The sequence below is a fragment of the Mesoplodon densirostris genome, chromosome 10, assembly GCF_025265405.1.
Source record: "Mesoplodon densirostris isolate mMesDen1 chromosome 10, mMesDen1 primary haplotype, whole genome shotgun sequence".
In the NCBI taxonomy this organism is placed as follows: Eukaryota; Metazoa; Chordata; class Mammalia; order Artiodactyla; family Ziphiidae; genus Mesoplodon; species Mesoplodon densirostris.
The window spans coordinates 23,846,701-23,915,033 of NC_082670.1; the positions used below are offsets into that span (position 1 = coordinate 23,846,701).

Here is a 68,333-nt window from a genome sequence, read left to right on the forward strand (position 1 = left end):
GTACTTAGGCAGTTGGTGATTTGGGGGAACAAAAGAATGAATGAATGTGTCCAGGCCACCCTCCCCCTTCTACCTTTCTCTGGAACACACCTCCCCCCTCTCTGGTTTCTGTGCCCTCTATCCCTCCCGACCACATCTACTACCTGCAAAGCCCACTAGAGGTGCTGGGTGGGATATACTGATAGCCAAGGCCTGGCCTCCAAGAGTGCTTGGTCTAGGGGGCTTCCCTGGTGGCGCAGTGGTTGAGAATCTGCATGCTAATGCAGGGGACACAGGTTCAAGCCCTGGTCTGGGAGGATCCCACATGCCGCGGAGCAACTAGGCCCGTGAGCCACAACTGCTGAGCCTGCGCGTCTGGAGCCTGTGCTCCGCAACAAGAGAGGCCGTGACAGTGAGAGGCCCGTGTACCGCAATGAAGAGGGGCCCCCGCTAGCCACAACTAGAGAAAGCCCTCGCACAGAAACGAAGACCCAACACAGCCAAAAATAAATTAAAAAAAAAAAAAAAAGAGTGCTTGGTCTAGCCGGGCAGTGGCAGCAGGCACGTGAACTGGGCTCTGACACAGAGCCACCCACCTGTGCTCTCTCGTGGGCCTGTCTGTCCTGCCCTCATTCCTCGTGAGTGACTGTCTCCCTTGAGCCACTCTTCTCTCCCCTGGATGAGCTCTTTCCTCTGAGGGATACAGCACACTTCCATTAACAAATGGCAGCGCTCACGTGGCCATGAAGAGGAAGTACGGGGATTTCCCCCTGGACAAGGCATTCATCTGATGCTGGGGTAAGGCAGGCAGTGCTGTGTAAAAAAATCGCCTAAGTGACTCTTTCAGGGACTCTCACCCCAGCATAACGTGTGACCACTGGCTGAGAATTGCTGCTCTGGGGGGCAGTCTCCACCCAATCAAAATACATCCACTCCCTCAAAATATATTCCATGGGGTGGTCCATACTCAGCTACACCCTTCCTGCTTCTCCCCCTCAGCTCCCTGGTCCATCACTCTATCCTCTAGGACTGACCTCCTGGATCTTGGCCTGGTGAGCATCTACTTTTGCTCTTCCCGGCCCTGTTCTCACCCTCTTAGCAACCCCGCTTGCACCCTCCAAGGGACCCGGGTACCACAGCAGGGACATGGGAGTGAAGATCGGGGTCAGAGCAAAGGAGCATCCTCAGCCAGTGAATCCCGTAGAGGAAAAACTTGGCAGGCAGGGGCTCTGCCCACCAGGCTATGTGTCCCCCCAACCCCCGTTCTTTTCCCTTCCTCCCCCTGCCCTCCTGCAAGCAGCAGGGAGTCAGCTGAGTGACGGTCATGCTCCTAGAGTCCAAGACTTCATAGCTCTGCTTAAGCCACATCTGATTTGGCCACCAGCCCTCCTGTCTTGTGAGGAGGTGAATATAGAGGCTGTGATTAGCTCTCAGAGTAACAATAATATTTTTCCTCTTCTCTGTTCTGTGGAGCGAGTGCTAGGGAAACCAGCACTCCTTGTCTGCTCATTACGCTCAGCTATTAAATAGTCATTCTTTCCACTGTTGCTATTCATGCATTTTATTGTTTTTGGTCACCCAGGATTAGAGACCCAGCTCCCTCCTGATCCATCAGGGAAGGGTGAAAACGGGGACTGAGGCAGTCTGAATGTGCTTTCAGGAGAGGCTGGAAGGACTTGTCCCAGGAGGGACTTCTAGGCAGGCTGTGGCCCTCACTGTTTCCGGGGGTGGGATCTGCAGGGGCCCATCCTCTCTCCTTCTCCCGGACTGTCTGAATCCCTCTGGCTGAGAGCTCCTTGTAGGCAGGGAGCTTCTCTCACCCCACAGTGTGTCCCTGGTGCCTGATGCATCACCCACACACACAGGTAACACACCAGTAAACACAGAATCCTATTGGAGAGGCGGGCGTCCCATGTCCAGCTCTGTTCTCTGGGGCCCCAGGACTAGAACCAGAGAAGGATAGACACCTCCTCGACAGTGTGTAACAATCAGCTCGTCATAAACATCTGCAGGTGCAGGATTTATCTTGATTCTCTCAATGCTCCTAGGAGACAGAAATTATTATTTATCCTTTGGAGCTGCAGACACAAGTTCAGTGCGTTAAGATGATGCCCACGACCAGTAGCTGGGGACTTTGCCTGGTATCCTGATGCTGTAGGCTACACACAGCTAGCTTTTCCTCTTCTCCCTGGATCGTTACATGACCTGGCTCAGTCTCTCATTTCATTCAGTCCTTGTGACCTGCCATCTTCTCAGAAGCCCTCTCTGACTTTCCTATTTAAAATTGTAGCCCTCCATCCCCACACTCATGGACCGTATCATTCGCTATGTCCTTCCTCTTGCCTTCCTTTTCTTCATAGCTCTTATCAGGACGTGATAGCCTCTTACATACAACCTGTATGCATCTGCTTGTGGTTCACTACCCCCACGAGAAGGTAAGCCTCCGGAGGGCGGGGCCCTCCTTTCTGACTCACCGCTGTTACACAGCTTTAGCGCTGCCTGGCTCATGGAGGGAACTCAGTTAATAATGAGAGAAAGAATAGATAATGAATGGACCACTTGGGCAAGCAGCCTGGCCTGAATTTTCCTGAGGGCCCCAGCGCCTGCCTCATTTCACCTCATGTGCCTGACTCACCTTAGAGGAGTCACCTTGGCGACGAAGAGGGAATTAGTGGGACCTGTTGGAGGCCGGACGAGTGATGATGCTAGCGACACAGCAAGGAGGACTCTGGAGGGAAACTCCCTGGAGGAGTCTCTATGCTGCCCTCTGGTGGTAGGTCGTGGAACACCACAGACGAGGAACTGAGGCTGTCAGCCTTGCGTGGGAATTTAGAGATTATTAAGGAAATCTCCTAAATTCACATCCCAGGGCCACGCAGAGATCAGATGGCAGAGTAGGAACAACGAATTGGGTCACAATCCGATGCCTTCACCACTACACCATCCTGTCTGTCCCCATCACAGTTGAGATTATGCTGCAAAAGAGAAGGGTATTAGCTGGAAAAACCTTTGGAGAGAGGTTTGGTTTAATTCGAAAAGTTATTTGAGCCAGTGCTAGACACCTGGTGGGCAGCTAACTAAAGATAAGAGGGAGAAAATGTACAGTAAGAGAGCTTAAGTTTATACCAAAGCAAGTCTTTGGTCAGATGAGTTTGAAACATGAAATTGGCAGAGGAGTTAGCACGGGTGTGCCCCTCCCTAATTTAACTTTTATCACATTTTATTGTCATGATTTATTAATACATCTTTGTTTCCCCTCTAGACACAGAGCTCCTCGAGGGCAGGGAGGACTGAAACTTCTCCCTGAGATTGTCACCATCACCTAACACCCCACACAGTAGATGCTCAATACATGACCATTATATGGGCAAATAGACAAACAAATGAGTGGTTTGGAGTTTCCCTGCCTAGAGATCTTCAAAGGAGAGCAGACAACCAACTCTTCTGTCTAGTCCAAAGACATTATTCACCGGCCCAAAGGCTGAGGGCCGTGCCCGATGCTTTCTCAAGGTAACTCAGCTTCTATAATTAGATTATACCAAGATACCAGTTCAAGGTTCTTTTCTCTTATTGGCTAAGCATTTGTACCAGCCATGTCCAAGGTACTGAGTCATTGTTCTCTAAATCTATTAGAGATCTTATTCTATTATTTAATTCTATGACTCCATGTTGACATAAGATGCAATAGTGTCCCCACCGCAGTCACTCTTAGGTGAGGTCAGCCAAGGCAGATGGGGAAGAATCAGCATTGTCTAATCTAAATGGATAAGCTGGCACAGTGGGTTCCCCTGTGTTAATATTCCATACCATCCAGTCCCACTCAGCCTCCTCCCAGCTAATAAACACAGCATTTTTAGGTACCAATATCTGCTGCCTATTAATTGGTATTAAAATCTCCAATTACTTCTTTTTTTTTTTTTTTTTTTTTTTTTTTTTGCGGTACGCGGGCCTCTCTCTCAGTGTTGTGGCCTCTCCCGTTGGAGAGCACAGGCTCCGGACACGCAGGCTCAGCGGCCATGGCTCACGGGCCCAGCCGCTCTGCGGCATGTGGGATCCTCCCAGACCGGGGCACGAAGCCGAGTCCCCTGCACTGGCAGGCGGACTCTCAACCACTGTGCCACCAGGGAAGCCCTCCAATTACTTCTTGCTTTCCCTTCCCTCTCCCACTCATCCACCTGTTGTGTCAAACTGGGAAGAGTTGGTTTGGAACTTACATCCAGTTTTGACTTTGGCACTTGTGTTGTCTGGGAAGGTGAGTTACCTCTATCAACAGTAGTTTCCTCATCTGTAAAATGGGGTTAATAATTTGCTTTATTGAACACCTTGTGGGCCAAGTACTAGGAGAGAAGTAAGCCATACAAAGACAGACAAGGCACAATCCCTGCCCTCAAGAAGCTCATACTTTACAAAGGGAGAAAGACATGGAAATCAGCATAATGTGGAAATGATGCAAAGAGCCTGAGATCCTTTCCTGGGTTACATCAGGGACTCAGTTCTTTCCCTCATTTTCTCTCTCCTTTAAGAATGTTTTTCTCTTTCCATTCCCAACAAACTCCGTTGCACTGGCTTGAGAAGTTGCTGAGGGAGGGCCAGTTTGAGGAATCCAGACTTCCTTCTTCCCTTCTATCCCATACCTTCCTGCCACAGTACCCCAGACAGGTTATGTGTGCCTCCCCACAAAGAACACAGTTCTAGCCAAGGAGAAAGACTTTCAGATATGAGCTCCTGAGCCAAACACCAAGACCTTCTCTAATTCCCCCCAACCTACTTGTTCCACAACATTTCTTTCTTCTCCAGGCTATAAACTCTTCACTCTGGGAGTTCCCTGATGGCCTAGTGGTTAGGATTCCGGGTTTTCACTGCCACAGCCTGGGCTCCATCACTGGTTGAGGAACTGAGATCCCACAAGCCTCATGATGAGGCCAAAAATATATATATTTATATACATTTATACATATATATATTTATATATAGGTATCTCCTTCACTTTAAACATTTTGATCTACTCTCTGTTGCCCAAACTCACCATTCATTACTGAATTCAGCCATTCATAAAACATGTATGTGATGGTTAATTTTATGTGTCAATTTGACTGGGCTAAAGAATGCCCAGAGACCTGGTGAAACCTTACATTCAGGTGTGCCTGTGAGGGTGTTTCTGGAAGAGATTAGCATTTGAATTGGTAGACAGTGTTAAGAAGATCGCCCTCACCAATGTGGGTGGGCACCATCCAATCTGTGAGGGCTGAACAGAGCAAAAAGGTGGAGGAAGGGCAAACCTGCTCTCTGTTTGAGCTGGGACACCCATCTTCTCCTGCCCTTGGACATCGGCACTCCTGGTTCTTGGTCTTTGGACTCAGACTGGGATTTACCCCATCAGTCCTCTGATTCTTGGGCCTTTGCACTCACACTGGGACTTAAAACCATCGGCTCCCATGGTTCTCAGGCCTTTGGACTGGAATTAAATTGCCCCATTAAATTTTCCTGGTCCTCCAGTTTGCAGATGGCAGATTGTGGGCATCCTCAGCCAATTCGTATAATAAATCTCCATGTATATTCTACTGGTTTTGTTTCTGTGGAGAATCCTAATACAACATATTCAGTGTCCATGCAGGCCCAGGCACTGTATTCTGTGTCAGATTTACACAGATGAATAAAGAGATGGGATAATGTAATTAAAATCAGGACAGGCCTCAGTTCAGATCCCAGTTTTGCCATTTTTCTCCGTATGACCTTGCATGAGTCACTGTACCTCTCAAGGCCTTTGTTTCTCTCCTCTGAGAAATGGTGATAACAATAGGGCTATTGTGCAAATTAAGTGAGAGCTTAATCTGTATGCCTTGGGCAACAGTACCCCTATTGCACATGCGCAGTAAAAAGCGGCTGCAAGGGTTTATAGCAAACCGTTCGTTGTGTCTTAGGTTGGATGTCCCAGAAGCAGATCCTGAGACAAAAATTCAAGTAAAAGGGATTTATTAAAAAGTTATAAGGGTGGGGAGGAAGGAAAGGGAGTGGGGAAGTGGGAACAGGAAGGGAAGGAGGCCAAGCAACTGTGTGGAACCAAGCAAAGTCTCATAGAGGGCAACCGGGGCTCAGAAGACGCCCATATTTCTCCATCATCCAATAAAGGCTCCGGGTTGGGGTGGGGAAGGGGAGGGAAGGAGGATGTGGGGGAGAAAGTTTCCAGGTGATTCCAGCACTTCCTACACAGGGCAATGTCCTGGAGCCTGGAGGCACAGGTGGGCTGCTGGGTACCAAAATGTAAATACCAAATGCTGACGGGGTCTGAGAAGAAATGCACAGAACACAGTCTCTGCCTCCGAGAGGTTCGGAGCCTAGAAGGGGAGGGGAGATGGGAATAAACATTGCCATCTGAGTTCTGTCCCAGGCACGGCTGCACCGCTGAACAAGGTGCCACGCACGAGGCAGGGGTACAGGTGAGGGTGGGGAGCAGCACGGGAGAGGTGTCGCGGAAGATAAATACAACTGGCTGGGGAGAGGACGGCCATTCCAGGGAGCTGTAACAGCACACACGGGGGCACAGGCTCAGGGCCAGTCCTGAAGCAAGAGGGCGTGGGCCTGTGGGGGCCCAGCTTCCACGCCTGCTCCTGCGCCTGCAGCCCCCGGCCTGCCCCTTCCTGGCCGGTCCTCCGGCCACGGTCACGCAGCCTTGCCTTCCTGCCGCGCCGCTCTGGGCCTCCAGGAAGCCTCTGCTGACTACTCCAGCTCCCCGTGCGTGACTCTCTTCTGCATTCGTGGCGTTTACTGCCAAGGCTATTACTGTGATGTTTACTCATGTAGTTATTTAGTTAATGCATCCTTACAGCCTGTGACATTGTCATTTAGCTTTGCATGTAAATCCTGTCTCCCCTGGCCTAATTTTAAGCTTCCTGAGAATGGGAACTGTATATTTTTATTCGTTATATTCCCCCGTGGCACCTGACATTGCAGGACATATTGAGGGTATGAGATAATGATTGAATGAATGAGTGAATCTAGTCCACTTTGAGGCCTATTAAATTACAGGCTCACACCTACAATTCACACCTGTTCTAAGATTATTTCCAAATTCTAAACTTAGGGGGCTTTTTGTTTGTTTTATTTCGTTTTGTTTTTTTCAAACTGGTCACATATAGGTTTTGATGGGAGTTAACCATGTAAGCAAACTGGGTCCTAAAGCGGTGGATTTTAAGGTCAGGGAACCGTCATTTCTTTAAGGCCCTCTTCAACCCCACCCTGGCCAGCCACTTGATTGACATCAGGCCATTGGGATCTCTGGGCTCCTGCCCTTCCAACTTTCCTGCTCAAATACACCCTTAAAGAATTTGGGGAAACTATGTACCCCTTACACATTTTAAAGTCAACAACTAACATGTTTTGTTTTTTTTTTTTTTTTGCGGTACGCGGGCCTCTCACTGTTGTGGCCTCTCCAGTTGCGGAGCACAGGCTCCGGACGCGCAGGCTCAGCGGCCATGGCTCACGGGCCCAGCCGCTCCACGGCATGTGGGATCTTCCCAGACCGGGGCACGAACCAGTGTCCCCTGCATTGGCAGGCAGACTCTCAACCACTGCGCCACCAGGGAAGCCCAACAACTAACATTTTTAATCTTCAGTTTAAATACTGCAAAGGGTACACTTTCTGGGAAATTGTAAATACTTATATATTTAGAAAGTCACATCACTCTTTTAAATGTAGTGGATGGAATATAACACCATAGCCCTTTCATGTTCATTAACACCCTTTTAATAAGTGAACAAGTCCACTAGCCAGTCAGCAAATTTACCTCATTTATTTTTCTTTTTAGTTCCTTTTTCCATTTCATTTTCCCTATAGAGTTTGGTCCTAATGAAATATTGTTTTCATTGTATCACCTTTTTTGTATTTTAGTGTCTTTTTGGAAAGTCTTTTATTGTATATCTCTATAACAAAAATATGTACATATCAATAAATTGGAATTTATTTCCCTGTGACCATAAGACTATATTAAAAACCATTATTCTGCCCTGGGTTTATAATTACAATTATTAAAAGATGCAATTGATCAAAACTACAAATATTGACAATGATTAAACAGAAAAGTAAACTTCTACTAAAAATTCATCTCTTCATGAGATGGAAAGGGCTGATTTTTATTTTCCATTGACTTCATTTGGTAGCTCCAGGAAGAGCACCCAGGTTCAGTTCAGGGTGGGCGAGAGAGCTCGGCCTTCCTCTGTCTAGTGAGAGAAGGGTCACTTGTTAATGGAGGCATGTGGAAAAGGAGAACACAGTTTTCAGGCAGATTCATTTTAGGAAGGGACACATATGCTTCTGGAAATTGATCCCCTTAAAACTTAGTCCTGCCCACATCCCCCTGGGAGAGTTTTCATGTTCAGCCAGAGGTATGCAAACCATAAGCTATTAAAGAGAGACTTAACTTGGTTTCTCATTCTCCAAAATAGGGATCCCAGAATGGGAGAAATGTGGGTCTGAATGTCCTTGTAACTCTGATAGTTGCATTTCCAACCCTCCACTGGCTGAGTTCCACATCCCTATGCATATGGGCAAGATAGGAACTCAGATGACTTCCAGATCTCTGTAGGTCCATGGCTGTTATGAGGGCATCTGAATGTTCTAAGTCCTGCTCATTGGCAAAGACGCAGCCTGGAGTCAAAATTAGAAAACATGTTTTTTTTTTCCATTTCATGGAAGCACCATGGTCTCCTTGTAGTTCCCAGCTGGTGGCCACCAGGTGGCAGCAGAGAACACAGTGCTGCCAGCCCTGCCGGAGAGTCCCAGGGGTGGGGAAGAGGCGGTGGGAGGGGAGAGGACTGGAGGTGAGGTAGGGGTGTTCACTTTGGCTGTCAGAGGAAAAAGAAGGGGGAGGCGGGGGCTAAATACTGATCTCAAGAGGGGACAGAAAATATTGAGAACAACACCTTCCGGGTTCAGAATAAAACTGAAGGAATGAGGAAAGGAATTAAGGAGTTAGGCTAAATTGGGGAGAATTCAAGGGAAATCAGAAGGGTAGAGATGGGCTTGAGGGCAGAGGCCCAGGATACCTCTGGGGGATCTGTACTCCTCCTGGGGTGGGTCAAGATCTGGCTCCTTCTGAGATCCGTGGCCCACCTTAGAAGCAGGTGGCCAGGGGTTTTCTGGAGGCTGGGGTCCGGCTGGCCAGGGGTCATCAGGCCGGGGAGGTTGAGGGGGATCAGTTCTAGTGGGTACAGGAGGCCAGACTCCAGATTCAGGCAGGTCTCTCCAGGGACGACTGGGGCCTGGAGGTGGAAGGTCCTCAAAGAGAGGGGGTACCCATGGCCAGGGGTCACCAGGGATCGGGGGGCCCTGAGGCAATGTCAGGGGACCCTCCTCCTCTGAGGGCTCTGTGGATGAGGGAGATGGATGGTCTCCCCTGCCTGAGATGCCTGTAGAGGAGGAAGGAGAAAGATAAGAGGTTGTGAGGATCCCCCCTCTCCCCGTAGCTACGGACCCAGGGAGCATCACCTCTCTGCGATGGACCACAGCCTGAGCTGATCCCACAAACAAAACTCAAAAGCAACTCTCACACATTCACAAAATACTAAAGTGATCTTAAAATGACATGCAACGCTGTCCTGAACTATTGACTGGACCAACTTTAAACTGACAGGATCCCCTGCTCCACCCACATAAGCTCCATCCAACCGTGGCTGGGACATCACACTGGTAGGGCCGCTATATGTGTCTGCAGTCCAAAAGCTGTCTACACCCTGGCCCCCCGTGGCACCCAGACCCCATCTCTACGATGACCTCCACCCCCTTAACACGGACCTCAGCTCTGAGGAATACTCGCCCCACACCTGAATGCTGATCTAAATGGCCACATGGAGCTACACCCAAACCAGCAAAACATTTATTCTGCGCTAAAATGCACCTTCCCGCATCACCTCCATCCCCTTAACTCTCCCCCTTATGTGAATTCCCAGGATCTCCCTATCCCTATGCCTCCATCTCACCCTTGCCTCATCTTTACCGTCCCCCATCACCCCAAATCACACTCCGGGCCTCTATTCCCAGCTCACCTCCAGCAAAACAGGCAAAGGACCAGGATCCCCAGCAGCTTCCAGTTGAGCATCTTGCCTGTCTCCTGGCCCCCAAAGTCAGGGGTCGGCTGAGTCTGGGTGCTTGGGAACCCCAAGAGACTTTATAGGGGAGGAGGGGGAAGAGGAGGCCAATCACTGGGGAGGGACCAGCCCAGTCACACAAGGAATCACACCCGAACCTAACTGGTCAAACCCATTTGGAAGGCCATGGCTAATGTGTAACCTCTGATGGTGGTGTCCCTCATTTTAGACCCCCAGCTCAGGACCCAGCCACCCAGGCTTTATCGATGACCCAGACCTTGGTCTCCCCACCATTGTTTTCATGTCCTCCTTCATACACACCCTGCAGCAACCCCTAATAACAGGGACTTCTACCTCTAATCCCTCAAGGTCATTGGAAGCCAAGGAATGGGAGCAAACCACGCGTGGGGAAGCAGTGTAATTACAGGGGCTGGGAGGCAGGATGCCGGACAGGGGGTGGGCAATTGGTGGGGAGGACAGGGAGTGCTCCCTTGAACAGCTGGGACACAGCTATAACGGTCTCAGCTAGTACGCCGAGCCTCCCCCACCCATCCCAGTGTGAACCCTCTCCTTGGGGCTCAGCCCTTCCTGGAACTTCCACTTCCCAGCATATGCCTTCTCCAGGCGTGAAGGGGGCCTCCCACGCAGTGACATCTGAGAATTTCATCCAGGAGCCACCTGGGGTGACTGCAGGTGAAGGAGAAAGTACAAGGACATCCTGATTCCTTCTCCCCACCCCAGGGCTGGTTCCATCAGTCACACCCAGAGGCTCGGGAAGAAGTTGCCTCAGCTCCCACTGGCCTCTCAGCCTTTCTCCTCCCTCTGGAATCCTCCTCGCTGCCCCTTGAGCCCCTCTCTGTGTCCCTGGTGTGAACTCTGTGCCCACCCCTTCTCTCCCCTCCTCCTTCAGTTGTCAGTCTGTCTGGTCTGAGTCGTTCAGAGATCCCCCTAGAACTTTTCCTTAGCAAGGACTCCTCTGCCTGGACATCTCATGAGCATCTCAGAAGTAACGTGTCCAAAACAGAACTCACTTCCTCCCCGGGTTGTCCCCCACCGGGTCTGCTCCCCCGCAGTAAGGGACACCACTGTCCCTCGTGGCTCACTTTCGAGGACTTCATTCCTCTCTCTCCTCATCCCGCTGCCACACCCCAAACCCATCCTCCACAGCCAGCCAACAGATCTCTTTAAAATGTAAGTCAAATCGTGTGGCTGTCCCCAGTTTTAAAAGTACTCTAAGGACTTTCTACTGATTTAGAGTAAACTCCAAGCTCCACCAGGCCTGGCCTCTCCCTGCATCCTCCTCCCTCGGGCTCCCTCCAGCCTCTGCGCCTGCCCAGCCTGTGCCCACCCTCATGCTCCTCCCAGGGGGCTGCGCAGCCTGCGCCTCACCTCGCTCCGGCCTCAGCACCACATCCCTCCTGAGAGAGGCCTTGCCTGTCCCCCCATCTAATGCCGCCCCTCCCCACATAGCCAGTTTCTACCACATCACTGTCATTTCTTTTTTCTCTCCATATTCATAGCACTTATTATTGTTTGAAACGCTCATTTGTTCATGTAAGTCCTTGCCCATCGTCTGTCTCTCCCACTGGACTGTGAGTGCCACGGGAGCAGGGACCCACCCGTCAAGCCCACCACAGGGGGCCCCGGGGCAGGATGCTGCCTGGATCTGCGATTCCTGTCCAACATGTGAATATTTTATCTGCTTCATTCCTGGCACTGATCACCTTCCAGAGGTAGTTTTAAAACAAAAGTTGAGAATAAAAAGAAACCTGGAGCTTCTCCAAAAACTTCCTGGGCAGCCTAGGAAAGGGGTTTCGAAAAAGGAATCATCTAGAGAAAGAGCTGTGTGGGGGACCACTTCTCACATTTCCTGGACAAGAGAGGCTGCAGGGAGAAAATTTCCTTTTATTCCCAGAGAGAACTGTCCAAACAGCGGCTCCTACTGTAGTCATCTTTATTGAGCTATGGGAGAATTCACAACATCTTGGTGGCTGTCCCCGAGAGCAGCTGGACGGGAAGGGAGCTGGGCTGGGCGCCCTCCCCAACCCACTCCTCCCTCCATCCTCACCCCTCCGGTCCTCGCAGCTGCTCAGAGGCAGACAGAAGAAGAGGTCTGGCTGTCTCCTTCACAAATAGCTTCCTCTTTGGAAATGGCCTCACTCAGGCCCTGCAAGTCATCGAGCAGGACAGAAAGGGATCCTGGGAAAGAAGACCCCAAGGGACAGGAGGTGGACAAGAGAAGGCTGTCACAGTCACGCCCCAGGATGTGAGGGTTACAAGGGAGAAGGCTCCTGGTCCAAGGCGGGCGTGAATAAGAGAGGCTGTGGGCCTCCAGGGGTCACAGAGAACAAGGCTCATGCATTGCAGAGTGCCTGGAGGAGAGATGCCTGAAGTCCCCCGCCATCTGTCCCTTACCTTTGATGGACTCCTTGGTGCATAGGGCCGCTGCCGGAGGTGCAGGCGCTGAAGACTCTGAGGGCCTGGGGCTGGACTCCACAGGTAACCCCTTATCCGATGGGGAAGGAAGAACTGCCAACAGTCGCTGCTGCTTGTAACGGGAGAGGAGACCCTCTTGCTGCAAGGTGGCCTGGGAAGGAGAGGGTTAAATGCCACCAAGCCCGGGCAGAGTCCCCTCCCCTTTCCACAGCCCTGCTCCCTGCGAAGAGCCCCATCTCTGCCTCCTACCAGCATGAGGTTCTTGTCTCTCTCCAGCTCCTTCAGGCGCTGGGTCAGCCGCTGTCCCTCCTCCTTTCGGGCCTCATCCTGCAGGCGCCGCAGCTCCTGGTTCCGCTCCTTTTCCCGGGTGGCTTTGCGCTGGATCTGGCGCAGGGAGACCACTACGGGAAAGCCAGGCCACAGAGGGGACGGATGTTGGGCAGCCTAGAGGCCATGAGGCACCGTGAAAACAAGCCTGGAAGGATGGGCAGGAACACCGGGTCCCCAGCTCTGTGACTCAGGTGAACCACTGACACGTTGGGGCTTTCAGTCTTCCGTACAGAGGGGAGTCTGACGCTCTAGGATCCCATGAATCTGCGAACCCAAAGTACCTCCCCCATCACTGAAGCTTCCCAGAGTCCTGCAGGGGAAATCTGAAGAGGGACTGGATATCAGATTTTGTGCAATTCATGTTCATTTTCTTAAAGTGTGACAATGGTATTGAGGTTACAGAGGAAAATATCCTATTTGTGGGAGATGCAGCTGAACAGTCAGGATGCGTGCAACCTACTTTCAATAATTCCCCCCAAAATGTTTATATATCACTATGTGTATATATACAGACAGACAGGAAATGTGACCAAAGGTTATTAACTGCCGCCTCTAACCAGAGAAGGTATATGAGCGTCCATTACAGGATTCTTGTAACTTGGCTAGGTATTTGAAATTTTTCCCGATAAAAAGTTGGGGGTAATCATTGGTATGAGATGTCGGACTGCCTTTGCGGAGGGGGGTGACTGGGAGGGGCTGCAGGGGATCCAGGGCTGGTCAAGTGCTGTTGCTTGATCTGGGTGCTGGCTACATAGGGGTGTTTACCACCTGAGAACTCATCTTCCTTGATAACTTCATGACTCGCACACTTCAAAAAAGCTTTAAAAATAAAGTTTTAAAAACAACCTCATGCCTCAACACTTTCTTCTTCCTGAAAACCCACGTCCACCCCAGCCAATCTCACCGGCCTTGGTGTGTTCCCTGCGAGCCTCGTTCAGTCTCCTTTCTGATTCTGAGAGCTGCTCCCGCAGTCGAGTCTCCACTTCGGCCACCTTCTCCTGCAGCGCTGGGGTGGAGGTGCACGTGGGGTGTCAGGGGAGCCTCGGTTCATGGTTCCCACCCCCGCCCCCACCATGGGTCTGCCCGCGTCCCCTCCTGCACACCTTGCCCGTAGACCTCCTGCTGCTGGGTCAGCTCCTGCCGGAGACTGGCAGCCTCCGCCGTGCTCTCCTGCTGGCCCTGGCGAGCCGCCTCCAGCTGCAGCCCCAAACTGGCCAGGGACTCCTGGCTGCACTGCAGCTCCTGTTCCAGCTGCTGGGCCACTTCGCTCAGCTTCTGCCGCTCCGCCTCCCCTGGGAAGATGTGGTGCCCACTCAGGCTTCTCCATACCCTAGACCCCAGCTCTTCCCTCTTCCTCCTCATCCCCCAGACTCAGACTCTGGCCCCGGCTCAAGCTCGGGGACTTGAGGACCAGGCGTACCTTGCTCCCGGGCCCGGCCCACCTCCTGCTGGATGATGTGGGCGCTCAGCTGCAGTTCTGCGTCCAGACGGTTCCGTTCCTCCCGCAGCTGCTCCAACTCCAGGCTCATATCCGTGGCCGGTGGGGGTCGGGGGCAGCTGAGACAGGGAAGGGAAACAGAGATGGGGGGAATCACCCAGCTGCCTGACCCCTAAGCCCCCATCCTTCCTCCATCTTCGCTTTTTTGGGTCCCAGCAACCCACATCTTAAAGCCCCACTCCTGCCCCTGATCCACCTCAAAGTGGCCCCAACTTCACCTCTCCTGGCGCAGCTGAGCAAGGGCCAGTTTTCGAGCCATCAGGCCTGGGGAAGAAAAGGCAGAGAGCAACAGAGAGGTGAGCTTGTGGAGGAGAAGAGGGAAAACGGGAGATGCCGGGACTGGTAAGGAGGAGGCAGGAGGGTGGGTGTAGGATGAGGGAGCTGGTAGGGCAACGGGAGGGGCAGGACGCATCTGGCAGTTGCCCTACCCACCCTGAATGGTGTGGACCTTGCGGACGGCATAGCTGACTCGGCTGCTGAGGCCAGGCAGCCGGGCTGCGGCCTGCTTCACCTCCGCCACGGCACTCTGGAGCCAGGTCTGAAAGCTGGAGAAGACACAAAGTCATGACCCTTCAACCCCATCTTATTTCCAAAAGGACTTGATCCCCTCTATCCTGTATTGCTATGTACGTGGGGGAAAGCAGGGAAGGGGAAATCAGAGCAAGGGCAAGAGAAGCTGAAGCCAAGAGTAGGGGCCCCAACGCTGTGCTCTGCCAGTCGTGAAAGAAAACTGAGAGCTTAAGCCCCTTAGTGATTGTCAAATAAAAATGATGCAGTTGCTCATAAGAAAAGCACAGCTAGGGACTTCCCTGGAGGTCCCGTGGTTAAGTCTCCATACTTCCACTGCAGGGGGTGTGGGTTTGATCCCTGGTCAGGGAACTAAGATCCCACATGCTGTGCGGTCCAGACCAAAAAAAAAAAAAAAAGGCGCAACTATTCCTGGTCCCAAAATCTACATAAGCTTCTCATTTGCGTCCTTGCAATCAGTGTCTTTCAAAACAATCCTACAGTAAAAACAATAATCAGGTTCATGGGGTCGCACCTTATCTGGACTCAGATGCCATCACAAAGTAAAGGGTTCAGTAACATTGATTCTATGGAGGGGCTAAAACAAGTGCCCTAAAGCAGGCTTATCTCTAGCTGATTTGATTTAGACTTTTGCATCTCAGGCCTCCAGGTGCGTCTCCAGGTTTGGGGAGTCTCCTGTCGCCATATGCCACTTTTCGGGTGTATGAACTTATGTGCATTCTTCTATGGAACAAAGCCCATAGCTTCCATCAGTTTGCCCAAGAAGGCATTAAATGATTGTACATCTTTTCAGGCAATGTGCTAAGCTTATTTCTCACGATCTGCTTTTTGATCACTATTATGTATCAGAGATCAAAGTTATCCTCTCTAACAAGTCCCTGATACCAACAAAGGCCGGGTCCACATGCTTTATCAGCTGGCTGTGCCCAAAGCAGGATCAACGTGGCTCATGGAAGTTGAGAAGTCTAAACGGGTCCCCTGGGAGGAGGGGCTATGCAGCACCCAGGGAGAAAATAAGCGCACGACAAAGGCTGAAGGCTGTATCCCTAGCAGTACAGCAGAGATCACTTTTAACTGAAAATTGTTTGAGCGGGTGTTTCCAACACCTACTGTGGCTCTTATGAAAGCCTTTTCCTGACAGGATCTCCAAGCCACCAAGAGACTAACAAACCTGGCAACAATCCGAGCTTGGGTTGTTTTAGGCCACGTGGACTTTTTGGCAATAAATCATTAGCAAGGACCATTTCAGTAATGTCCTGGTATCAAAGTAAAACCCTGTCCACAGTGTATCTTTCTGTCTTCCTGGAGGTAGGAGGTACATGCAATGGATTGAATCTGGGCAGTAGTTCATCATAACTAGTCTCTCTAATGCCAAGCACGCTTGAAATTTTTCTCAAAAAAATTTTTTTTGGTTAAATTAGTCCTCAAGGTAAAAATCCAACAGAAAGGGATGGTAGGCAAGGACCCACCCTGCATCACAATTTTTCTAAGCCGAAACTGTTATGTGATCCATCTAGAAGAGCCTCATGGGAAAAGTGAACATTTACAGAATGCAGACAATAAGCCAGGCACTGTGCTGAGCTCTCCTCAGACCGCCTCCGTGTCCCCATGTCCAAAGCCGAGGAGGGGTTGTTACCTGTGCAAAGAAACCTGTGCTTCTCCTTAGAGGTCTTTCTAAAGGTTATCTAACAATAGCTGTGAAGGAAACACCTAGGAAGTTGGTATGAGAGACAGGCTTGCAATTGATTAAAAAGGAAATTGGCAGGGAGGGGAATGGGTAAGCTGGGACGAAGTGAGAGAGTGGCATGGACTTACATATACTAACAAACGTAAAATAGACAGCTAGTGGGAAGCAGCTGCATAGCACAGGGAGATCAGCTCGGTGCTTTGTGACCACCTAGAGGGGTGGGATAGGGAGGGTAGGAGGGAGACGCAAGAGGGAAGAGATATGGGGATATATGTATATGTACAGCTGATTCACTGTGTTATATAGCAGAAACTAACACACCATTGTAAAGCAATTATACTCCAATAAAGATGTTAAAAAAAAAAACAAATAAATAAATAAATAAGGGCGGGGGAACTGCAGTAAAGCGAGTCACACGAACTTTCTGGGTTCCCAGTGCATATAAAAGTTATGTTTATGCTATACTGTAGTCCATTAAGTGTACAATAGCATTACATCTGAAAAAACAACTAAACATTTAAAAATAGCATTAATGTTAAAACAATGCTGTTGGAAAAAAAATGGCACCAGTAGACTTGATCGACACAGAGTTGCCACAAACCTCCGATTTGTGAAGTTAATAAAGCAAAGAGGTATACCTGTGGGTGTTCAGCTTTAAAAAAAATAGATTAAATTTTTTTCAACTCAACAGGGCATGCATGCAAAATTTGAAAGAAAGAGAGAGAGAGAGGGAGGGAGAGAGGGAGAGAGAGAGAGAGAGAGAGAGAAAGAGAGAAAGAGAGAAAGGAGGGAAGGAAGAAAGATCAAGTGTCCACATTCCCCATCCTCGAACAGTTCTGAAGGTGGAGACCCTCCTAGGTGCTCTATTTAGCTCAAGCCGTTAGTTACTGCAAGAGGAAGTTAGTAATACCTCATCTCCAGCCAAACATGCAGTGGGTGGGAGTCATAACAAGTGACCCTGCTGTGAAGGTGGAGGGGGGTTGCCCCAGGAAAAAACAAACACAAAGATTTTACAGGGCTACATACCTCCAGCCCTGCATCCTTCCACACGGCCAGCTTTCTAGCCCCTCTTGCCTGAGGCTCTTAAACTCCAAGATGCCCAGGAAGCTGTCGAAGCAGAAATGCTACTCCACCCACGCTGCATCCCAGATACCTGCTGACAGCATCGGCCACAAGCTTCAGCTGCTCTTCCGCTGTGGCTGTCTGCTGCTGCTCCCGGCGCCGGGCCTCTTGAATGCGGCTCAGCTCCGTCTGCAGGGCCTAGGAAGGATACGGTAAAGAAAATGTTCCCCTCAGGACTTCCCTGGCAGTCCAGTGGTTAAGACTGCTCGCTTCCACTGCAGGGGGCACGGGTCTGATCCCTGGTTCGGGGAACTAAGATCCCGCATGCCACGTGGTACAGCCAATACAAACCAAAAGTGTCCCCCTCCCTGGGGTTTCCCTGCCCTCCCTCAGCCTCTGCCCGTCTCAGACACTGACCTTGGCACCCATCCGCTCTACCTCCACCTCTGCAGCTTTGTCCTGCAGGGAGCGCTGCAGGATGGCCTGCTCCTGGCACTGGGTTTTGACTCCTTCCTGGAGCTCTGCCACCTGGGGGAGGAGAGGAGGCCGGTCGAGAGCCAAAGCTGTAGGGGAGGCGCTGGGAAGGAAAGGGCAGGTGCAGGGGTCTCTGAAAGAAGGCCACACATGGAGACAGTAAGCCCGGGTTCCTAAGAATGGAGTCTGGGTCCAGGTTTCCTTCCAGAGGCATGTTCCCCATGCCCACACCCTTAAGGAACTACCCTGTGACCGACCCACCAGGACCCGTGGCCAGCCTCTGCCCATGCCACCCACCCATCCTTGGACACTGTCACCTTCTGGGGGAGGCCGGCCCACCTCACAGAACGTAAGGCTCATGAGAGCAGGTCCTTGTCAGCCTTTGCTCAGGGCTGTGCTGCCAGCATGTGGGAACCACCCAAGTATGTGGTGAATAAATGCCACCCCTCCTGTAAGGAGCAGGGAGCTGGGGGAGAGCCAGGCGACCTGTCCCTTCAGCTGCTCCACGCTTTCTCTGTGCTCCAGCTCCTGGGCCTTCAGCTGCACCATAAGGGCAAACACCTTCTCCCGCCAGCGCTTCAGTAGGGACTGGCACTTCTTGGTGAACTCGGGCTCCAGGCAGTCTGAAGGCTGAACCTGAGGGTGGAGGAAGTGGGGAGAGTGTGGGCTCCTGGGGCAGCAGAGGAAGGAGGTGGGTTTTATTTCTTCTGTCCTGCCCAGGCATCAGGAGCCAGAGCAAGAAGAGGTGTTCAGGGGAAGAAAGACACGGGCAGGTTCTAGGAGCGGCACATCAACGCCTCCCACGCACAGGGGGCACCCGGGGGTGAGGGGCCTGGGCCAGGGGCCTACCCTCCGGGCCAGCTCCTCCTCCTGCATGCAGAGGATGTGCGTGAGGCTCTGCACGCGCACCTGCAGCAGCTCCGCGGTGGTGTGCAGGCCGGCCCGGTCCTCCTGCAGGTGCTTCGGGCGGGGTCGGGGGAGAGAGAGAGAGGACAGCTACCTCTTGCAGGGTCTCCCAGTGGCCCTCGGGCGGCGGCCAGTCTGTGTGCCCCTTGACAGCACTGCCTTCTCTCCCAGGGACTGTGCTCTTCTCCAGGGCCCCCTCGCCCAGGACCTGAGCCCTCATGTCCCACCCCGTGCCCAGCACTCTCTCACCTGCACGGTTTCTAGAAGCTCCTGTCGCTCTGATTCCCACATCTGACTGTGGACCTCGGGAGGGACCTGCTCCCCCACGTACCTCCTTAGGTTCTCAACCAAGGTCACCTGAGCCTCCAAATCCTCTTGGGTCTTCCTAGGGTTGGGGTGGGAGCAGGGTAGCCATCGGGAGGCACCCTGGAGACCCAGCCCACCCACCAACCCACCGAATGCCAGACCACCTGCCCTTCAGTCGCCCACCCGCCCACTCACCTCAGCTGCTTCCGCAGCAGCTCGGCCTCCCTCTGGGCCGCAGCCAGCTCTTCGGCTTCTCCTGACCTCCTGGTTTCCAGACTACTCAGAGACTTCTCCAGGCCCCCAGCTTTGCTAGTCAAACTGGAAAGAGCCTCCTGGTGAGCCTGTGTCAGGGAGGAGAGCTGTGGAGAGAAGGGAGGGCTCAGCAGGGGCCAGCTCGCCCACACCTGGGCTTTCCAAATCCGCTGGACAAGCACCCAAGAAATCACCCAACTGTGCACAGCAGAACGGAGACCATCCTTGGTGCTTCACTCCCCATCACCCTCCAATCCACCAGCAGTTCCTGTCAGGTCTCCTGCCGAAACATTGTTACTTCCCTCCATATCCAGTGCCACCAACCTGAGGTAACCCACCCTCATCTCTGGCCTGGACAATGGCAACCATCTCCTGACCGCTCTTAGAAGCCTCCAATGGCTTACCACAGCGTTCAGAGCAGCTTCTTCCCTGGGCCTGTGAAACCTGTCGTGCCCTGGCCTCTGCCCGCTTCTCTGAGCTCTGTCCTCTGTCCTGTTTCTCCCACTGCCCGCTCTGCCCCAGCCACAGTGCTCTCCCACTGTCCCCCCAACAGGTCTGCTCTTTCCCACCTCAGAGTCTACCTGGAGGCTTGGCTTCCCCCAGCTCCTCAGACCTCAGTGATGCCGCCTCGTGGGGAAGGCCTCCCCGGACCGCCACTCCCTACCCAGCACCTGCGCTGTCCTATCACCTGTTCGTGCCCTTCCTGCACTTCTTATCATTAAGAAATGATCCTGCTTCTGCACGTGCTTACTGTCTGCTTCCCCCCATCCAGAAGGAAGCCCTAGGAAGGCAGGGAGCTTGTCCTTTTCTCGCAGCACCACCAACAGTAGTTAAGGGTGTCAGATACGCTGAAGGAGTCATGGTTCGGCCGGTGAAGGAGGGGAAGTGGCTGCCCTCACTTCCGGTCTGCCCGCCTCTAGCCTTATCTCTATACCATAGTCACTGTGAGCTTTTTGGACACGAATCACAAAACTCGTCCTTTTACACATAAAATAGAAATCTGATCATGTAATTTCCTTGTTAAAACCTTTCAGCGGTTACCCATTGCTCTTAAGGTAAAGTATGAAGTTGAACAGGCCCAAGGCCTCACACTCCACCCCAACACCCAGAGCCCCTCTCGTCGCCTGCACTCAGGCCCCCTGGCCTCCTCCCGGTCACATCTACATGCAGCCAAGTGTCACACCAGCCCCCATCACCTCCCCACATGCCTGCCCACCAGCTAACTCCTATTTTTTTATTTTAATTAATTAGTTTGTTTATTTATTTATTTATAGCTGCATTGGGTCTTCGTTGCCATGCACAGGCCCCCTCCAGCTGCGGCCAGCGGGGGCCACTCCTCGCCACCGCACACGGGTCTCTCATTGTGGTGGCCCCTCCCACTGCAGAGCATGGGCTCCAGGCACATGGGCCTCAGCAGTTGGAGCTCGCAGGCTCCAGAGCGCAGGCTCAGTAGCTGTGGCGCACGGGCCCAGCTGCTCCGCGGCGTGTGGGATCCTCCCAGACCAGGGTTCGAACCCATGTCCCCTGCACTGGCAGATGGACTCCCAACCACTGCGGCACCGCCAACTCCTATTTAACACAAATGTCAACTTCTTATCATTAAGCATCTCTCATGAATCTAAAGGCTCTTTATATTTTTCTTTGAGCAATCTCCTCTGTCCATTTTCTGCCTAGACTGCTGTCTTTCTCTTCTTGATTTCTAGGCACACGTTATATAGTAGGGATATTAGCTTTTTCTTGTGATATGACCTGGAAATATTCTTCTATAGTTTATCACTTACCCTTTAATTTTACTTTTATTTTGTCATTCCTAAGTTTGGTATTATAAAGTCAATATATCAATCTTTTCTTTAATGGCTCTGGATGTTGATTCACAGGTAGAAAGGTTTCCCCATTCCCAGGTTATAAAGGAATTCACCCATATTTTCTTCCGATATCTTTATGGTTTCATTTCCTAACACATCGACTGGTTAGGGTGGCCTTCCCAAACCCCCAGACCAGTCAGGGCTCCTTTGTCCTTCTCCTTCATGGCTCTTTTCCCAATTGCATTTAATTAATTAGAATTAAATTAAGCATTGAATGTGTGCATCCCCCACTAGGCTGTCAGCTCCACCCACAAAGGCAGAGAGTTGGCTGATCTGCTCACCCCAGTATCCCGGCTCTTGTCTCAGGGATGGCAAAGAGTAAGCACAGATAAATGCTTGCTGACTGCATAATCGCCCCTTCCCAGTCCATCTTAGGACCCCACTCCCACCTTCCTCACTCTCCCTCCCAGTGTTCCCAGATGAACTGGGTACCTGGAGTAAAGCAGAAAGACAAACTACTTCCTACTGGAAGAGGAAGAAGGGCTTCAAGTGGTGGGAAGTCTCCTGAGTGCTGGCGGAAAAGGGCAATCTGAATAAGACCAACACATCCAAGTTCTCCCTCTTTCCAGGTCGCCTGTTTCTTTCACCTTCAGCAAACATCTCATCACCCTTTTCTGCAATGCCTGCTCCTTGCTGGGGAGCTCCTGCCCAGCTCACCACTGTGCAGCTGAACCCTTACCAGGCCCACATTCACCTGCTCTTGGTGCAGCCTCTGAATGTCCTCCAGCTCCCGCTGGCTCCCTTCTTCCAGGTTCTTCCGGACAACCTCGGCCCCAGCCAGGGCAGCACGCAGGCCCTCGGCCTCAGCGCGGCCAGCCTTCTCTGCCCGTGCCAGTGCCTCCAGCTCCACGGCCTGGGCCTCCAGCCTCATCTTCTGCTGCAGCGAGGTCTCCCGCAGCACCCGGACCTCCTCCTCGAGCCGCCGCAGCTCTCGCAGCTGCCGAGAGATCAGCTCAGCCTGCTGGCTCAGGGCCTGCGACCCTGCCAGCTCCACGGACCTTCAAAGACAGGTTAGCACAGGTGAGACCTGTCTCTGGTGCTGGGAGGGTGGCCAAGGCATAAATGGAGACAGGAGAAGGAGGAGAGGATCCCTCTGCTCCCATAGGGGGAGATGGCAGGGGATGAAGCTGGGCCATGGGGATCTCTGCATTTCCATCACCATCATCATTGACAACAGCCCTACTAAGCATATCTGGGCCCACAGGACCTAAAGGCTCGCTGAGTTCATGGAACATGACCTCTCTCGAGGACAATATACAGGCGGATGTGTTAAACATCAGATGTGCACATCATTAGGCCACACGTTCTAAACTGGAGAAGCTGGAAGGACACTCAGAGATTTCTGAATTCTGATTTAAGGGCAAGGAAAAGTTTGATGGAGGTGGAAAGAGAGGTCATGGCAACGAGTATCAATATGGTGAGGCCAGGCACTAGTTAAAATCATTTATTGAGGGTCAGGTACACCACATGAGAAGTCTGAGAGTGCAGTACCTCAATGAATTACATAGTCCCAACCGCTGCAGAGCACAGTCTACTGGCGTCACATAAAGTTGAAACCAGCTTATAACATGGCTCTTGACACAGCTCCCTCACTGAGGCCCAGAACCACAGCACTTTTTTTTTTGGCCACACCATGCAGCTTGCAGGATCTTGGCGCCCTGACCAGGGACTGAACCTGTGCCCTTGGCAGTGAAAGCAGAGTCCTAACCACTGGATCGCCAGGGAATTCCCCAGCACCTTTTTTAAGTGGCAGAGATCTGTAGCCTAGAGAAATGAGGTGACTGGCCGAAGGACCCCTAGCTGGTAGCCAAATTAGTCACAAAGAGTCTCTGTCTCCTGACACTCACTCCAATGCTCCGCTTTCATCATTATGCTCCTTTCCCTTTGATGAGGTCCAAGGTAGACTCACCTGCAATCCACTCAAGAACAAAATGGCAGGATGATGTTCCAGTACATTTGGGAAAAGACACACATGAAACAAGAATAAGAATTTTCACAGACAACAAATTGACAGATGGCATGGTCAGCTCCGTCAGAATGAACCTATACTACCACAGCACACGGTCTGTACTCCCAGCCCATACTTCTTCAGCCTTATACTACGCTTAATACTATCAGCTGTGGGTCAACCTATCTCTTCCTTTAGGATTTAAAATTCTTTGATAGGGGCTTCCCTAGTGGCGCAGTGGTTAAGAATCCGCCTGCTAAGGCAGGGGACACGGGTTCGAGCCCTGCTCCAGGAAGGTCCCACATGCCGCAGAGCAACTAAGCCCGTGTGCCACAGCTACTGAGCCTGTGTTCTAGAGCCCACGAGCCACAACTACTGAGCCCGCGCACCTACAGCCCGTGCTCCGCAACAAGAGAAGCCACTGCAATGAGAAGCCCACACACTGCAACGAAGAGTAGCCCCCGCTCACTGCAACTGGAGAAAGCCTGTGCGCAGCAACAAAGGCCAACGCAGCCAAAAATAAAATAAACAGATAAATTCATTAAAAAAATATATCAAAAATAAAATAAAATTCCTTGATATCAGGATCTCCCTTATTCATTGTTATCCTTGTCCCTAGCATCTAGCACACTGCTATTATTTATGCATTGTAAGCAACAACTGCTTATATAAAAATGAATAAATCATGGAACTAAGGGCTGAAATAGGGTAAGGAATCTATTTCAGGGAAGAAGGGCCACTGGCAAGCAAGCCCAAGCAAACAGCAACATTAGATCTGTACCTGCCTCTCCACCCTGGCTCCTGCCCTTTGCCAGAAACTTCCTGTTCCCACATGGTCACTTGAGGTCTCTGGTTATCTGGCCGCCTCTCTAAGACATCTTGATGGGCTGGGGGCTGAACCAGGGGAATATCTGAGACCCACGTGGGAGCCATTCTTGGCAGAGTTGGAAGGGGCCGAACTTGGAAGTGGGATGGGGGAATCAGCCCAGTGGAACCTGAAGAATCATAAGGACAAAGATGGTCAGTTTCCCAGGGAGACATAATCACCAGCCCCCTTGCCAGGTCCCACTGACCTGATGGTCGAAACATTTCCACATTATTTGAAGTCTCTAGAGTCTGTGTCCAGCCATCTATGCTCCCCTGGACAATAGGAGAAACAAGGACACTCCAATTCAATTTTCAGGCCACCTTCCAAAGAGAGAGTCCCTACAATAACAAAGTCATAATCCTTAAATAACAGCCAGGTCCATCTGACTCTTAGCTCCTCTTATCCTACTTCCCAAAAGAAGTAGGAAATACCCGAAGATCACTTGCTTGTCTCAATCTGGTTCCTGATAGAACTGTGGCAACAGCCATGAGATGGAGAGAATTTACTGAGACAGGCTGAGAGAGGCTCTGGTTTTACTCATACTTTTAGAATTCTGGGCAGTGCCTTAACCCTCCTCCTTAAGTTTCTACAGTCTCTGCCTTTCCTGGATGGAGGTGAGAAAGGAGGTATGCAGGTCAGAGGCTGTGAGCCCAATCTCCAGAGTTCTCTCCATGGCTCACCAAGGCCTTGGGGAAGCCCATCCAGACACCACCAAGCCATGACTCCTGGGTCCTTCCCTATCAAAGCGCTGGCCCAATGCCTGGCCCCCGATGAATGTGGCCACATGTAGGGCAGGACGCCTACCCAGGACCCCCGGGGAATCCACGCAGCCTAGACCCCTTGGCAGAAAAGCCAGCTTCCTGACGTCACATCCAAACCCTTCCAGCAATCTTCCTCTCAGTTTCTCTCTATTGCCTCCTCAGCTTCCATCCCTGTCGCCCACGCACCTCTCCAGGGTCCTAGAGCAGAGAGAGGGGTCTTTAAGATCTCCCCACCCTGCCACCCGAATTCATCTATTTTTCCCCCAATCTGGGATTCCTATCCCTCCCTACATCCTAATTTGCTTTTATCATGAAGAAATTATTCTGGCCCCTCACTCTCTCATCTCCCAATAGCCTGCTCTCCCTCCCTCCTCTCCCCCAGATATGAGTCTTCGCCCTGCTGGACGCTGAGCTCTAAGGCTGTTCGGACCACCTCATTTGTTCCTTTACCCTGCCCTTGCACCCCTCCACCCTATGGATCCCTGAACCCACCCCCGTACCCCGTCTCAGCCCCTTCCCGCCCAACCGACTCTTCCCGAATGCCCCTTACCCGGCGCGAGAGAACCCCTCAGCCCTTTGGCCACACCCCCTACACCTAGCTCCCGGGCGCGGCCTCGGCCCCTGACAGCGCCTGCGCAAAGCGGGCAGGTTGGCGGGACGCTCTAAAGCCTACAAGGCTACCACCCCGGAAGGAGGAGAAGAGGTGCACGCAGGCGCAGTAGTGTCTAAAGCCTGGCCCAATTAAGGCGTTGGGGGCACCTCCGCGCCCTGGCAGCTCCGCCCAACTCCGGGAACCCGGGAAAACTCGTGAACTAATCAGAAAAAGCGGAAGGCGGGAGATCGGGGACCCTCCCAGCTCGTCGCCCAATGGAAAGGAGGAGGGCAAACGAAATGGCCAATCAGAAACGGCACGGGGGGCGGGCTCGCTCGGCGGGAGGTTCGGACCCGGGAATTCCGAAGGCGGGGTCGGCGCTGCCCGCGCGCGGAGGCCGCGCCCCTCCTGGCCCGGGTTTCCTCGCTGTCAAACAGCCGCAGGAGCACCAACCCTGGCCGAGCTGGCACTGCCTGGAGAGGGGACCATTCCGAGACTGCACCGCGCGGTAGATACGAACCTGGGCTGGGGCGGGAAGGGAAAAGGCTGGGTTTGCCTTGCATCATCCCGGGAGCCCTTTCTTCTGTTTTTATCCCACCCGGAGAAGTCGGTAAGCAAGGGTTTAGATCCACTTTGCTGGAGAACGTTAGAGACCCGTTTGCACTGCCTTTTGAGGGGTGACAGTGGATACACTTCCCACTGGGGTTCAAGCCAACTAGTTATGAGTGAGGGATTGGCCAGAAGAGTGAGGCGTGGGCTAGCAGGAGGGTTACTCTATTTGGATCAGCAGGTTTTACAGGAAGAAGCTTCTCTTCTCCAAATTACACTGAGGTGACAAGTTAATATCACACAGAAGCAGCCCCTACCCTCACCCCCACACCTACAGTTCGAATTTCCCTAGAAGCTGCCTAATGTATTGTTGCCTTGCACAGATTGAAGGCTCCTGGAATACTTAGCAGCCTGAGGATTCGATTCAGCTTCGTGCCACAAGACACCTTCATTTTTGCACTACACTGGGACCTTCACCCAATTTTTCAGTTGCAAAGCTGTTGACAGCCAATTTTGCATCGCGTCCTAGGCTCCTTGCGCTCTGAATTTGCCCTACTCAGGGAGTGTGCTCCAAGTTGAAATTGCACAAAGGACAGCTGAAGTTTGCATCGGACGGAAAGTGAACTTAGGCCAGATGCGCATGGCCCAGGGAGTGGGAAAGGTGATGGATTCCTAAAGTGGAAGAGGTGGTGTGGAGGGGGCACCGCCCATGCTGCCTTGCTTCCAGCTGCTGCGCATAGGGGGCGGCAAGGGTGGCGATCTCTACACCTTCCACCCCCCAAGTGGGGCTGGCTGCACCTACCGCTTGGGCTGCAGGGCCGACCTCTGTGATGTGGCCCTGCGGCCCCAGCAGGAGCCCGGCTTCATCTCTGGAGTCCATGCGGAGCTGCACGCTGAACGCCGGGGTGACGACTGGAGGGTCAGCCTGGAGAACCATAGCAGCCAAGGTGAGGAGTGAGCAGAGCAGCCTTATGCCTGGGCAGTTGCAGTTCTGGGCTGGAATGACCAAGAGTCTCCACAGGGACTCTGCCTGCCTCCCAAACTCCCCATCAGGTTGGATGGATGGTTGTCATCCAGACCTGTCTTCCCACCAGAAATGTGCAGTGTCAGATCTTTGTGGGGCTGACCCTGTTTAGCTCTTAGAGGGGCTGGGAGGTAGATCCAGGGCCTGCAGTATCACAGTGGGGTTGTTCTGGGCCACTGGGGGACAAGCTCAGACTTGACTAAGTTTCCAGATTTGTTTAGGCACCTTGTCCTTGGCTTAGGGCAATTATATGTTGAATTACGTCTTAATGATCTGGACATGTGTCTTGGAGGCAGTTAAGTCAGCCTCAGAAGGCCTGGGTTTCCATCTCAGTTCTGCTACTGGGACCTGGCAGTATCACTCAGGCCTGTCACTTCACCTTTTTAGATCTTAGTTTCCTCTTAGGTAGAATGTAAATCTTTGTAAGGTCTGTTTTTGGGGAGTGCTGTGGGGATTGGATATAGTGGCCAACATTCATTTAGTGCTTACTATTATGAGACAAGAACATTTTAAGGGCATTAAATGTAGGTGAGCACAAATACCCCATTTTACAGACAAGGAAAATGAGGCATAAAGAAGCTAACTTGTCCAGGGTCACATGGCTGGTAAGTGGTGGAGCTTGGATTTGAACCCAGACAATCTGAGCTATGCTGATTAGTACTGAGTTGGAACTGAGTGAAAGTGGGCATCTCTGAGAATTGGGCCTCAGTGAATTGAGGGAAGGAGTTCATTCCCTCCATGTGCCCTGGGGGAGGGCACAAGAAGAATAAACTCATTCCCAACTCACAAGGAGTTTCATATCCGATGTCACCTGCTGAGATTTAGAATGTGAGAATTTGATGACAGGTGTCGTGTTCTTCCTCATGTTCCCCAGAAAACCAGACAGGACCAGATTTCTCCACTTCTGACCTGTCATTTGTTTTTGTCGTTCTCTGTATTTGTCTGGTGCCCCACAATCAACAGGGACTTTGGTCAATAATGTCCGACTCCCCAAGGGTCACAGGCTGGAGTTGAGTGATGGTGACCTTCTGACCTTTGGCCCTGAAGGGCCCCCAGAAACCAGCCCCTCAGAGTTCTACTTGTTTCAGCAAGTCCGAGTCAAACCTCAAGATTTTGCTGCCATTACTACCCCACGGTCTAGGGGAGAAGAGGGAACCGGGGTTGGTTTCCAGCCCATGCTGCCCTCCCAGGGGGCTCCACAGCGCCCCCTCAGCACCCTCTCCCCTGCCCCCAAAGCCACGCTGATCCTCAACTCCATTGGCAGCCTCAGCAAGCTCCACTCCCAGCCCCTCACCTTCTCACGGAGTGGGGGTAGGCCACAGAGCCTGCCTGTTCCCACTCCAGCTGGGGAAGTGGGGACAACCCCTTCTGTCCCACCCCCAAGAAACCGGAGGAAATCAGCTCACCGCGTGTTGGCAGAACTGGATGATGAGAGAGAGGCTCCCAAGAGCCCCCCACCAGTCCTTATGGAGCCCAGGAAGAAACTCCGTGTAGAGAAAACCCCACTGACACCCAGTGGGTAAGTGGAGAGAACTTTGTCTCGTTATTTCACTGTCTTTTGATTCTTTTAGAGCCCTAGGCTGGGAGGTAGCTCTCTGCTTGGGGGATGGGAGATGGGAGATGGAAGAGGTTGGAATGACAAGACCTGGCTTAGTTCTTCTAACCAGATGCACCTTTAGTCTAGTGAATCTATATAGGTTCACTCTGCAGTTATCCAGGGGAAAGTTCTAGGCTTCTGCAGGTTTCCAGTGACCCTGGTTTTTGTATCACTTTCTTCAGAAATCGACGTGGGCGTCCTCGGAAACACCCAGTGAGCAACCCCAGGGCTCCCCCTGCAGTTGGGGGCGGGGAGCACTGTGCAGCCCCTTGTTGCTGCCTACCCCAAGAAGAGACAGTAGCCTGGGTTCAGTGTGATGGTTGTGACACCTGGTTCCACGTGGCCTGTGTTGGCTGCAGCATCCAGGCTGCCAGGGAGGCCGACTTCCAGTGCCCAGGCTGTCGTGTAGGCATCCAGACCTAAGGCCCACCACCAAAGCACCAGAGGACAGAGCTGGCACCTCCACTGGGGTGCCAATGGGTCCTAAGAGATGCCCTCTTCTTCCCTTGCCTCTCTAGGAGGGAATGACTACAGGGGAAGGGTCCATTCCTCTGGATTATCAATTCAAGGCCTGGAGTAGGCCCTCATGGCCAAGGTAACAGAAGAGATGGCTTCCTGCCAAAGATATTGCTGCCTCCAGGAAGTTGCCAGTGAGCTGGAAATTCCCACTTGTCACAAGCTGTAGGTCCTTGTTGTCATGGACACTAGAATGTCTGGTCAAGAGAACCCATCAACTGCAGAGGTCATGCCTGGGAAGTTATAAGCCCCAGACTTGAACAAGCAAGTTCTAAATGTTCTTGATGGCATCGCCTGAGGCATCTCTGGGAAAACCTAGGGCACAGCCCCCAAACTTCCTTACATTGTGGGCAGTCCTGCCGCTGATCACCATGATTGTGACCTGACTTTTCAGAGCTTTGCTTCCATTTCCAAATAAAGAATGAGCAGCTTCATATACTCCAAGGTACTTACTCTTTTTGTGGGTCTGATACTCCTTGCTTTCCAATTCTTGAGAATGGAGTGGTAAAGTCTGGAAAACTAATATAGATTCTTAGGGGAGGAGATGAGCAGGCAAGGCAGAGAAATACAAACCTGCTCGCTGAAAAGGTGCAAATATATGAGGTAAGCTGGAGGTGGGAAGACAGGAAAAAAGGAATCCAGGTAATTAGTTTCTAGTTTAAAAGAAAACAGATCTGGGACTTCCCTGGTGGTCCAGTGGGTAAGACTCCGAGCTCCCAATGCAGGGCGGCCCGCGTTCGATCCCTGGTTGGGGAACTAGATCCCGCATACATGCCGCAACTAAAGATCCCGCATGCCGCAACTAAGATCCCGCATGCCGCAACTAATAGATCCCACGTGCCGCAACTAAGACCTGGAGCAGCCAAAATAAATATTTATAAAACAACAAACAGATCCACTGCCATTAAAATAAGGTACTTGGGATTTGGTCAAGTTCATGAGGGTGGCAGAACTTTTACAAGGTTCACCAGTCCTACCAAGAAGAGAAAACCTGAGACACCAGCTACAGCAGATGGCGACCTGGCCCAGTGTATCAACATAACCCACGTATGCTACACTGATTCTCTTCTGAGAGTCGTACGCCAAGATACTGTCAAAGTAGCATTTCTGTAGCTCTTATTAGGAAAGCCCTATCTTGACCTATCCTATTGTACCTGCATATCCATCCCCTTCCTCCTCTACTTAGACTTACCAACCCAAGTTTCTTACACATTGAGGAAAGGCTCCAGAGCAAGGGCCCTAATTAGGAAGTGGCATAGGCAGGACTAAAATGTGGGAGTTTTGGTGAGTCACAGACAGGGTAGGCAAAAACCTTAAGAAACCAAATGGACCCAGGTATCAAGAAAGCACAAAGTAGAGTTTCCGGTTGGGGTGATGTGCAGAAGAAATGAGTACCTAAAAGACCTGATTTCTTAGCACAAAGCCACTGAGGACTTCCAGAGTAGAGTGGGGGAAAAGCAAAAAGCCAGCTCCTAATAGGGAATGGGATATGTAATAACTGCATCTTTGGGCAAAAATAAGGTGTTCACCTCCAATTTCCCCAGGTCACAGGCTCCTAAGAACTAGCTCACACCTATAAGAGCCCTCTATGTATAAACTTGGGATCCAATCCCAGATCTCCCTCTGACATTGTGACTCTGGGCAGTTTAAATGGCATCCTTGGTCTCAGGGTCATTTGGATGGGAGAGCTATTAATATCCACTATTAACTATCCCCACCCACTCTTCAGTAACTAGAGGAGAATAAACCAAAGACAAAAGTATCCACCTGCTAGGTCCCAGGCTTCTTTATTTAAGAACAAAGTGATGAGTGATGTGGGGATTAAAATCAAGAGCATCATTGAACTTCACCTTCCCTCCAACCAGTTCCCCCAAACTCCCTGCCCCCACACCCTTTGTGTTCCCAATTCCTTTCTTAGTGAATGAAGAACTTAATCCCAAAGCCCTGGTACGAACCCCAGGGTTCTCTCCCTAGCTGTCCCCCTTCCTCTGCCCCCATTCCTGGGAAGGGCAGACACCTCAGTTTGAATGCATGGGGGAGCCCAGAGTGGTGACAGACACCGAGGGAAAGGCCTCACCCTCAGGAAATGGGACTGAGGAGTACAGCGTAGTGAAATGAGGACCCCCATAGCCTGGGGTACCAAAATGGGGCCCTGGCGCCAGAGGAAAGGGTACTGGTCCCCCTGAGAAAGGAGACCCAGCAGCCTCAAAATCCTCTCGTTGTGAATAGTCACTGCTTGATCGTTTGCCCTTCTGGCGACGGTTGCAGAACCACACTCGGACCACCTGGGAGTGGAAGACAGGGGAGAGGGACATTTGATCATAAGCTCTGGGAGGTGTGACTGGGGAGATGGAGCACACAGGGACGCGGACAGGGGCACTCACATCCTTCTCAAGCCCGAGCTGCTGAGCGATGTGGCTGATCTGCTGCAGGGTGGGCTTTGGGCACTGCAGGAACATGCTCTCCAGGTTGCCTCTCACTCGGTTCTCAATACTCGTCCGCTTTCTCTTCCGGGCCTGCACGAGGGTCTCTGCCTTGCATATCTGGGCAGGTGGGGAGGAGATGACAAGGAAGGAAGTGGGGGGGCAAGCCTCGAACCTGCTGAGCAACAGCATCATGAGGTCAGTGACTCGAGAGCCAGCTGCTCAGGAGCACTGACTGGCACCAGGGCCACAAGAAAGATCCTGGAAGGTTGGGTTTAGACCAGTGGCCCTGGAGCTTCTCCCAGCAGAACTGAGGAATTGCATTCCATCCCACTGAGGACCACTGCCTCCAAGAGGGAGAGCTGCCAGCCACGGATGGGAGCCGTGGAAATCGGGCTGAGACCAGGCAGGTCCCTATGCATCCCTCCCACCCTCACCTCCTGCAGATTCTCGTTGTTGTCAGCTTCCTCCACCCACTTCTGCAGCAGGGGCCGCAGCTTACACATGTTCTTGAAACTGAGCTGCAAAGCCTCAAAACGGCAGATGGTCGTTTGGCTGAACACCTTCCCTGGGGAGGTGGGTTGAAAGAAGCCAGGTGAGGCCGCAGGCAGGGCCCTTCGACCCCAAGACCCAGGGCTCGCCCCCTCCCCCTGCCCCCCCAAGATCCCACCCAAGTACGGTATCTCTTTCCCCTCTACCCTCACCCCTAAAGAGGGTGGAAACACCCTTCTCTTACTCCCTTGGTGGGGAGGAAAGGCCCACATTCAGGGATGTTCCTTCCAGGGGAGATGTGGTCCCTGTGTTCTGTGGGTCAGAACATGCTAGGCGAGACTCACCAAAGAGAACCCCCAGGGTGAGCCCCACATCGGCCTGGGTATATCCCAGGGTGATCCTCTTCTGCTTTAGCACCTTGGCAAATTGTTCGAGGTCTTTCTGAAGAGTTTTGATGTCCTGGGACTGCATTTTAAAAAGCAGAGGACATGTAAGAATATAAACATACCAGTTAGCCACCCCACCCACCCTTCCATTTGGGCCCCAAGGAATAAATAGTCTATGGGGGTATCTCTGCTTCCGGGCTGCCCACCTAACAAGTAGAAATAAACTATATACAAATGTCATTTACCCCAGAAAGTGACACATCCATCAGATGCAGAACATCATTCGATAATGGAAAGAAAAGCCCGGCCTCAATGAGAACATCTATCAGGTTATGAAGGGGGCTCCTGCCCTTCAGTTCTTTAACACTCACAAAAGCTTTTTGACTCTAGTATTACCTCAGTTTGAGGACGTTTTGAGTGTAGAGATACAGAGTACCATGTCTCTGGTTCTCTTTCCAAATATACTCTCTCCAGCTTACTCTGAGGGTCCCACTAACTATGACAAGGCATGCACATGCACAAACACAAACACACTACAAAACAGTCATCATACGAGGTATGAATAACATGCTTTGTATATAGTTAGTGCTCAGTTTTAAAAAACCTGATTATCCCTTATTTTTATTTTTATATATATATTTTTTTGTGGTACGCGGGCCCCTCACTGTTGTGGCCTCTCCCGTTGTGGAGCACAGGCTCTGGGCGCGCAGGCTCAGAGGCCATGGCTCACGGGCCTAGCTGCTCCGTGGCATGTGGGACCTTCCCAGACCGGGGCACGAACCCGTGTCCCCTGCATCGGCAGGCGGACTCTCAACCACTGCACCACCAGGGAAGCCCTATCCCTTATTTTTAACTGTATCTTTTTGCAATATAAAAGCATCCTCATTGACTAATGCAACATATTTATTGAGCACCTTCTGCAAACCAGTGGCTACACAAAGTAGACCAAAAACCCTGGCCCCAGGGACTTCCCTGGTGGTCCAACTGCTGAGACTCCACACTGCCAGTGCAGGGGGCCCGGGTTCCATTCCTGGTCAGGGAACTAGATCCCACATGCCACAACTAAAAGCCTGCATGCCTCAACTAAAAGACTCCACGTGCCACAACTAAGACCTGGCGGCGCAGCCACATAGTTAGATAAATATTTTTTTAATTTAAAAAAAAAAAGAAAGAAAGAAACCTAGCCCCAAGGGGCTTTCATTGTGATGAAATAATTATTATCCAGTATGTTAGAAGTGCTATGGAAAAAAGTAAAGCAGAGTAGGGAGTTATGGGGAAGGTGACAATTTTAAATAAGACAGTCAGAGGTGATGTTTGAGCGAAAGGAAGGAGCAAAGTGGAAAGGCCCTGAGCTGTGTGGGCCCTGGTAGTAGCAAAGCCAGCAGCAAGGCCAGCAGCAAAGCTAGCATGGCCGGAGCAGGGTGAGAGGGCTGAGGAAAGGGAAGAAGAGGAGCTGATGAGGTCAGAGGTGAGCACAGCAGATCCTGGAGCTGCCGCCGTAACTCTGGTTTACTCAGAGGAATGGAAAGCCGCTGAAGGGTTTTGTGCAGTGAAATGATCCGACTCTCACATTTTTAAGTGTTCACTCCAGTTGATGTATTGGCCATAGACTAAAGAGGCAGCTGCAGCAATCCCAGCATAATGATCGTGGCTGGGACCAGGATGGCTCTAAGTGATTGACTCAGGATATGTATCCAAGGTAAAGATAGCAGCGTGTCCAAAGGATTGGATGTAAGGAGGTGAAAGGAATGAGGATGACTGGTTTGGGCCTTAAGCTACTGGGAGATGGACAGGGTGGGGCAGTGCAGGGAGCCATCCCAGCAGAAGACAGAAAATGCGGTGGTCATGTCTAGAAGATATTTGAGTCTTGAGGGTGGATGAGAGGTGGATGAAAGGTAGACAGAGCAGAGGTTGACGGATGGAGCCCTGAAGCTCTCCAATGAAGGCCAGTGGCCAGAAGATGGAGAGGAGCAGCCAGGCCTCTGTGCGGTCCTGGAAACCTAAGGGAAGTATTTCAAGCGTCGTCAATCACATCAAACTCAAATACGGTAACTTCCATTCCCAACTTCTGCTCAACCGATGTCGCAAACCTATAAACGTCAGCTGTTCCCATCTCGGCTTTTCCAAATCATATTTTGGGGATTTGAAATAAGGTAAACCCCAGTTCAAATCCTAGCTTTACCATTTAGCAGTTAAGACCCGTGAAATAGGCTAATAATACCCCCCTAGGAGATTTTGTGCCAGTTAATGAGATAATGATGTAGAAACTGAGCCCACAGCCAGGCATTTAGGAAATGGACCACAATTGGCAGCCATTATCATTCAAGGCTCAGCCGTCGCCTCGAGCAAAGGGTCTAGGGCTACTCGGTCAGCTGCAACCAATCACACCTCCTTCGAAGAGGTCTAAAGGTTTAGTACTTGATCTCTAATTGCTTGCACTTGTCTCTTCCTCGGACTAGAAGATACATCCTTAATAGTCCCCAGCAGGGCTGGATGTGGAAGTCTTCAATTCCCTCAGCAAACCCTACGTTTGGGGAATGGCCTGGAGATGACTTCTTCCCCTTTTCTCCCCCTGTTCACTACTTATGCAATTACGGCTGAAATTGGTGTTTCCAGCTCTCTACAAGGGGGTGTCAGGGTGTGCACTCTGCCTGACGGTGACTCACTGGGCCCAAGGCAGAGGTCAAGAGAAGACAAGCCCTAAACTTGATGGAGGGTAAACCCAAACTCCACACATCCACGCAGCCCAAACAGGAGCTTCTATCAGAAACCAGTCACACCCTAGACTTTCAGGAACAATAACCCAGGGATAAGCACTGTTTTCACCCTCAGGCCACACTCAACCCTAAGGCGGGATCCTGGATCTGATCAAGCTCAAATTTTCAAGAAGGGATCCGGGTAGAAGAAGGGGCTCCAACCCCAAGCTGGGTCTGGTGCTGGGCTGGTAATGAGTGACCCGACCCAGGTCAGACCTAGGAAATGGAAGGACCTACTTGACAAGGGCCGAGGGGGGAAGCAAGGCCAACTTCCGACTGCCCCAGGCCGCCCTGCCCTCACCTGCGGTTCTCTCTAAATTCCAGCCCCTAGTTCCCACCTGGCCCCTGCTCAGGGTGGCCTGCAGTCGCCACACACGCGTCCCGGGGCACCGCCCCCGCCCGCTCCCCTCCTGGGTCGGCGACCCGGGCAGCTGCAGGCGACCGCCTCCCCTCGCGTGGCCGCCCCCGGCCGGCGCGGTCGCCCCCCGCCGCCCGCCCCCAGCAGCTCACTCGCCTCCTCGGGGTTCGGCTCCAGCTTCTCCTTGTCCACCTTCACGGCGCCAGCGGGGGCGGCGCAGGGCTCCGGGGAGGCCCCCTCGGAGCTGCTCTCCACCCCGGCTCCCGCCTCGCCCTCGGGCTGAGGGGTCTCCAGGCTGCTTTGGGGCACCAGCCCCACTCCAACCTGAGGTGCACAGTAGGCCATCCCTCCGCACAAGTCATAGGGCGCGGGGCACGCGGGAAGACCCCACACCTCGGCGCCGGGCCCAACCACCGGCCCGATCCCTGGCCCACCAGGAGGCCCTTGGAAGCTCATCCAGGTCCGAGGATCAACCCAGCCCGGCTCTGGCCCTCCCGGCCCATCGCCTCCACCGCCCGGCGGGGGCGAGAAGGCGAAGTCGGAAGCCAGGTGTCCCGCCATGGGGAAGGAAGGCGCCCCAAGCCGGGGGCCTAGGAAAACGAGGGCTCTCCAAGGGACGGCTCGACACCTCTCTCCCTCCCCAATCCCACCCACTAGCCTTGACCTCTGGCCCCGCCCCCTGGATGGGTGGGGGAGGGGAAGGTGGGGGTGGGAGAAACTGAGGCGGAGAGTGTTTGCCGGCTGGTGGCGGTGGTGTCTGGAAGCCGAAAGCCGGGCAGCTCCAGCCGGGCGCCTCTCCAGGCCCCAGATCCCGAGGCTCTTGGTGCAGATCCCCCATGCGGGCCTTCACTCCCAACTCCCAGCAGGCCGCCCGGCCCTCCCGACACTCCGCACACACCAGAGCTGCCTGGGATCTCTTCCACACCTCCTGCCCGTTCTTCAGGAGCCCGGCTGCTGGACCCCTCTCCAAACACCCTGGCACCATCCCCTCACCCGAGCCCAGCCACCCTCTCGGCTCCTCAAACATTAATTGTTTTTGTGTCAAGTCCTGATGGGGCTACCCCTCAATTCCTTAACAGCCCCCCTCCCCGTTGTCCTCCTGCACCCCCAATCCAGGAACCTAGGTGTTCCCATTTAGACTACTGGCCAGATTCAGTTACCCCAAAGCTGCGATGCCCAGCAGCCATCTATCTGCCCAGCCTTCTAAGTTCCACCCCATCACCAGGGGCAGACTGCCAGACAGGCTTCCATTCCATCCCTGGCTTTCCCGACCTCAGAGCCCCCTCACCTACCAGAGTCAGAGATGGAACCCCTACTTTCCCTTCTAGGGGCCAGGCTCTGGACTGACTGGTCCTGAGTCTCCCAACCTTTGTCCAGACAGAAGGATCGGACGCCCCCTCATGAGTGCCCCACTGTGGGTCACGGACATCAAGTTCCTTGCGCCCCTCTTCAGAGACCCACATTATCTAGTCCGTAGTTGACTGTTCTCCCTCCCCCACCTCCCAGCCCAGGCCTCCGGCCCTAGGCCCTGGGTGGGGAAAGACCAGGAGGGAGGGGGGGAGAAAAAAATATCTGACTTCAGGTTCAAAGAGGCTTGGGAGGGACGGGGGAAGGGGGCCGGACAATGGCCTTGGCTGGACAATCCTGGTCCCCAGAGGGGGCAACTCTAACCCTAAACAAGTGCTCAACCCTTGAATGGGCCTGGATGGCTCCCCTGGGGACAGCTTCCTGCCCCACAACCCCCCAGCCCCAATCCCCTCACACGGAATCCCCCTCAGAGCAGCTAAAAGAGCTCCAGCAATAACGCCCCCATCCCCTCAAAGACTGAGCCTCAGACAGGGACCCCCACTGGGACCTAGGTCTTCTGTCCCCCTCTAGAGGACTCAGGCGTCCAGCCTCATCATCTACCCCTCCCCCAGCCCCCCCAGGCCTTTGTGTAGTGGGGCTGGTGAAAAGATGAGGAGGAGGTGGAGAGCGACTTGGGGGTGTGTGCAGGAAGCCTGCCCTAAGCTCTCCCACAGGGTCTATTTTTCTGGGCCTGTCCTGAGGGCTCACACTGCAGGCATAGTGCTTGATTCTGTTTGCAAGAGAATAGCTTTCAGACTGCCTGTCTGCTTGGGATGAGGTTTGCCTGTCTGCTCCCCAAACTTGCCCTAAATGAAGGCCCCGAGGTGAACTGGGGGGCCTCCGGAAAGGCTGTAGACCAGAGCTCCCTACAGTTTGGAAGGCCAGAATCCTGAGCCTCGGACATGGACCTCTGCCGACTTAGACATCTCTTCATCTCAGCCCCGTCTGAGGTTGTTTGCTCAGCATCTGCCTTCTGAGGGGCTTGGGGGTCCTGCTGGGGGTCCTCTCGACTGTGGCCAGCTGTCTTCAACTTGGTGGTATCTGGGAGTCCTTTGAGCCTGTTTTTTTGGGTTTTGTTTTTTTTTCCTCCTCTGAATCTGTATCACACAGCCCCTGCTCCAGCCCATCTCTAAGTACTTTTTGGGCAACTAATTGTGTGCATGCATTTCAATACTTCCCATAGGTCTGTTGGAAGATCTACAGGGCAGTGAAACTGGAGCTGTATTCACCGCTAAACCACTAACTGCCCAAAAGGCAGATAGATTAAGGGGCCTGGTGGGGGTGGAGAGGTGTGCTTTGGACCAGGAGGGGCCCCTCCCCAGCCATCTCCCCAACCCCCAGGACAGAGCCATCACAGCCCCTTTGTCATGCATCTATCTGCTGTCTGCCAAGAAGACGGCCTCCCGGAGGAGGGGGATGGGCGGACCTGGGAAATCTACAGCAGTGCTTCTTGGCTCGCCGCCCTCTAGGCTCCCAGAAACCCCTTCCCCCATGTGGTCCAGAGAGCCCCTGTACCCCTGTCTTCCCAGCGGCCCCTAAAACACCTTCCCCTTTTCCCCCCACTCAACAACACCCTCTGTTTTTTAGATTTCAATCAATAGTTGCTCTAGGTGGTATGTTTCTGGCCTGGGCAAGAGTCCCATTCCAGAGGGAGAGACAGAGGAGGGGAGGGTGCCTGGCTGCCTGGCTGGCTTGTAGCCAGAGATCTGAGCCAGATCAGTCAGGTGTTGCCTGGAGCCTGACCCAGAACCTTAATGGAAAGTTAAGTTTGTCTGCAGTCCTAGCCAGCCCCTACCCAGGCCAGCTCTGCGCAGGCCCAGAGGAGACTGGAAGCGGGGTTAAGTCATAAATAAACCTGGCTCCTCCACTCTCCTGGGTCTTAGGGAGTCACGAAACAACTTCAAGTCCCCAAAAACAATTTAGGACTGGGCTCACAAACTCTCCGCATACACCTTTATTATAGTGCAATGTCAAGGTCCTACACAAAGACAAACGCAAGTATCTGGTTGTAGAGCATGACCCAGGGAGGGCAGGTGAAGGCCACCACTCCCTGCCAGGTGTGGCTGGCCTGGCATGGTTGCTAAGAGGTGCGACGGTGGCCTTGCTGCTGTCGGCCCAGCCATCCCCTCGCTCTTCTGTTGGGAAAACCAGCTGAAATGGCTCAGGGGACCAACGGAGACTTGCTCTAGACCACGGTAGCAAACCCCTTATTTTGACTTCTGGCTGCTGTCCATCTGAAGGCAGAAGAAAGGGAAAGAATGGAAGGCTGAGGAGAGAAGGATTCAGGCTTTGCCCACTTTGGGAGAATATCTCCCTTAATCTCAGTTTACACATTTTCCACTGCTCACTGTAATCCACACCCCTTCTTCTCAACAACTGACCCTATGATCTCTCCTGCGAGGTCTGCAAACTGAAATCTTCTTTTCCCAAATCCAGGTACTGTTACCTCAAATCTAGGAGCCAGCTCTCTGCTTGTAGTCTGTAGGGAGATAGAGAGGTGAGAGCAAGAGGGAGGGGAAGCCAGGAGAAGAGGTCAGGAATAAACCAAGGGTCTGCAGACCAGGGTCCTGGGCCCTGGCTCTGTCACCCCAGCGGACGGCGCCTCGCTTTCTGTGCCTTGGTTTCCTCATCTAATAAAGAGGAATTGGACCAAATGAGCCCTAAATTTCCTTCCAGCTCAGACATACAAGGGCTGCCCCTCTCCCGTACACCCTCCTCTCTATCCTCACCATTTAGTTGTCATGGGACTAGCAATCTCTCTCTGCACGCCTGTGAAGAGAAATTGGGGTTGGAGGGGTGGGAGAGGAGGGACTCAGTGAGATGCTGGCACAGGCTTTCCCGCCCCGCACCCCCATCTCCCAGCAGCCTTCCTGGGAAATCTAGCAGAGTTTCCCCACGAGTTTGATTAAGATTTGTTTGCTGAGTTTGGGAGGCCAGTTTTGATTTGGTTTTGGTGTTTGGGAACTTATAAGAAACATACTTCAGGAAGTAAAACTCTGTGTGTGTGTGTGTGTGTGTGTGTGTGTGTGTGTGGACAAAGGCTAGAGAGGAAACGGAAGTCCTAACCTACTCCTTCTTCTTTTCATATTTTTCATATTCCCTCCTCAGTTGCTTTTCTCTAAATCACTGCTCTTGGACCTCAGCCTCCCAGAGAGAGGGAAACCAGATCCTTAAGGTCGCTTCCAGCTCTAAAATTCTAAAAAAAAAAAAAAAAGAAAGAAAAGAAAAGAAAAGAAAAAGAAAGCAAAACCTGTCGGGACTTCCCTGGTCGTCCAGTGGGTAAGACTCTATGCTCCCAATGCAGGGGGCCTGGGTTCGAGCCCTGGTTGGGGAACTAGATCCCACATGCATGCCGCAACTAAAAAGAGAAAAAAAGCCAGTTCTAAAATTCTGAGCATACCTGCTGCCCTTCCCTTCTGCCACTTCTTCCAGAGGAAGGTGCCTACAGCTCCCACAGTGACCACTCCAGAGGCCAGGAGCCCAAAGAAGATCCAGACAAGAGTGGGTGTGTGTTGCTTAAAACCAGGAGGCTCTGAAAGGTGTGGGCATGTGAGGCACTGGCAGACCAGCCGGCTCCCCCACCCTTTCCCTGGGCTACCCTGTCTGCTCATCTGAGGTCCTGCAGAGACCCAGCATCAGACTGGGATGCCACCAGACAGGAAACCTCTGCTGTGTCAAAGGGCATCTCAGTGGACTGCTGGCTCTAAGCAGTCTCATCCCACTGGGATCAGATGGCTTGAGGTCCCAAAGACCCAGGGTTCAGGGACAGCTGGACACCAGAGGACAGAAGCCACGGGCCCTGCATGTTGGGATGGGCTCTCTTCTAGGGGGCTTTGTCGAGAGGCACACGCACTGAGGGGGCCAGTGGGACAGGGAGGAGTGGTGGCAAAGGGGACCTAGAAACTCCTAGACCAGGGGGGACTTGCCACCTCTGGTCTTGCCACACTGCCATGCATCCTCCACAACAGGGCCTGGGCTGCCACACAGGCACCATTCACACCACATTCCATGGTGACTGTCGGTCACGCCCCGCCCTGAGTACCCTGGGGTGCTAAGCCCTGGGCCAGAACTTGAACACCAAGTAGAGAATGGATCGACCAAATATGTGTGAGAGAAGGCAAGGCCAGTGGCTAGCCTGGTCAGCAATAGAACTGTGCTCATGAAGGACAAAGATAATGCACGGACTTCCCTGGTGGGTCAGCGGTTAAGACACCGCACTTCAAATGCAGGGGTCACGGGTTCGATCCCTGGTCTGGGAAGATCCCACATGCCACGTGGTGTGGCCTAACAAACAAACAAAAAACTGTGCTCACGAAGGGCACATTGAATGCAATAGAGGTCTGCTCCCTCACCCCTCCCCGCCATGCCCTCGGCCCCTTCACCTTCCCCACTGCTCAGTCCCCACCTATCATTCCTATCATAGGCTGCAGGCTGGGGCCCCACCCCAGCTTCCAGGTATTTCCTGAAATGGTGGAGGCGGCTCTTGGTCAAGAAGGATTACTCTTTTCACTTCTCTCCATCTGTAGTTCTGTTTTTTTCTAGCTTGCTTTTGCTGGAATTGAAAGACTCAAGTGTACCGAGAAGGGAGTCCTGGCCATCAGAGTTGTATTGCCAGTGTCCCCAGGTGCTCTGATTCCCAAGCAAGTCCTGTGACTCTGAAATGCCGAAGTCCCAGAACTCCAAAGGAGAACAAAACATTAGTTTTCTCTACCTCCACTCCCACCACTTCCCAAAATGCCTGGAATTCCCTTCCTCGGCTGATAAACCTTCACTCATTCTCCAAGATATATCTTCCCGGTCATGCACATCCCCACCAAAGTCATGCTGCACCCCACCCTTCATGCCCTGAAGCAAGTGGCTCCCTCCTTTGCTCCCATCATGCCCTGCTCATGCCACAGTCATGGTACTGACGACACCGAACCCTCCTGAAGGCAGGGACCCATGCCCTGTGCCCAGCATCATGGGTTTTTGTTTGTTTCTTTGTTTGTTTTTGGCCGCACCTTGCCGATGCAGGACTTCCCTGACCAGGGATAGAACCCGCGCAGTGGAAGCGCAGAGTCTTAACCGCTGGACCACCAGGGAAGCCTCATCAAGCTTTTTTTTAATTGAAGTATAGCTCACATACAGTATTATATTAGTTTCAAGTGTACTACATGGTGATTTGACATTTGCATACATTATGAAATGATCATCACGAAAAGTAGTATCCATCTGTCTCCAAAAGTGTTGCTACTGGGGATTTCCCTGGTGGCCCAGTGGGTAAGACTACGTGCTCCCAGTGCAGGGGACCCAGGTTCGATCCCTGGTCGGGGAACTAGATCCCACATGCACGACACAACTAAGAAGTCCACATGCCACAGCTATGAATGAGCCCGCATGCCGCAACGAAGATCCCCCATGCCGTAACTAAGACCCACCACAGCCTAAATAAATAAATAAATATTTTAAAAAAAATGTTACTACCATATTATTAACCATATTAACCGTATGCCTTACACAGCAACATGTTTAAATCCCAGATCTAAATGCCACTACTAGATATATTGTCCATAGCAAATGTAACTGGACCTCTCTAAGCCTCAATTTCCTCATCTGGGAGCTGGAGATAACAATAGTGATCAAATGATATAATGCATGCCAGTGTTAATGTCATACCTGCCAATAAGAATTCAAGAAATTCAAGAACTAGTAGCTGCTATTTATTTTTTAATATTTATTTAGTTATTTGGCCATGCTGGGTCTTAGTTGTGGCACGCAGGATATTCTATCTTCATTGTGGCATGCAGATCTTTTTTAGTTGCAGCATGCAGGGTCTTTTACTTTTGACATGTGGGATCTAGTTCCCTGATGAGGGATCGAACCTGGGCCCCCTGCATTGGGAGCTCTGAGTCTTAGCCATTGGACCAGCAGGGAAGTCCCAGTGGTTGCTATTGTAATGTTTATTATTGGTAAAGCACCATGAACAGCATTTACTAGACCCTCAGATATTGCTAGATGAAAAAAAAAAAAATGATGTAGGTTAGAAATATACTTCTCTTGGGACCCTGACCAGGTTTCCAGGGTTCCTATAACTACTGGTGGAGATGGGGAGGTGGCTATGTCAGAAAGGCCATTTATTTCCCAGACCCTGGATTTGAAAAAGTTGGATACAATTTTTTTTTTTTTTTCATCCGAAGGGAAGGCCTGGGGTTCTTGAGACAACGGAGAACTCTCTAGCCCTGTTCCCTGACTGGAGAAAGGTAGGAGTCTTATACTTAAGTCCTACCCTTTCCAACACCCAATACTCAATATCCAATCTTTTGGGCACCATCAGGTACACACTAGGGTCTGGAGTCAGGGATGAAACGCCCCAGGAGGAGAAGGCAGCATCAGTGAAGGGTGCTGTATCCAGAGTGCTCAGCAGGGTGCCTGGCTTCGAGTTTAATAAATATTAGTTTAACAAAAATGAATGAACAACTCCCTATCTTTAGGACTGCTTTGAGCTCTTCCCTTCACTCCCCATCACCTTGGCTCTGATTCTTCTGCTCCACGATGCTTCTTAGTTGATGACAAGGTACTGGGCTTTGGCCTTCATTTTGAGAATCAGCTTTGCCCAAACCCCTAGGTCCCTGGCTTCAGACCAGGATGCCTGGAACTCTGCCCATCTGCCCTCCTTGCAGCACCATTAGAAAGACTGGTCATCCAAGAGCTTGAGAATTCATAAGGGCCTTGCTCAGGGCTGGGCTGGGAAGGAGTGATGAAGCTGTAGTGCAGAGAATAGGTTCCTGAGGGGAAAAGAAATGGTGGGAATGGGTTATCTCTAGTGGGCACTTTTTTGGGGAGATGATTCCACAAGTATCCTGTAAGAAGGTGAGGAGGTAGGACTATCATTAGGACAGCAAAAGAGTGAGTAAGGGGCATGGGGAGTGAACAATTGGAAGGGAAACTCTTGCTGCCCTGCAGGATCTCATCCAGGCTCATAGTTTTAGATAGTAATGACTCCACTGTCCAAATCCTTGCACTTCACATCAGTGTACCCAACCACCTATTGGCCGTCTTGACAGAATGTCCTACATCACCTTAAATTCAACATATCTAAACTAAGGATATCCCCTTAGCCCCCACCAGGGAACAATCTGGTCCTCATCCTACATTTCTGGTAGGTGGCATCACCATCCGACCTATCTGCTTGCTTAAGTCAGAACTGGGTTGTAGTGTGGGAAGTTAACTTATGTCACAGTGGCCTCCTGGTACAGTACCATGAAGCTATCCAGAGGTCGTGGAACAAAAAGGCTCACAGGGGCTTCCCTGGTGGCGCAGTGGTTGAGAGTCCGCCTGCCGATGCAGGGGACACGGGTTCGTGCCCTGGTCCGGGAAGATCTCACATGCCGCGGAGCAGCTGGGCCCGTGAGCCATGGCCGCTGAGCCTGCGTGTCCGGAGCCTGTGCTCCGCAACGGTAGAGGCCACAACAGTGAGAGGCCCGCGTACTGGGAAAAAAAAAAAAAAAAAAGAGAGAAAAGACGTGCGTCTTCAATTATAAGAATAAATGTTGGCAAAATGACAGACATTAGGCTTATTCTATATGGCCTCATGGGTTATGTCTAGGTGGAAGGGAGAGGAAATAGCTACAGATATTCATGAAGAAGAACAATCTCCAAAGCCAGAAGGTAATGAGGTCTCCATTAATCAGGATGGACAAACACAGGCTGGACAACCACTTAAATGGGCCTATGTTCATTTCGTGGGATATGTATCAGAGTGTAAGCCTAGAGACCAAGGTCATGGTGGTAAATGAGAATGGGTCCCTCAGATTCTACTAGCACGTGAGAGCTCATGGTCTGTGGGCATTAACCTGATGGAAAAAGGGACTAACTCTCCTTGAGTTCTCCCCGAAAAAGTTGTGGCCCTGAGCTAACCTGCTTACCCCATTGAATATTTGATTTTGTTTGTTTGTTTGTTTGCTTTTTGGCGGTACGCGGGCCTCTCACCACTGTGGCCTCTCCCGTTGTGGAGCACAGGCTCCGGACGCGCAGGCTCAGCGGCCATGGCTCACGGGCCCAGCCGCTCCACGGCATGTGGGATCTTCCCAGACCGGGGCACGAACCCGCGTCCCCTGCATCGGCAGGCGGACTCTCAACCACTGCACCACCAGGGAAGCCCTGAATATTTGTTTTTTGTTTGTTTGTTTTTGGGGTATTTGTGGCCACGTTTCTTGTGGGATCTTAGTTCCTGCACTCCACAGTGAGAGTGCAGAGTCCTAACCACTGGACAGCAAGAGAATTCCCTGAATACTTGTTTAACATGTATTTTATGTTCCTGGACAAATCTTGTGTTTGCCTTCACTTATATGCTTTAAATTCTACAAGGGTCACATATACTCATCTGTTAGATTTTCATTTGGAAAACCTCTTCACAATCCTACAAGTTCCACCTGACACTAGGAATTATACTGAATAGGTAATAAACACGTTTTTTTTTTTTAAATCACTCATCACTTTTACTATTTTTAAGGTAATAATTGTCAAGACTTCCCTGGTGGCGCAGTGGTTAAGAATCCCCCTGCCAATGCAGGGGACATGGGTTCGAGCCCTGGTCTGGGAAGATCCCACATGCCGGGGAGCAACTAAGCTCGTGCACCACAACTACTGAAGTCTGCGTGCCTAGAGCCCGTGCTCCGCAATAAGAGAAGCCACCACAATGAGAAGCCCGTGCACCTCAACGAAGAGTAGCCCCTGCTCGCTGCAACTAGAGAAAGCCTGCGCACAGCAACGAAGACCCAAAGCAGCCAAAAATAAAAATAAATTAATTAAAAAAAGATTAAAATTGTCCAATAACATCTCTGTATATCTGAGGTCACATCCCCACAGCACTGTGTACTTTGTGAAGTAATCTGTTGGGTTATTTGTAAAAAACGAAAGCAGTCTTACTCTGTGGGAAAAAGGGAATGTGTTGGGAATAATGGATATAAGTTATAGATGCATAGGTGCAGCCGAAGAAGTAAGGCTCAGGGCAGGTGGGGGCCAGGGCAGCGCTGGGACAGGGGCAGCAACTACTGATCCTCAGTCTCATTAAGGAACGACCACTGGGATAACAAATATAATACCACACTCTTGCACTAGCTCAGGGTTCACATTCCCGTGACAGCATATCCAGTCAATATAGCTTGGGCCTGCTGTCCGCTCCTTCACTAAAAGAAGAGATCAACATTGATCAACAGGCCTTCCAGGCTATATCCAGGTGGTATATCACAGTTCCCTAAAGCATACTGGGGTGCACTAGCAAGGAATAGGCATGATAGACAAAAAATTGTAATAAATATTCACTGCACAGACAAAATAGTGGATTTTTTGTTTGTTTGTTTGTTTGGCTGCGTTGGGTCTTTGTTGCTGTGAGCAGGCTTTCTTTAGTTGCGGCGAGTGGGGGTTACTCTTCGTTGCAGTGAGCAGGCTTCTCATTGCAGAGCACGGGCTCTAGGCATGCAGGCTTCAGTAGTTCCAGCATGCAGGCTCAGTAGTTGCAGTTTGCAGGCTCTAGAGCACAGGCTCAATAGTTGTGGTGCATGGGCTTAGTTGCCCCGCAGCATGTGGGATCTTCCCGGACCAGGGCTTGAACCCATGTCTCCTGAATTGGCAGGAGGATTCTTAACTACTTTGCCATCAGGGAAGTCCCTGTATTCCTTTTTTTTTTTTTTTTTTTAATTAATTAATTAATTATTTTTTGGCTTTGTTGGGTCTTCATTGTTGCGCGCGGGCTTTCTCTAGTTGCGGTGAGTGGGGGCCATTCCTTGCTGTGGTGTGCGGGCTTCTCACTGTGGTGGCTTCTCTTGTTGCAGAGCACGGGCTCTAGGCACATGAGCTCAGTAGTTGTGGCACGTGGGCTCAGTAGTTGTGGCTCTCGGGCCCTAGAGCACAGGCTCAGTAGTTGTGGCGCATGGGCTTAGTTGCTCCACGGCACTTGGGATCTTCCCAGACCAGGGCTCGAACCCGTGTCCCCTGCATTGGCAGGCAGATTCTTAACCACTGCGCCATGAGGGAAGTCCCCTGTATTCCTTTTTAAAGACAAGTCTCAGAGGCCAGATCATCTTCAGGGCAATGCATGTCGTCACTGCGCATGACCGCATTGTGAAAAGGGAGGTGACCTTTGGCTGGGTCTGGAGCATCTCAACTCTAGGCCAGGGACAGCCGTAGTCGGAGAGGGTCTTTGGGGCTGGGGTTCAAGGGGAAGAGGCCTCAGATGCCTCTGCATCTACAGCTTCCCCCCACCAACATGTTTAGTGGGTTTAATAAGTTTACCCCTTCAGTTTCTATTTGCAGCACCCAATATTCCTCGGAAATACCAGACAGACCCAGAAATGGCCAAAGTAAAGTTCAGACCTCCAGAGTTTCAAAGTTCAGGTTCTCCGAGCATTCTGTGTTGGAGTGGCACTTGTCTAAAATTGGTACTTCCCTATAGTTGGGGAACCTTAAATGTAGCAGTGAAAAAAGCTTTTTCCTGTTCAAGGGGAAGAAAGAAAATCACTCCTCAAAACCCAGCAGATCGGGCTGTGAGGTCTCTCCTCCTGTCCCATCTCTTCAGGCTTGTGTTTCGCAGTGGAGCAAGAGACCAAAATCTAACCTGAGTTACAAGAAACAAGGCAGTGATGGGTATAAAGGGAGTGACCAGGAGCAACAGATTCTTCTTTACCTCTCACGTCCAATACATGTGCTTCACAGAAAAACAAGAATAACAAGTCCACAAAATACAACAGCTAGAATTACAAAAATTCATTCATCCAAGGGTGGTGGAAGGCTGGAAGGGGAAGTGGGAGGGGAAGTGGCACAGGAAGAAAGAGTATTCAAGTCAGTCCAGGCACAGGGGCTGGCAAATGCTAGCAAAGAGCTGCAGAAAAACCCATGGTCAATAAAAACAAACAACCAACCAAACAAAAACCTGTCGTCCTTTCAGACTCACAGGTGTTTAAAATCCATACTGGTGTCTGGAAGATTCTGTCTCATGTGCAACCGAAACAAAAGTCCCGATGCCTCAGAGAGAATGGAACATGCACAGGGAGCTGGGTAGAGTGGGTCCTGCCTTCCCTGGTGGGGGAGGGAAACAAGGGAAAGAGCTGTCACGGGGTCCTTCCAATCCCACCCATCCCCTCTGGATGGCAGGTGACTCCGTGCCCGCAGCCTGACGTTTGGCAGGCGTGCATCTACAGCTCTGTCATCTGATTCTCCTACTTCCATCCCATTACGTCTCAGAATCAGAGTGCCTATTCTTCCCTTGGTTTGTCTGATGGTTAGGCCAAAAAGTTGTGAAAGTGATCATATAATAAGTCTCAAATTAATACTGTGATTTCTAGGGTAACTAACAGAAAAATAAAAGAATGTGTAACTAGAAAGCTAATTAAGAAGACTACAATAATGAAAAGTTTTGGGTTAATCCAAAAGAAGGCAACAAGGGCCTCCCTGGTGGCGCACGTGGTTGAGAGTCCGCCTGCCGATGCAGGGGATACGGGTTCGTGCCCCGGTCTGGGAGGATCCCATATGCCGCGGAGCGGCTGGGCCCGTGAGCCATGGCCGCTGAGCCTGCGCGTCCGGAGCCTGTGCTCCGCAACGGGGGAGGCCACAACAGTGAGAGGCCCGCATACCGCAAAAAAAAAAAAAAAAAAAAAAAAAAAAAAAAAAGAAGGCAACAAAGAAAAACAATGAAGCAGAGAATAAATGAATTAGAAGACAGTAAGTGGCCAGGTGGTAGTAAACCCAAGTGTGTCTGTAATGACATTAAACATAAATGAACTCAAACACTACAGTTAAGGACAAAGATGGTCAGGTGGGTAAAAATAAATGAATAGCTATATGCTGTTCACAAAAGACACAATTTGAGTAGCAGGTTACAGAAATGTTGAAAGTAAAAGGATGGAAAAAAGAAATACCATACAGACATTGATGAGAAACCACACAGAGATACTCTTTAGAAAGACCACAGGACATGAATCTCCTTGGACATAAAGTACATGTATACAGTTTACAGCATCTTTAATATAGTTTATTTACCTCATGAGATCCTTGAGACAATATAATGACACATATTTGATACAGTGAGCAATAAATACACATTGAATGAAGGAATAAAGTGCCCATAATTCAGGACTTCCCTGGCGGTCCAGTGGTTAGGACTTGGTACTTTCGTTGCTCTGGGCCCAGGTTCAATTCCTGGTCAGGGAACTAAGATCCCACAAGCCGTGTGGTCAAAAAGAAGTGCCCAGTAATTCAAGTGTTATTCGTATTTTGAAGAGGAGGAGCAACATCCTCGTGAAGTAAAGTAAAATAAACTGAATTAGGCCCCATGGATAGCAGAATCGAGAACACATTCTCTGCCTTAAAGGAATCAGAACTCTACTTAGGGCAATATCATGTATCATATATGTCAAATATGCCAATTACTAGGATTGAATTGATACATTCCAGAAGGCACCAAAAGAAAATGTGAGTAAGGATTCATTGAGTGCAGAGATAAGGGAGAAACTGATTTGTTTTAAAGATGGATAGAAGTTTTCAGGACAAAAAAATAGGGGGGCAAAGGCCTTATTTGGACCAAAGCAAAAGAGGAGCTCACCTACCCAGGTGGGCGAATGCCTGACCTAGCCCTGCCCTGGACCCAGAGGAGACCCAGGCAAGCAGAGCTCCTGGCCTGGCCGCACCTCCGTGGGTCCTAATCGTGGGAGATTTGGACCCCAGGAGACATTTTGAAATGTCTGGATCATTTTTTGTTGTCTAACTTGGCAGAAGCAGGTGTTGTAAAGTGAGGAAATACTGCCCTCTAGTGGATAGACGCCAGGGCTACGGCTAAACATCCCACAAGGCACGGGACAGCCGCCCCCCACAGCCAAGAACTCTCTGGCCCAATAAGTTAATGGTGCCAATGGTGAGAAACCCTGTCCTCATCACTTCTCAGATGAAGAAACGGAGGCATCAAGAGGGAAAGTGCTACAGACACAGAGAACAGACTTGTGGTTGTCAAGGAAGAGCAGGGTGGGGAACAGAAGGACTGGGAGTGTGGGATTAGCAGATGTAAACTATTATATATAGGATGGATAAACAACAAGGTCCTACTGTATAGCACCGGGAACTATATTCAATATCCTGTGATAGGACTTCCATGGTGGCGCAGTGGTTAAGAATTCGCCTGCCAATGCAGAAGACATGGGTTCGAGCCCTGGTCCAGGAAGATCCCACATGCCGCGGAGCAGCTAAGCCCGTGCACCACAACTACTGAGCCTGTGCTCTAGAGCCCGTGCTCCGCAGCAAGAGAAGCCACTGCAATGAGAAGCCCGTGCAACACACTGAAGAGTGGTCCCTGCTCGCCGCAACTAGAGAAAGCCCGCACACAGCAATGAAGACCCAATGCAGCCAAAATTAAAAATAAATAAATAAATTTATTTTAAAAAAAATCCTGTGATTAACCACAATGGAAAAGGATATTTAAAAAAAGAATGTCTAGGGCTTCCCTGGTGGTGCAGTGGTTGAGAGTCCGCCTGCCGATGCAGGGGACACGGGTTCGTGTCCCGGTCTGGGAAGATTCCACATGCCACGGAGCGGCTAGGCCTGTGAGCCATGGCCGCTGAGCCTGCGCATCCGGAGCCTGTGCTCCGCAACGGGAGAGGCCACAACAGTGAGAGGCCCGCGTACCGCAAAAAAAAAAAAAAAAAAAAGAATGTCTAAATGGTACAGATGAAACGGTTTTCAGGGCAGAAATAGAGACACAGATGTAGAGAACAAAGGTATGGACACCAAGGGGGGAAAGGGGCGGGGGGTGGTGGTGGGATGAACTGGGAGATTGGGATTGACATGTATACACTAATATGTATAAAATAGATAACTAATATGAACCTGCTGTATAAAAAATAAAATTCAAAAAAATAAAAATAAGGGGCTTCCCTGGTGGCACAGTGGTTGAGAATTCGCCTGCCAATGCAGGCGACACGAGTTCGATCCCTGGTCCGGGAAGATCCCACATGCCGTGGGGCAACTAAGCCCATGCACCACAACTACTGAGCCTGTGCTCTAGAGCCCGTGCTCTGCAATGAGAAGACCCCACAATGAGAAGCCCGTGCAGTGCAACAAAGAGTAGCCCCCGCTCGCTGCAACTAGAGAAAGCCCGCGCTCAGCAGCGAAGACCCAACACAGCCATAAATAAATAAATAAATAAATAAAGGAGCCATTTTTCTGGGGAAAAAAAGAAAAAAGAACGTCTCTATGTGTATAACTGAGTCACTTTGCTGTACAGCAGAGACTGGCACCACACTGTAAATCAACTAGACTTCAACAAAAAAATTAAATTAAAAAATTACAGAAGTATAATTCTTCTAATCCATGGAATAAAAAAAAAGAGGGAAAGTGCCTGGAAGACCAGAGCAGTGAGTTGAATCCAGGTCACCTGGCTGCAGGTTCTGAGCTCCCCTAGTTGAATTAGGTGGGGTGGGGAGCTGACCAAGGAGATTGAATCACAGGTGAAGGGGGACATTATGGTCTGTTGGCACCATCTGTGTTATCAGTGGACTTGTAGCTTCACAAGTTCTGGGGGAGAAGGTAAAAGGAAAAATGTTCAACAGATGAGTTGGGCTTCCCTGGTGGCGCAGTGGTTAAGAATCCGCCTGCCAGGGCCTCCCTGGTGGCGCAGTGGTTGAGAGTCCCGGGTTTGTGCCCCGATCTGGGAGGATCCCATATGCCGCGGAGCGGCTGGGCCCGTGAGCCATGGCCGCTGGGCCTGCGCATCCGGAGCCTGTGCTCCGCAACGGGAGAGGCCACAACAGTGAGAGGCCCGCATACCGCAAAAAGAAAAAAAAAAAAAAAAAGAATCCGCCTGCCAATGCAGGGGACACGGGTTCAGTCCCTGGTCCGGGAAGATCCCACATGCCGCGGGGCAACTAAGCCCGTGCACCACAACTACTGAGCCTGCACTCTAGGCCCCGCAGGCCACAACTACTGAAGCCCATGGGCTTAGAGGCTGGGCTCTGCAACAAGAGAAGCCACCGCAGGGAGAAGCCCGCGCACCACAATGAAAACCAAATGCAGTCAAAAATAAATAAATTCAATTAAAAAAAAAAAAAAAGATGAGTTAATTGGGTAGGAAACACTTGTATTCTCTCAAGGATACCCCCTCCTCAGGCTCTCCAGATTTCAGGACTTTCATCCGAATTCCTCTCCAGTTTTTAACGCCTCCCCACCAGGTCATAGACACTTAATTGTGTGTTCCCAGAGATGCAAAATATCTAAGTGGGACCTCCCAAGGGGACGTCATGGCCAGGGCTCCAGCACCATCCACTGACCCCTAGTTTGAGCCTTGTGGTTCTTTTACTTGGATTTTTAACAAGGGCTAAAAAATTGGGGAAGAGAAATTCAGGAAAAGAGCCATTGCCTTCCATCTAAATTCCGCCTCAGTTTTTAACTCCACGCCACGAGGTCACAGACACTTTATTTCAGGTTCCCTCTGAATCAATCCATGATGACCTAGACCCTCCCAACCAGTACATGATCCAACACATAGCCCCTAGATGAGGTCTGATGAGCCCGGGAGTGCACAAAAAGAGATGAGAACAGAGCAGAGAGCCGCAACCCTCACTGCCACCCAGTCTCACCCAGAGCAAAGAGAGGCCCCGCTGGACACTAAAGGGCCCCAGCCCAGCCCTGGTTTTGAGCAGGACCAAGGGGTTACAGCAGATGTGGCTCCCATTCCCCTCACAAATACCCCAAAATCCAGCTCCTGAAACAGAGTTTTCTCATCCTCTCACATCTGTGCAGAGGGACACGAGGGGGACCCTACATCCCAGGCAGAGCCCCTCCCATCCCTACCCCCACCCAGATTTCTCACCTGGGCTCCCCACAGCTGATGCTGTCTTCTTCTTCTTCGTGCAGCAAAGGACACAAAGCCTGATGATAAAAACAAGAGCAAAGGCAGCAACACCCAGGATGGTCCGCCACTGACTCTGATGCACCAGGGTCTTTCCTGAGAAAGGGCCTTATTATATATAACCCAGGCACCCCAGAGCCACCGACCTGCTCTCTCCCTGACCCTGGTCTCTGACCCTTCCAGGGTCACAACCCCCTCCAGGATCACCCCAGGCTCAGCAGAGGGCGCACTGTGTGCACTGTGATTCCCGCTGTGTTCCACGTGGCACTTGACACGCTGCTCCTCTCCTTGGGAAACTCTTATGGTTACCCAGGTCCAGTAGGTCCTGTTCCCATCAGGCAGGACACCCCCAGACCGCTGGGTCTCCTGGCTCATGTGCTCCTCATCCCAAAACCAGGTCACTGAGATATTCCGGGGAAAGAAGCCAAAAGCCCAGCATGTGAGGTTGACTATGCCCTCTGAGTCCTGGCTGGGGGCCTCGTTCATGGCTGGGGGCCCTGGGGGAGAAAGCACAGAGCCAGCGAGGCCTGGGGCCAAGCCCTGCTCCCTCTAAGGGAGACGGAGAGAACACTCTCCACCTCTGGCTGAGCCCTCGTCCACCCCAGACCTGCTCCAAGTCTGTTCTGCACCCTGGGGCCCAGTTCCTTCAGCCGGGCAGGAGGAGGGGCTGGGATGGGGCCTCACTCTCTTGGATCCACGTGCTGATGCTGAGGAGGGGGCCGTGCGGGGTGCGCTCCTGGGGACCAGGAGGGAACTTTCTGGGACAGGCAGGCTGGGAGTCAGGGGGGCCCACCCCAGTCTAGGGGCTTCCTCTCCTGCCTGACACCCACCTTCCCTGGTACAGTTTCTGTCGGAGGGCCCACTGCTCCCCTGGATGATTGTCACCAGTGCGGTTCATTCCCCTCCCCACCTGCCCATCTTTCTACAGTGGATTTAACAGAGCAGGAAATTGCAGGACACCACACCAACAGAGCACATATGTACCCAGAGGACAGGGAGGGTCTCTGTGTGCAGAGTCAGGGCGGGGAGGCTCTAGGGGTTTGGGGGAGAGGAAGGGCCCTGGTCCAGGAGCAGTACCTGTTCGCTCCCTGAAGCCTGTTCAGGATTCCAAATAACCTCGCAGTCTTCCACAAAGCTCTCCCTGCACGTGGGCCTGGTAATACTTGCTTTGAAAGCCGTCTGTGTCCCAGGACTTCTCCATTTCAATGGCCAAGTTCCGAGCCAAGGACTGGGGCACTGTACATCTGTGGGTTTCTGGGTGACAGGAGAGGAGCTCCCCATCATAGTAGAGAAACCTGAAGCCCCAGGCGTGGTTGTCTTCTCGGATTTCACAGCCCAGATCTCCTGGAGGGAATTCACACCTGCACCCCACCCCACCAGCAGTGACTCCTCCAGTCCCCGTGTCCCTCTGTCCTCACACCCAAGTGAGAAACTCCAGCCAGAGGGCCCCCTCCCTGCTCCCCTCCATGTCTTCCCAGGGCTGCTGAGTCATGGCCACCCCCTTGCTGAACTCACAGACCCCTATCCTCTGGCCCCTGCCCCCAAATCCAGTGAAAGGCCTCACAGCGCTCTCGGACCCTCCCCACTCTCACCTCCTTTCCCCTCCTGAAGGGCCAGGATTTCTGCTAGAAGCTCTCTGGGGTCCTTCCAGGTCTCTGTCAAGTCCTTGGACTCTGTGTCCCACGTCTCAGCTCCCAGCTCTTCTGCCCACAGTCCCCGGGGTTCTACCCTGCCTGACTCACGGTCATAGTGCAGGAAGGCCTGGCCATCCAAGTGTCCCCCAGTGAAAAAGCTGGACTGCACGGATCCATCCCGGGACAGCACCGTGAGGTTGTAATGAAGACTGTGTGATCCTGGGGAGGGGAGAACCGCAGATGAAAGAGCTTTCCAGAAACAAGTGCACATCAAATGTTTACCAGACAAGTTCTGCTGTCCTGATCTGCTCCAGGTCTTGAGGATGCAGAACATGCACATGTACCAGGGACCACAATGAGAATTTTTCCAACACAGGGGAAAAAAGAAAAAGAGAAGTGAAGGAGAGGGGAATTGAGGAGTGGAGGGAGGGGTGGAGATGGGCAAACATGCAGGACAAGTGCCAGGACAGGGAGGCACCATCTCCCTAAGGGTCCAGGCAGGAGGCCAAGGGGAGAGGCTGGTCTGCAGGGGGGCAAGGGAGAGGCAGGAAGACCAGGGTGAGGGGAGGTGGAGTCAGATGGGAGGCAGGGGCAGTGTCAGGCTCAGGATCAGAGGCAGCCCTGGTCAGAGGCGGGTCAGGTGAGATGGAGAGCGAGGGCTGCTGCCTGTAGGGCAGGCTCTTCATGGACAAGGTGGGTTCAAGGGAGTGTGAGACAGGAGGCAGAGGGGCCTGAGGGCCTGGGCTGTGGCCCTAAGAGAGTGGAAGGTGGGCCAGTACCCCTGGTGGAGGTGAAGCAGTGGGTCTGGGCCCAGAGTGCAAGAGGCATGGTGAGGCCCCAGGTGGGGAGGTGGCTGGACCTGCCAGTGTCCCCTGGGAGAGGTGGGTGTTGGGGGCCTGAGTCAGTGCCATGTGCCCAAGGGTCATGGAGAATTAGGAGGGGTGGCGAGAGAAAATAGAACTGGAAAGCCAAGGTGCTCATTGGGAGGGACCTGCATGGTGGGGGTGGTTGGGGGCAGGTCACACCTCCACAGAGGGTGTGGGTCAGGTAGCCAGCACAGGAGGGCGGGGCTAGTGGAAGACCCCCTGTAGGGGAAGGCCAACTGACCAAGTGGCATCAACAAGGATTTTGGATACATGGTTGAGGTAGTGAGAGCCCACTGGGGTCAGTCAACCTAAGAGAGGGTGATGAAGGCCAAGGAGGTGGGCAGTTGGACCAAGGGTAGTATTCCTACTGGGGAGGAAGGAAGGGCAAGGGGCTGCAGAGGAGACAGTGGTGAGGGCCTGGATTGGGGAGCAGGGGATGAGCATGCCTCAGGGGTGACTCTGGGGGACCTTGGGTTAGGGTGAAGACAGGAGAGGAGGGGTGCTCTCGTTGAAGGAGGGTGAGGATGGCGTGGTGATTCCTGGGAGGAGGCTTGTGATTGATGAGAACGTGGTGAGGGCCCCAGGCACTCAAGCAAGGAGTGGGAGCTGGGCAACGTGCCATGGGGGGACGTGCAGAGGGACCAGGGCTAGTGGAGTCCAGCACCTGAGGCCTGGGGAGTGGAGGTCTCAAGAGAGTGAGGTTTAGGATGCAGGAGTGGGGAAGGGGCAGTGCTGGGGGAAAGGCCCACACTGAATGAGGGCCAAGAGCAGTGGCTTCACTGGGGCAGAGGTAGGAGGATGGGTGCCAAGACCAGGAACAGGTCCTCCCACAGGGGCTGTGCTCAAGGCCCAGTTATATCATTAGCAGGAGAGCTCCCCCTGGTGATGAAAATGGGGTAGTGATGAGGGAGGGAAGTCCCCCTGGGCAAAAGCCATTCCCAGAAACGTAAGGTTAGTGAAAGTTGGGGGGAAGTAGGAGCCATGCAGGTGTCTGGTCCTTGCAGGTAAAGACCCATGAGGGGAAGAGAGGGACCTGTGGTGGGAAAGGGGATGCGGGTGAGGACGCCCTAGGAAGGGATCAGAGAACTGTAGAGAGGAGGAGACAGCAGGGAGGGGCAGGACCAATCCTGAGGGGGCGCAAGAGATGGCAGGGGAGGAGGCAAGGAGAGAATCAGGGGTGGGAACACGGGCACAGCAGAAAACCAGAGTGAACATGAGTGGGGGAGGGGGAAGTAAGGGAGGAGGCGGGAGTAGAGACCATAGAAACCACAGGAAGAATCTCTAGGCCTCAAGGCCATCAGATTCACTCTGTCAATGAAATTAATCAATAAACAATCTATAATAAGAAAAGAAAAGAGTTTTATTTGAGCCAAACTAAGGACTAGCCCTGAACCCAGCAGGGTTGTCAGCACAGCACAGGCTTTTATATCTTGTCAGAACAAAGAACATTAAACAAGTCAGGGCTACAGCACGTACACGTGCAGCACATACCGTATGGCCTTGGCACCTAGGAAGGGAGTCTTATCATCAAAGGTGAACCAGCGTTGGAGTCCCAAGAAGAGGGGCATTTAATCTTTATTTTTAACATGGAGATTCTTTACTTCTGGTTAATGTGCTCTTTTCTTTAATAATTAAAGCACATGTACAATGTATGTCTGACAGGCCACAAAGAGGCAAGTTACTTAGCCCAAAAGTCAACTTAGTTCATGTATCAGCCAGAATGACTTCCAGTTCTGTTCTCAGCACAGCAGCCAAAGTGATACTTTTAAAGGTGAAGTCCGATGGAATACACTCAGCCATAAAAAAGAATAAAGTAATGTCATTTTCAGCAGCATGGATGGCCCTAGAGATTATCATACTAAGTGAAGTAAGGACAGAGAAAGACAAATACCATATGATATCACTAATATGTGGAATCTAATTTTAAAAAAAGATACAAATGAACTTATTTACAAAACAGAAACAGACTTACAGATATCAAAACAAACTTACAGGGCTTCCCTGGTGGCGCAGTGGTTGAGAATCTGCCTGCTAATGCAGGGGACATGGGTTCGAGCCCTGGTCTGGGAGGATCCCACATGCCATGGAGCAACTAGGCCCGTGAGCCACAGCTACTGAGCCTGCGCATCTGGAGCCTGTGCTCCGCAACAAGAGAGGCCGCGATAGTGAGAGGCCCGCGCACCGCGATGAAGAGTGGCCCCCACTAGCCACAACTAGAGAAAGCCCTCTCACAGAAACGAAGACCCAACACAGCAAAAATAAATAAATTAATTAATAAACTCCTACCCCCAACATCTTCTTTAAAAAAAAAAAACAACAAAAAACCCCCCAAACTTACAGTTACCAAAGGGGAAATGTGGGGGGGAGAGATAAATCAGAAGCTTGGGATGAACACACATACACTACTATGTATAAGATAGATAACCAACAAGGACCTACTGTATAGCACAGGGAACTCTATTCAGTATTCTGTGATAACCAATATGAGAAAAGAATCTAAAAAAGAAAGAATATATGTATATGTATAGCTGAATCACTTTGCTGTACACTTGAAACTAACACAACATTGTAAATCAACTATACTCCAATAAAATAAAAATATTTTTTAAAAAATCAAGAAGTCATACCACGTCCCTCTTCTGCTCAAAACTATCTTATAACTCTCATCTCCCTCAGAGCAAACGTCAAAACCCTTCCAACATCCTCCAGGCCTACATGGTCTGGCTGTACCTCTGATCTCATCTCAGTTAATCTCTGCTCCTGCCATACTGGCCTCCTCACTTTAACTGGGACACACAGACATGCTTCTGCCCTGGTGCATTTGCCTGGAGGTTCCCTCTGCCCGGAAAGAACCTCCTCCAGACATCCTCAGGGATAATTCCTCATGTCCTTCAAATCTTTCCTCAAAGGTCACCTTCCGGGGCTTCCCTGGTGGCGCAGTGGTTGAGAGTCCGCCTGCCGATGCAGGGGACATGGGTTTGTGCCCCGGTCCGGGAAGATCCCACATGCCGCAGAGCAGCTGGGCCCGTGAGCCATGGCTGCTGAGCCTGCGCGTCCAGAGTCTGTGCTCCACAAAGGGAGAGGCCACAACAGTGAGAGGCCCGCTTACCACAAAAAAAAAAAAAAAAAAAAAGGTCACCTTCCCAGTGAGGCCCACACTGAGCACCCTACTAAAATAACCATCTTCCCTGTCCCCATACTCACACTCTGGATCACCTTCTCCACTGCATCTTTTCCATTGTACGTATCCCCTTGTAACAGAACACTTTCCTTATTTACTATGCTGATAGCACATAGTCTGTCTCTTCCCGCTAGAATACATGCTCCACAAGGCCAGCAATTTTTCTGTTTTTACTTCAGTGATGTTTCCCAGATGCAAAATACTGTGTCATATATCTGGCACACAACCGTATCAGTTGAGTGAATGTCCAATGTAAAGCACCTCCCTATTCTAGAGACAGTATCTTTATTAATGTAACCTCAGGCCAAATGCTGTTTTGTGGCAGCTACAGAACAACATCTACTCACACTGACATCAGTGCTGCCGGTGTTTTTCTCACAAGTGCTGCTCTCCCCTTCCCACCAACCAACCTTCCTCCACACTGCCTCATAGAAGTATATTTTTTTTTTCAGAAAACAATGATCCTTGACTCATGGGTCCTATTTTCCAACCAAATATAAACCTAAATTAGACTCTGCTTTACACATTTTTTTTTTTTTCTTCTTCTGGCCACACAGGGTGTGGAACTTCCCTGACCAGGGATCAAACCCAAGCCCCTGCAGTGGAAGAGCAGCATCTTAACCAATGGACCACCAGGGAAGTCCTAGACTCTGCTTTATAAATCCATGAGTTTGTACTGGAGCCAGCACTGGGATTACTAGAGCTAAGGGCAGGGAGAGTGGGTAGGCGAACAGAGCAGAATTCCGACAGGAACTTACCTAAGACGAGACATTATGGTTTCCCGCCTTTCTGCTAATTCCAGAATCTGGATCCTTTGAGAAGGTTGGAGAAAATATGGAAAGAACAATCAAACCCTAGACAAAGGGCAAGAGCTGGATGAATCTGAAAATCCACCTCTGGACACCACAGACTCTCCTGTGTGCAGGGGCAGGCTTGGGCCTTGTGGGGACCACGACAGGCCAAACGACTCCTCCAGCTGTCAGAGGTGGGGGACACCCAGAGGAGAATAAAACACAAACTCAGGCAAAAACCTCTAAAAAACAAAGAAACAACAAATAACACCCAAAAGATGGGGACTGAGGACTGGACACAGGCCTGAGCTGAGGCTGACCTGGTGACTTCCTCTGAGATCACAGCTGGTGGGACAAAGTTCTACTGAAGGGACAAGGACAAAGGAGCTGAGAAGATGTGACCAGGAGTGACCACATCAAAACCCACGATGCAGTGAGCACGGAGTGGGCACAGGCTGCATCCACGCTCAGCTCCTCACCGCCTCCTCCTGTCCCACCTGCAGCAGACAGAGCACAGCAAGCCCATGGATTCTGGAAGGTTCTCAGCGCTTCCATTTATTTTCTCTCTCAAACTTTAAGAATCCTTTCCTTTATTATCCCATCAACGCCTCATGGCAGGAATTAGAAAAAACAAAATTCATAGAGATTTTATTTACAACTGGCAAGTAAGACATTATCACTCAGTGCACCACGAAGTTAAGACAGGGATGGAGGTGGCCCAGCCCTGTCTCTGCTGCAACAGGCAAGTGGATCAGGGAGAACACAGGTCAGGGTGGGGAGGGGTCGTGGTGGGCAGGGGTGGGCCAGTCTCCCCACCTCCTCACATTATGCTACGAGGAACACAGACACATTCAGATGCAGCTGCAGAGAGAGGAGTCACGGGATCTGAGGCCACAACGTGGGACCGCGCACCACTCAGTCCCCACGAGGCTGTTGTCTCACACTGTGAAAGAAAATAACCATGAACAAAGTCAGGTCAGTCACGTAAGTGCTGACCTTCCCAACAGCCCCCCACATGCTCAAACGTCCCACTCAAAGATCCCCACCACTTGCGGCATCCCCTCGGCCCCAACACTCTCCCAATCTAGGTCCTCCAGGGTCTCACCTTTAGGATCCGTGAGAGACACATCAAAGCCCCAGGCACTGTCACTGCCTGGGGGAGAACAAAACCAGGACGTGGTCAGAAGCCACAGGAGAGAAACTAGAGAAGGAACTTTAGGACGGTGAGCCCCCCATGGCCTCCTGTCTGCACCCTCACAAGGGTCTCAGGAATCACACCCCCTCCACACTTACTTGCAGCCTGAGCGTAGCTCCCTCCTTTTTCACCTGTAAGAAGAAAACACGTGAGAGGCCAGGGAGAAGACTGAGTTGAAATCCTACAGGAACCCCCTAGTCCTAGACCACAGAGAACTTTCTGGAACTGTAACCAAAAATCCAGGACAGGAGCAGGAACATGAAGAAAGGAGATATGGCGGGACTGGACCAGCTGCCCTCCTGGGGGTCTGTCCTTAGCGGGACCTTTCCCCTCTGACCTTCAAGTGCTGAGAAACAGGCCCCCAACTGGAATTATGAAGGTGAAAAATCTGTCTTTCATTTTCCCATGTACTTTACTAAAGGGTAAGTGTTAGCACTCAGCTCCATATTCCACATGTGTGTTAGGGTACTTTCCAGTAACGAGGCAGGCAAACTTCAACCTGGGCTTGAAACCCCCCAGTGAGACAAGAAAACTCAGATCCCTCCTTCCCTTCCCTACCTGAGTGCTTCTTCCTCCAGATCACAGCTCCAGCCACCACGGCTCCATTAACCACCAAGAGAACCAGGCCAACGAGGCCCATGATGGGGACGGTGGGCTGAGGAGGGTCTGTGGAGGAAAGGGAAGGGGCCCTGACCTCAGGCTTGAATCCCGACCTTGCTGAACGTGTCCAGAAGGGCTCCTGCTTTATCTGAGAGGAAGCTCCACCCCCATGTCCCTCCTTACCCCATCTCAGGGTGAGGGGCTCCTGAAGCCCCTTGTGCTGCACATGGCACGTGTATCTCTGCTCCTCTCCAGAAGGCACCACCAGGGCCACCCACTTCTGGAAGGTTCCGTCCCCTGAAGGCCTGGTCTCCACAAGCTCCATGTCCTGGGTCTGATCCTCCCCATCACGTTGCCAGGTCAGTGAAATCTCCTTAGGGTAGAAGCCCAGGGCCCAGCACCTCAGGATGACCTCACGGTCAGAGATGGGGTGATGGGTCACATGTGTCTTTGGAGGGTCTGAGGAGGAAGAATCAGAAAATTCACACTTAGTGTTACCTTCATGGGCCACTGAAGCAGCATCATGTGACCATCCTGAGAATGGACAGCACAATGGGTTTGAAATGAAGCAGCCAAAACACCAGGTACCAGCCTGGACTCCGGGGTCGGGGAAAATCTCCCAGTCCTTGGACAGTTCTAGAATAAGGAAGAAAGCCAAGGTAGGAGGCTCCATGTAAAGGGGAGAATACAGAGTAATGGTCCTGACTTTGGTGGAGGCTGTATGATTCAGAAAAGCTGGAGTCAGGCCTCCTAAGATGTTCTTAGGCTGAGAACAGGCCTTGAGAGAGAAAGTCATGGTTCACAAGATGGGGGTCAGGGTCAAAGGGCACCGATGATCAGTTATTTCAGGGATGGTTTCCGGCTTCTTCCCCAAAGAGACTGGATTCCTTAACTGTCTTTCAGAGAAGTGAGGCCACCGGCGAGTCACTGTCCTGTACAGAATATGGAAACCTGGGCGGATTCCTCCCTCTCCCGACAAGAAGTTGGGGCGGTGTTCCCACAGGGACCCCATTTCCTCCCTTTGTGGGAAGCCAGCTCCAGCCCGAGGGGAGACCAGGGAGGCCCCGCGGCCCCTGGTACCTGCGCGCTGCAGCGTGTCCTTCCCGGCCTCCAAGTATCTGAGGAGCCACTCCACGCATGCCCCGTCCAGGTAGGCTCTGTGGCGCTCCGCAGCACCGGCCCCCTCAAGCTTGCGCTTGGTGTTCTGAGCCGCCGCGTCGGCCGCGGTCCAGGTGCGCAGGTCCTCGTTCAGGGCGATGTAATCGGCGCCGTCGTAGGCGAACTGTCTGTACCCCCGGAGGAGGCGACCGTCCGGCCCCACGTCGCAGCCGTACATCTCCTGGAGGGTGTGAGACCCTGACCCCGCCCCGACCAGCCGCAGCGATTAAACCCAAACTGAAATGAAACCGGGTAAAGTCCCCGCGGGCTCTTCCCGGGTAGGGGACCGGGGGGGTCCCGCAATGTTGGGGTGACCCTCGGACCCGGAGACTCGGGGCGACGCCGGCCCATCCCTGGGGATGGGGGTCGTGACCCGGACCCGGGCCCACGTCGCTCACCGGCCTCGCTCTGGTTGTAGTAGCTGCGCAGCATGTTCAGGTTCGCTCGGGAGATCTGTGTGTCGTCCTTGGAGGTCCGCGTCTCCTCTTCCCAATACTCCGGCCCCTCCTGCTCCACCCACTGCGCCCGCGGCTCCTTCCTCGGATTCGGGGCGTCGCTGTCAAACCGCACGAACTGCGTGTCGTCCACGTAGCCGACGGCGACGAAGCGGGGCTCCTCGCGGCCGGGCCGGGACACCCCGGTGTGGAAATACCTCAGGGAGTGGGAGCCTGAGATATTTGTGGCGGGGAGGAGTGAGACCCGGTCCGACCCTCCTCCCGGCGCGGGTCCCCGGGTCCGAGGTGGGGGGCGGGGTGTCTGGTGGGGGCGGGGACAAGGGGACTCGTGAGACGGAAAAGGGGGGGCGTGAGACCTGAATGGGTGAGAGGAGGGTGTAGGGCACTGGAAGGGACAGGGGAGTGGTCAGAGCTGGGCGGCGAGGTGAGGGTGTGAGCGGAGAGTTGCGGAATTGCTCCTCCCCCCCCACCCCCGGGTCTTGCGCCCCAGCCAGGCGGGCCCCTCGCTCCTTCCCGCCGAGGCGGTTCCCTCCCGATCCCGCACTCACTTGCCCAGGTCTCGGTCAGGGCCAGGGACCCCAAGAGCAGCCGGAGGAGGGTTCGCAGCTCCATGACCAGCATCCTTGAAGTCTGGGGGAGAAGCTGAGTCCCCAGGCAGGTGGAGACTTCGTAACCGGGAACCGCGGGGACGCCGATTGGCTTCTAGAAACCGGACACACAATGGGAGTGAGGACTGGGGCGTCGTCATGAGTATCCAGTCAGGAGGGTTCGACACAGGCTGTGAGAAAGAAAGTGAAACTCAAGGGAGATGAAGAATCTCCAACACTGAGCGTCCCGGCCCCAGACACCGCCCTGAGAGAGGCCCTGTGAGCCACACTCGAGTTCTGGGACTTTGCCCTGATCCCGCTGCTCCTGCACCGAATGCTCTTCGTCACATTGTCTCTCTGAGTCCTGACCCAGGGGCTGTCTGAGGAAACCAAGAAGCCATGCCCAGATTGGGCTCAGCCAGTTTTTCCTCCAGTGTTGTTTCGAAACCATCGTGGCTGAACAGGACCATCTGCCTCTCACCCCTTATCTCTCACCCCTTAGACTCTTCTAGAAGAAAACTCACCCGCCAGGGACCTTGATGCCAGAGAGTGAGGTCTCTCTGGGAATGGAGGTGGAGGAACAGGGGTTTTGTGCTTTAAACCTGGAGAAGTTGTGCCTGAAAACACCAGATAGAGATTCCCATATGGATCAGTTTCCTTTGTGTTTGTTAACTATAGCGGGGGAGCACAATCTTGATGATCCGCAAACATCAGGAATCTAATCTGTAAAACTGATTTTGGCCCTTACCAATACAGAAGTGTGTCTAAATAGCACTGCCAATCATACTCACAAAGCTCCTAAATTTTACTTTCCCAAACCATGTATCAGTGTCTCCTGTGTTGTTGTGTTTTAAAATTGTCTTCATTCCATATCCCTGAGTTTGTGTGAGTTGAAGAGGAGCAGAAAAATACCACCCCAAAATATATCATTCTGGCATATTGATTATTTTGAACTGAAGTTATGAAATAAAATTTATATTTTGGGGCTTCCCTGGTGGCGCAGTGGTTGAGAGTCCGCCTGCCGATGCAGGGGACACGGGTTTATGCCCCGGTCCGGGAAGATCCCACATGCTGCAGAGCAGCTAGGCCCGTGAGCCATGGCCGCTGAGCCTGCGCGTCCGGAGCCTGTGCTCCACAAAGGGAGAGGCCACAACAGTGAGAGGCCCGCGTACCGCAAAAAAAAAAAAAAATCAGTATGTCATTTTGATGTATGATCCTTTGTCTCGAAAATGTATATGCCTGTGCCTTTGACTTCTAACAAGCAGAACAGTTCTCAGAGCTTTCCGAAAAACTGCTTCCCAGGTTATAATCCTCAGTTTCACTCAAATAAAATTCCCTTTTTTCTTCTTGATAGTTAATTGAATTTTCATTGACAGTTACTTAAGAAACAGCAATGCAAGAAGGACATTCTGATCCCCTTTGCCTCCTTGAAAGCAGGAAGTAAATCTCCCATGTCAAAGGTACCCTCCCCGTACCAGGAGGGTAGAAGGCACCCTTAACACCAGAGGTAGGGAATTTAGGGCCAAGAAGGCTGTTTAAAGGAAACTTCTTACTTCACTAATTTACTGCCCGAAGGCCCAATTTCTTTGTCTTGTCAGTTCTTCAAATTTTTATTGTTTATTTGTCTAAAAGGTATAAAAGCTGCCCGTTTTGGTCACTTGGGTCTCATATGTCTATGAACTCCCATACATATGAAATTAAGTTTATTTTCTCCTGCTAATCTGTCTTATGTCAATTTAATTATTAGACCAGCCAAAGAACCTAGAAGGGAAGAAAGGAAAAGTTTTCCTTCCCTACAGATCCTGGACATAATATCTTCAATACATGGAAGCACAATGTGTTGCTGTGTATTTCAACTAGAAGAGTGTGCAAATTTTAATCACCCCAAAGGTGCAAGTATTTAATGCAGTCAAAATGCCCTTCACCAACATTCATGCACTGCATATGTTTATGATTAACACCTAAGGGATGTACATATTTTGTTGGGGCACTTGGTATTATTTTCTTTACCCTGATTAACATTGCAAGGCAATGGGTTTTATGCAGCCCCACAGAATGTAGTAAATACTATCTGCAAAGAATATCCTGCTAAGCCTGTAGATATATATTTATTAAAAATCTGGGGAGTTCCCTGGTGGTCCAGTGGTTAGGACTGGGCACCTTCACTGTTGTAGCTTGGGTTCAATCCCTGGTCAGGGAACTAAGACCCCGCAGGCCACACAGCCTGGGACAAAAGAAAAAAATTCTGGCCATGTGGGATCCTTGGGGAGCTGAGGATCCCTGCTACCCTTTGTGATGCTCTCTTCCTGCTGCCTTTCCTGGCCGGCTTCCACCCCATTCCCACAGCAGAGCCTACATTAGTGTTTGGTTGAATAACTGTGGGCAAGGTGAATAACCAGGGAGGTGGTTATTAGAAGTCCTTCATAGAATCTGCCTATCATGGCTTGGTTCTTCCTTTTGTGTTTAATTGGGTCACAGCTAGAAACTGAAGTTCAAGTTAATAGAGTGTTTGAATAGTAATGAAATACATCCTATTGGGACTTCCCTGGTGGTCCAGTGGTTGAGAATCTGCCTTCCAATTCAGAGGACGCAGGTTCAATCCCTGGTTGGGGAACTAGGATCCCACATGCCACAGGGCAACTAAGCCCACGCTAGAGAGGCCGAAACAAGAGAAGCCCACATACAGCAACTAGAGAAAACCTGAGCACCACAAGGAAGAGCCCGTGTACCACAACAAAGACCCAGCGCAGCCAAAATTAAAAAAAAAAAAAATCCTATTAGCCATTTAAGAAGGAAATTCTTCTTAAATTTTAAAACCAAATGACATGTTTAATATCTTATAATTAATTTAGAGCAAACAAAAATTAAAGTACAAGAATTTATTTTCCTCCTGAGACACTATATTAGTTACCTACTGCTGCAAAATAAATTATTCAAAACTTAGCTGCTCAAAACAACAAACATTATCTCCCAGAGTGTTTCTGGCTCTGGGCCTCTCTAAAGGAGACAATCAAGTTGTCAGCCAGGGCTGCATCATCTGATGGCTTGACTAGGGCTGCAGGATTCACATCAAACATGGCTCACTTGTACGGCTCTTGGAAGAGGGCCTCAATTTGCAGCCACATGGACCTTTCCATAGGGCTGCTTATGACATGGCAGCTGGCTTCCCCCAGAGCAAGTGATCTGAGCAAGAGAGCAACAAAGATGGAAGCTGAAGTGAGTTTTATGTCCTAGACCCAGCGTCATACACCATTACATCAGCCTTACTCTATCAGGTAGAAGAGAGTCATTAAGTGCAGCCCACACTCAGGAGGAGAAAATTAAGCTCCACCTTTGGAAGGGAGGAGCAGCAAAGCATTCCTGTATGTACTAAAAACAAAATTAAAATTAAATATTCTTTCAGGATTTTTAAAATCAAATACTGGAGTATATGGTATATACACTTTAACCATACTAGATAATGCTATTTTGATTTCCAAAGTGCTAGTACCCAACACAACATTGTAAATCAACTATACTTCAGTAAAAACATAAATTTAAAAAACAGTGCTAGTACCAACTTAAGCTTTTACCAGAAATGTGTAAGAGTTCATGGAGCTGATGTGTTTACTCTGAAAATGAAACAAACTCAGCTTGGGACTTCCCTGGTGGTCCAGTGGTTAAGAATCCACCTTCCAATGCAGGGGATGCGGGTTCAATCCCTGGCTGGGAACTAGGATCCCACATGCCACAGGGCAACTAAGCGCGCTGCAACTACTGAGCCTGTGCCACAACTAGAGAGCCCACACACTGCAACTACTGAGCCCGCACGCTCTGGAGCCCGCATGTCACAACTAGTGAGAAGCCTGCGTGCCGCAACGAAGAGCCCACATGCCACAACTAAGACACGACGCAGCCAGATAAATAAATAAATATTTTTTTTAAAGAAACAAACTCAGCTTAAGGAAAGGAAATAGGAGTTGCAAGTCACTCCCTTGTTTGCAGAATCACCCAGGCATTTTCTTTTCTTCCTTTATTTTACTTTTATTCCATATACCTGGGCATTATAATTTTAGCATATACAGATAATGCTTCCTTTCAGTATAACCACATAGTATTATTTTATATGTTTGAAACATCCGATAATAAGAATAAAGGAAGGAGAGGAGAGAAGGAAGAAAGCAAGAGGGAAGGAGAAAAGACAAAAGAAAACAAAAGTAAAAGAAAGAAGAGGGGAAAAAAGGAAAAAAAATAAGAGGAAGAGAGGAATTGGAAATGAGTATAAATAACATTTTCAAGGTGAAAGGAGATAAAACAGATTTAGGCAATACCTATAGAATAACAGAGATTTAAAAGAGCTTTGTTAGTTATCTATTGCTGTGTATCAAACTACTTCTAAACCTTAGCAGCCTAAAACAACAAACATCTATAGTTAGTCAGACAGAGAAAGACAATATCATATGATATCATTTATATGTGGAATCTTAAAAAATGATACAAATGAGCTTATTTACAAAACATAAATAGACTCACGACATAGAAAACAAACTTCCGGTTACCAAAGGCAAAAGTGGGTGGGGGGAGATATAAATTAGGAGTTTGGGATTAACATATACACACTACTATATATAAAATAGGTAAACAATGATCTAGTAGATAGCACAAGGAATTATATTCAATATCTTGTAATAACCTGTAATAGAAAAGAATCTGAAAAGAATATATATCAATGTATATGTATTTACTGAATCACTTTGCTGTACACTTGAAACACAGCATTGTAACTTAACTACACTTCAATTTTTAAAAAACCAAACATCTATCACCTCAAAGAGATAATACGAAACAAGCGAAATGGAACAGATGCTGGTAGGAGAAGTTGGATAAAGAGAAGGATTTTATAAGATGGAATAAGTAAGTAGGTTGTTGGTATACAGATGGAAATTATTTTGTTAGTCCCAGTCCTCCAAGAAACAAATGCCAAAATAGGATT

General features: G+C 51.3%; 5 protein-coding genes and 1 pseudogene across 12 annotated transcripts; 1 reads left to right on the forward strand and 5 right to left on the reverse strand.

The window, feature by feature from the left end:
• Window positions 1–8,036: 8,036 nt before the first annotated feature.
• On the reverse strand, window positions 8,037–11,196 carry PSORS1C2 (psoriasis susceptibility 1 candidate 2). Its single transcript, XM_060111402.1, has 4 exons — window positions 11,166–11,196; window positions 10,021–10,122; window positions 9,022–9,384; window positions 8,037–8,623 (listed from the first exon to the last, which is right to left on the reverse strand). The coding sequence occupies exons 1-4, from the start codon at window positions 11,194–11,196 to the stop codon at window positions 8,406–8,408; spliced, it is 714 nt and encodes a 237-aa protein (XP_059967385.1). The 3' UTR covers window positions 8,037–8,405.
• Window positions 11,197–11,999: 803 nt separating this feature from the next.
• CCHCR1 (coiled-coil alpha-helical rod protein 1) lies at window positions 12,000–25,659 on the reverse strand. Of its 6 annotated transcripts, none has more exons than XM_060109483.1 (20): window positions 25,534–25,659; window positions 25,027–25,181; window positions 24,428–24,494; window positions 24,136–24,349; window positions 23,254–23,325; window positions 22,101–22,404; window positions 19,485–19,648; window positions 19,233–19,368; window positions 18,927–19,037; window positions 18,564–18,713; window positions 18,021–18,131; window positions 17,695–17,801; window positions 14,759–14,871; window positions 14,545–14,590; window positions 14,249–14,385; window positions 13,932–14,120; window positions 13,733–13,834; window positions 12,748–12,899; window positions 12,478–12,649; window positions 12,000–12,261 (listed from the first exon to the last, which is right to left on the reverse strand). In XM_060109483.1, the coding sequence occupies exons 3-20, from the start codon at window positions 24,441–24,443 to the stop codon at window positions 12,152–12,154; spliced, it is 2,406 nt and encodes an 801-aa protein (XP_059965466.1). In that variant the 5' UTR covers window positions 24,444–24,494; window positions 25,027–25,181; window positions 25,534–25,659; the 3' UTR covers window positions 12,000–12,151. The 6 variants fall into 6 exon arrangements, with proteins under 6 accessions (XP_059965466.1, XP_059965464.1, XP_059965465.1 ...); XM_060109481.1 differs by having other exon boundaries at window positions 24,428–24,560; XM_060109482.1 differs by lacking the exon at window positions 25,027–25,181.
• A 293-nt stretch (window positions 25,660–25,952) lies between these two features.
• TCF19 (transcription factor 19) lies at window positions 25,953–29,697 on the forward strand. 3 transcript variants are annotated; one of them, XM_060109727.1, is made up of 5 exons: window positions 25,953–26,083; window positions 26,508–27,071; window positions 28,112–28,667; window positions 28,928–28,958; window positions 29,264–29,697. In XM_060109727.1, exons 2-5 carry the CDS (start codon window positions 26,834–26,836, stop codon window positions 29,342–29,344), a joined length of 906 nt encoding a protein of 301 aa, XP_059965710.1. In that variant the 5' UTR covers window positions 25,953–26,083; window positions 26,508–26,833; the 3' UTR covers window positions 29,345–29,697. The 3 variants fall into 3 exon arrangements, with proteins under 3 accessions (XP_059965710.1, XP_059965708.1, XP_059965709.1); XM_060109725.1 differs by having other exon boundaries at window positions 28,928–29,697; XM_060109726.1 differs by lacking the exon at window positions 25,953–26,083 and adding an exon at window positions 26,101–26,185 and having other exon boundaries at window positions 28,928–29,697.
• Window positions 29,698–31,279: 1,582 nt separating this feature from the next.
• Window positions 31,280–36,237, reverse strand: POU5F1 (POU class 5 homeobox 1). The gene is made up of 5 exons (XM_060111255.1): window positions 35,833–36,237; window positions 32,521–32,641; window positions 32,122–32,252; window positions 31,646–31,804; window positions 31,280–31,546 (listed from the first exon to the last, which is right to left on the reverse strand). Exons 1-5 carry the CDS (start codon window positions 36,235–36,237, stop codon window positions 31,280–31,282), a joined length of 1,083 nt encoding a protein of 360 aa, XP_059967238.1.
• A 16,297-nt stretch (window positions 36,238–52,534) lies between these two features.
• LOC132497863 (MHC class I polypeptide-related sequence B-like) lies at window positions 52,535–55,356 on the reverse strand. Its single transcript, XM_060111403.1, is given in 7 exon segments — window positions 52,535–52,545; window positions 52,856–53,002; window positions 53,125–53,391; window positions 53,972–54,232; window positions 54,235–54,255; window positions 54,487–54,747; window positions 55,308–55,356. Coding segments are annotated over 7 exon segments (1,017 nt in total).
• A 4,631-nt stretch (window positions 55,357–59,987) lies between these two features.
• LOC132497504 (BOLA class I histocompatibility antigen, alpha chain BL3-7-like) lies at window positions 59,988–63,561 on the reverse strand (annotated as a pseudogene).
• Between the last annotated feature and the right edge of the window lie 4,772 nt (window positions 63,562–68,333).

Coding starts and splice junctions, on each gene's coding strand:
- PSORS1C2 (XM_060111402.1), bottom strand. CDS start 11,196: ATGAGGAGAGAGAGGAATGAAGTCCTCGAAA. Junction 9,385..10,020: donor CTTTGCCTGTTTTGCTGGAG/GTGAGCTGGGAA, acceptor CCTCCTCTACAG/GCATCTCAGGCAGGGGAGAC. Junction 8,624..9,021: donor GGAGTACAGATCCCCCAGAG/GTATCCTGGGCC, acceptor TTTTGACTCCAG/GCTGCGTCTTTGCCAATGAG.
- POU5F1 (XM_060111255.1), bottom strand. CDS start 36,237: ATGGCGGGACACCTGGCTTCCGACTTCGCCTTCTCGCCCCCGCCGGGC. Junction 31,805..32,121: donor ACAACGAGAATCTGCAGGAG/GTGAGGGTGGGA, acceptor CCACCTGCCCAG/ATATGCAAGGCAGAGACCCT. Junction 31,547..31,645: donor AGCTCGGGCTTGAGAAGGAT/GTGAGTGCCCCT, acceptor TTCCACTCCCAG/GTGGTCCGAGTGTGGTTCTG.
- CCHCR1 (XM_060109482.1), bottom strand. Junction 19,649..22,100: donor AGAGGCTGCACCAAGAGCAG/GTGAATGTGGGC, acceptor TTCTCTCCACAG/CTCTCCTCCCTGACACAGGC. Junction 14,591..14,758: donor CAAGGTCCACACCATTCAGG/GTGGGTAGGGCA, acceptor TTTCTTCCCCAG/GCCTGATGGCTCGAAAACTG.
- TCF19 (XM_060109725.1), top strand. CDS start 26,834: ATGCTGCCTTGCTTCCAGCTGCTGCGCATAGGGGGCGGCAAGGGTGGC. Junction 27,072..28,111: donor GGAGAACCATAGCAGCCAAG/GTGAGGAGTGAG, acceptor CACAATCAACAG/GGACTTTGGTCAATAATGTC. Junction 28,668..28,927: donor ACCCCACTGACACCCAGTGG/GTAAGTGGAGAG, acceptor CACTTTCTTCAG/AAATCGACGTGGGCGTCCTC.